Here is a 72,089-nt window from a genome sequence, read left to right as displayed (position 1 = left end):
ACTATGAATGAAGTAACTATATAGAAACATTTCATTGTATGGACTGCTAAGCTAAACCAACATGTATACTTCTAAGGTATCTTGAATTCAAAATTTGAGTCTAAGGCTATGCTGCTTTAGAAAATAAATTCTGCTTTTGTTTACACAGAAGATGAGAACCTGTGTATTCCTTCCAGGATAATGTGCTTTGATGAAATAAGAAACCCTGAAAGGTCTCTGTGAACCCTAAAATTTCTTTGCTGAACAAACAGCAGGAAGCAGTTTGAAGAAAACTATGCACAAGTTCCTAAAATGAATATATATATATATATATATATATATATATATATATATTCATTTAAAAGGATTGGGTATATGTATCAGAGCTCTGGACTGAGCTCTCAAAGTCCAGTTTGTGGGAGTGGGAGAAGTGAGAATATGAGCAAAGAGTTTAAGACCATGATGGGTTTATCCACCGAAAGAGTCTATATGAGCTAATAGGAGCTCATCAACACCAGTCTGACTGGGAAAGACCAAGAATAGGACCAAACTAGTCAATCTGAATGTGGCTGACAATTGCATGGCTGGGGCAGACTGAGGGACCACTGGCAGTGGCACTAGGATTTATCCCTATTGCTTGTAATGACTTTTTTGGAAACCTATTCTGTTGGAGGAGGGGCTGCTTCTTGGTTCCCAGCCACTTAAGCCCAAAGTACTCACACAGAAACTGTATTAAATCACTGCTTGACCCATTAGCTCTAGCTTCTTATTGGCTAACTCTTGCATATTAATTTAACCCATTTCTATTAATCTGTGTATCACCATGAGGCTGTGGCTTACTGGATAAAATTCCTAGAGTCTGTCTCTGGTGGAGGATTCATGGCTTTTCTTTGAATCTCCCCCCTTTTCTCCCAGTATTCAGTCCAGTCCTCCCTGCCTAGCTCAGCTCTGCCCCGCCCTGCTCTGCTATAGGCTCAAAACAGTTCTTCATTCATTAAAAGTAATCACAGTATACAGAAGGAAATCCCACATCACTATTCTCTTTAGATGCATATCTTGCTCAGCCTAGATATAGTAGTGAGGACCTTAGACCTTCCCCAAAGCAATGTGCCTTACTCTCTCTGAGGAATGGATGGAGTGGGAGTGGGAGGATATGTGGAGGGAATGGGAGGAGGAGAGGGAGTGGGAAGTTGGATTGGTATGTATAATGAAAAAAAGGTAGTTTGTTTTCTTTTAAAAAATAATACTTTAAAGAGAAAAAGGGGTTGGATATAAATGTTTAATGGTCATAGTCAATTTCTAAATGAAATAAAGTGAGATATGATATAGAGATGAATACTTGGTATTGGTATGGATCTTAGTCAAAAGATCAATTTTGTTACACATTGTATATGTATTTCTGCTCTTGTTTAAGGTATTGTGTTTTACAAATCATTTAAAAATATAATGTATAATTAAAATTACAGATTAATACATTGCCATTTGTAATAGTCAAAGTTGTAGTCATGTTAGTTAGGTTTTCTAGATATATAGAGATATATTTCAGTTAGATAAACTTTAACACGTCGAAGATCTACAGAATATGGCATCTAAAAGGTTTTAAGAACTTAGATTTTTCTCCACAGTAAGACATGTCTGCTTTTGACAGTACCAACTACCTTGGAGAGGTTGATGAACAATGAAGAAACTCATTATAGAATTTGCCTTCAATGTGACAAGGTTAGCCATTTGTGTAGAAAACTGTCCTTGCCTGGACTGATTAATGGTGTGCTGTATGGGCTGGATTACAGAACCCACAGAGAAATGAGTGATGAACTTGTCTAAAGAAGATGAGACAGTTCTTCGGGGTTCTAGCTTTATAACAGAGTATGCCAGACATTCTGCAGGACACAGAATAAAGTAAGTTTAAAAAAGTGCTAATATAGGCAAAACAGTCTTTCAAATTTCTTGCTTCACATAAAAGTCTGTAGATACTATATGCCTGTAGGCTGAAGATAGTTGCCCCCACATTACAGAAGAACTTTGGATGACTATCCAGGCAGTGAGGTGTCTCTATCCATTCTAGAGTTTTGAAAGTTGCTTACAATGCACTTCATGTTTACTTAGGTAATATTGTATCCTTCTGGGTTCTTTGATGAACTTGAAGGCAGATAGTTAAAGTTACAGATTTCCTTAGTTATAAAACATAAATTAGGTGGAAACAACCTAGATGCTCTTCAATGGAAGAATGGATGAAGAAAGTGTGGAATATATACATATTAGAGTACTACTCAGCGGTAAAAAACAATGACTTCTCGAATTTTGCATGCAAATGGATGGAAATAGAAAACACTATCCTGAGTGAGGTATTCCAGACCCAAAAAGAGGAACATGGGATGTACTCACTCATAATTGGTTTCTAACCATAAATAAAGGACATTGAGCATATAATTTGTGATCCTAGAGAAGCTAAAAAAGAAAGTGAACCCAAAGAAAAACGTATAGTCATTCGCCTGGATAGGGGAAGTAGACAAGATTGCTGGGCAAAAACTGGGAACTTGCGGGTGAGGTGGCATGGGGATAAGGGGAAATGGGGTCAGAAACGTGAGAAGGGAAGGATGGGGGGAGCTTGAGGGAATGGGATGGTTGGGATATAGGAAGGGTGGATACGGGAGCAGCGAAATATATATCCTAATTAAGGGAGCCATCTTAGGGTTGGCAAGAGACTTGACTCTAGAGGGGTTCGCAGGTGTCCAGGGAGATGTCCCCAGCTGGTAACTTGGGCAACTGAGGAGAGGGAACCTGAAATGACCCTATCCTATACTGATGAATATCTTGCATATCACCTTAGAACCTTCATCTGGCGATGGATGGAGATAGAGACAGAGACCCAATTTGGAGCAACGGACTGAGTTCTTAAGGTGCAAATGAGGAGCAGAAGGAGGGAGAACATGAGCAAGGAAGTCGGGACCACGAGGTGTGCACCCACCCACTGTGACAGTGGAACTGATTTATTGGGAGGTCACCAAGGCCAGCTGGACTGGGACTGAATAAGCATGGGTTGAAACTGGACTCTCTGAGCATGGCGGTCAATGAAGGCTGATGAGAAGCCAAGGACAATGGCAATAGGTTTTGATCCTAATACATGAACTGGCTTTGTGGGAGCTTAGTCTGTTTGGATGCTCACCTTCCTGGACCTAGATAGAAGTGGGAGGACCTTAGTCTTCCCGCAGGGCAGGGAATTTGGACAGCTCTTCAGTACCTAGAGGGAGGGGGAATGGAGTGGGGGGAGGAGAAGAGGAGTGGGGATATGGGGAGGGGAGTGGGGGGAGGGGCAATATGTGGGAGGAGGGGGAGGGAAATGGGAAACGGGGAGGACGCAGAAATTTTAATTAAAAAAGAATAAAATAAAATAAAATAAAATAAAACATAAATTAGGTATGAAACCTTCCAGATACAAATAGACTAAATAATGAAACTGTAATTATTGCTTGATACGTGTTTAGTATATTTAAATTTACTCTGTTAAAGTAAAAACCCTCTTTTTATTTAGACAGAAGGGAGATGTGCTGTGAGATATTCTTTTGCATATGTGTTGCTTTTATTGAATAATGAATAAAGCTTTTTTAGTCATGGCTTAGCAAAGTCATGTAGAACAACCAAACAGAGACATATATAGAGAGTGGACAGAGTCAGAGAGATACCATATAGCTTCTGAAGGAGAAGGATCAGGAACCATTCAAATAGGCCACAGCCTCATGGCAATACACAGATGAGTATAAATGGGTTAATTTAAGATATAAGAGCTAGGTAGAAAATGTCTGAGTCATTGGCTGAATAGTGCTGTAATTAATATACTTTCTGTGTGCTTATTTGGGTCTGGGTGGACAGGAAAAGAGAGCACTCTCCTCTTACAATTGGTATCTAATATGAGAAAAGGTTGTTTAAAGAAATTTTAAAAATCATATCTATTTACTCTGTGGGTGTATATGATTTGGCACATTTGAGTCACAGTATATATGGATGTCAGATGATAATTCTGATGAAGTAGTCATGAAATCTGAGCTCAAGTTGTCAGGTTCAGTAGAAAGCATCTTTACTGATGACACATTCTACCATTCTGGTTTCTTCTTTGATAGTGAAGTTCTGTTTAATCTAGTTGCATCAGTTTGGAGGTGTATGTGTGTTGTTCATGTGTGTGTGTTTCTATGTGGGTGTTTGTGTTTATTTAGTTGATATATGGATATCTGGCTCATACCTACAAATACACCCTCTATTTGTTCTCTGTGTACTTTGTCATTTTATCTCTGTTCCCAGATAGCTTAACTTTGCAACCTTTCTGACCTCTTTCACTGACTCCTGTTAGAAGACACACATACTTTTCTCATACTGTGAACAAATCAGTTTTACATTCCACTTAGCCCCTATGAAATTAAGAGTTCGATAGTAAACCTAATCATGTTCTTCAATGCCTTTTTCAAGCCTGTGGTCCAATATTGACCCATAACAATAATGTATTACCAACAAAATACACAAAATCTACTCTTGGTGATCTGGCATGGTTTTGTCTTCAAGTACTTGATAAAACCCTACCTCTAGGACCAGAAGACAAACCATTCAGAAACCTTGCTCATAAAAATGATTCCAGAAGTCGACAAAATTTGTGAGATTTCCTTTTCAGAGCCAAAATCTTGTGATTCAAAGTTGCTTGTATGATACTAGGCCAGGTCAAACAGAACATTCTGCGAAGCAGTCTCTATTTTTGCTCTCCTTCTACACTTCTGATACAGAATCTTGAAAGGGCTCATGAAAGAAAGTATCTGCCATCTATGGATAGTCTTCATATACTCTGCTTGTAGCAAAAATGCCAGAAACACCAGAAGCCTTTTACTCTTACATTCTCATGAGTAGCCTTGGTCAGAGAACCACAAACTAGTGAGCACAGTGGTCACTGCAAGACACCTGTGGACAGGTGTGTGAGCATTTCAGAAGCTGCTTCCTTAAAAGTTCCCAGGAGGCCTGGAGGGATAGCTCAGAGGTTAAACGCACTGCTCTTCCCGAGGTCCTGAGTTCAATTCCCAGCAACCACATGATGGTTCACAACCATCTATAATGAGATCTGGTGCCCTCTACTTGTATACAATACATGAAGGCAGAATACTGTATGCATAACAAATAAATCTTTTTAAAAGTACCTGGGAGGTATGTGGCTGCAACTCCATGTATATGAGTGATCTTCAAACAACTGTATCACTGCAGAGCCCCACCCATCACAGATAACTTCATTGTTACAAGTTTTCTATTAGAACTTTCTGAGACTTAACAAGCTTCATTTCAGGATCGAACGTTCTAATTCAGGGGAAATTAATACATAGGACTTTTGAAAAATGCAATGTGGAGTCCTGCTCTGAATTCACCTCTCATTGACTCTTTGTACTAATTTTACTTTCAGTACATTACTTTTGGACCCAATCTTAATAATTTCTGCCCATATACTGCTTAGGGGTTTGATTTATTTTTAAACATAACTTTAATATTCCTCATAAAGTTATTTATTTGAAGTTACTTTCATATTTATTACTTTATTTCTTTTGAATACTTTAAATTCAGGAACATATATCTATACATTTTTCTGCTAGGGCTGCATTCCTTGAGTAGATTTTTGATAAGTTGTGATATTTTGTAATTTTTTACTGTTGATTTCTATCTATATTCTATTATGATCAGATAGAATATAAGAACATATTTCAATTTTCCTATATCTGGTAAGCGATTTTTTGTGTCTTTAGAGCAAGTTCTACAGACTGTTGAGAGGAATTCTCCTTCTGTAGTATGTGAATGGAGTATTCTGTAGACATCAGTTAGATCCGTTTGATCTATGAGGTTAAATTCAGTGTTTTTCCAAATGACATATCCTGTGGTGAGAGTGGGACATTGATAATACCTTATAACATGATCTTGGGATTAATGTTCTATTACACAGCATATTTTTTTATAGAACTGTATGTATCCACATTTGATGTGTATGTGTTCAAAATCAGCTTCATTTACATGGATTGTTACCCTGGTTAGCAAAAAATAATGTTTTTATCTCTTCTTATTGGCTATGAATCAAAGTCCATTTTGTCAGATATTAGAAGAGTGATGTCTACTTTATTCCTGATTCCCTTTGCTTCATTCCATCCTTTCAACCTAACATAGATTATGGGATGTGTTTCATGTAGACAGAAAAATATGGAAAGATCAATCCTGTTTATAAAAGATACCTGCTGGCTTATGTCTTTTGTTTGGACACTGAGACAACTAATATTCAGTTATTATTGAAAGGCATGTGTTGAGCCCTGTCATGTTCATTTCTTATTGCTTGGTGCTTTATTGGTCCTTGTTTGCATAACAGAGGCCGTAGCATTACATGTTTTTATTTGTTTATAGCTACTTCCAGCTGCCCATCTGTTTCTGCCCACTCTTCTCACTTCTCAACAATTACATATCTCAGGCTGGCCTGCAACTTGCTATGTAGCCCAAATAGCTTAAACAATTTGTCTTCCTTGCCTCTGTCTAACAAGTGGTGAAATTACAGGAGTCTTCCCTTCTCCCCAGTCAGCACATTTACTTTTATTCTGCTTGCTCTTTTTATTTCTTATTCTGGGTATGTAACACAATGGCTTTGCACATGCCGGACAGGGACTCTTTTGCTGAGTTTATACAACTCAGTCCATCTTTTCAGTTTCTAAATTGTCTCTGCAAATGGATTTGTTCAGGTAGGTGATGCCTGTTTATATTTACAGTGCTGGCTGTTGGAATGGGGAAGGTCTAAAATATATTTGCTGATTCATTTGAAAATAGCAGTGATGAAAGAATTGTATAGTTACATAAAGAGCATCTAAGCTTCAACAGAGAAAGGAGTAGAAGCACAGGCAGAGGACAGGGGGTGGGGCAAGGAGGCAGAAGGCAGGGTTGGAGAGAAATGAGGTGGGAGGTATCCTTAGGTAAAGTTCCAACATTTTGTGAATATGCAAGAGAAAATGCATAGATAAAACTTGGAGAACATACCTTGCTTGGCTTTGATTGTAGTTTCTGAGTTTGGGTAGGAACTTTGAAATGTTGTAATGTTGACGGAGGCCATTCAACTTTGATGCTATTTTAATCATTAACAATCTGGTCCATGTTAGAAAAGTTAGTGTTTACTTTTCATGTAATAGTTTCAAACATCAATGTTTCTGTTCCTCACAAGAATAACTTTTCGTGCTTTATGCTGAGTATTTACGCAGTCATCACTAGGTTTTGCTGCTCAGTCATGCTTGGTCCTGCTAGCATTCAATTCTCTGATTTTTACCTTCCCAAATTGAATCCAAAATAAACAAAGAAAAGCTTTGATCTACCTTTTGTACTTAAAATTACTTTTGTAGTTTTTGAAGGGGGACTGGGGCCAGGGAGGGTAAATCACAGATTGGCTTTCTTGAGATACAATATTATATTAAAATAATTAGACAAGTTTGAAAAGTTGCATGTGAATATAGGCCAAAATAGAATTTAAATCAGATTTTCCACACTTTCAATTGCTACTCAGACAGGGAAAATCTGTTCTGTCCAGGGAACAAGAACCCTCTGATAGATAAAGGGGCCTTCAGAAGAAGCACAAAAGAGATGAAATGCCCTTATCATTGATTCATTGAATTGTCCTAAAGATTCCCAAAGATCAGTGCATATTTTTGAACCATTTTCTGTGTGGAAATGTCAATGCATAAAAGTGTCCAAATCTTTATTCTTGGGGAATATTTAGATTATATCATTTGAAAAACTCCTAATTATACTATAAGTTCCATCCCTTCTTGATTGAACCCCTGACTGTGTACTGGTTCTAAGCTAAAAGAATTGTATGCAGTTCACCACAAACCACAAATAACTCTGTTAAATTAATATATAATGAATTCCTTATAGATTCCAAATTTTAGCTTCTTGTCAGATGTTCTGTCTAATTTTATGTCAACTTGACAGAAGTGAGAGTCATCAGGGTGGAGGAAGCCTCATTTTGAAAATGCCTACATGAGATCAGGCTACAGGCAAATCTGATGGTGAGATCCTAGGACACTGGGAGTGGAGCCACCCCTGATTGGGTTTCTGGCCACCCCAAAGCTGGTAGTATAGCTCAGAACACATTGGACAAATAAATTACTTTTAGACTTATACCCAAAATTGTCTGCATAATTAGATACAAATTAAAATGTTAGGTTGTATATAAAAGTAATTCCCATGCATATATTTTCAGGTGTTCTGTATTGTGTGGAGCACTCAGAGAAGGTGGGTCACTCTAGAATGCAATTTAGGCTCTTTAGCAGCAGGGAGGTCCAGCCTGCGATGGAACAAACTTTGAACCACTGTACAAAAGCATATTTATTGATTGTTACACAAAGGTTGCTTTTGGGTATAAGTTACTCATTCCAAAGCCCCATTAATACATTCTAAAGATTTTATGAAAAAAATAATGACACATGTGTGATGTTAGCATCTTCTTTAGTTGTGTGTTCTCTACTTAATTAATTAGTTTGATTAATACATTAGTTAGTTAAAATAATTACTTTGAGACAGAGTCTTTCATTAGACCTGAATATATTTCATCAGTTCAGCTAGGCTGACTGACTTGTCAGTGAGATCTGACTTTACATCAAAACACTGGGGTTCCATATATAAGCTCCATGTTTAAGCCTGGCTTTCATGTGGGTGCTTGGGATCCAAACTTAGCTCTTTATGCTTGTGAGGCAGTTACAATTCAGCTGAGCTATCTTCCCAGCTCCTCTTCCTACTTTTAATCACTTTTTAGTACATAAATAATGAATTTCATTATATATTTACAATTTTCATTATACATTTTCATGTATATCATATTTTATTCCTCTTCTAGCACACCTCTCTCTGTAATGAGAATTAAAATTGTAGTCTCATGCCAGGTGGTAGTGAAGCACACCTTTAATCCCAACACCTGGGAGGAGGAGGTAGGCAGATCTTTGTGAGTTTGAGACCAGCCTGCTCTATAAGAGCTAGTTCCAAGACAGGCTCCAAAATTACAGAGAAACATAGTCTTGGGACAAAAATAAAATAAAAATAAAAATTGTAGTCTCATTTATGCTAGACTACGGTCATACCATTGAGTCCCAAGCTTCTCACTGTTGATTGTCAGAGTTCATGCATGTTAGATTGAATGAGAATGAACCCATAGACTTATACATTTTCATTCCTGGTTCCCAGCTTATGGAAATGTTTGGGAAGGATTAAAAGGTGTGCCTTTGAAAGAGGCATGTCACTAAGGGTGGGCTTTGAAATTTCAAATGTCAACCACTCCCAGTTAACTCTCTCTCAATTGCTTCGTGCTTGTAAATAAGGTTGTGAGTTCTCAACTACTGCTCTAGCGCCATGCCTGCCTGCCAGCTGCCGTGCTCTCTGCCATGATAATCATGGACTCAAACCCTCTAGAATCCTAAGCAACCCCAATACCATCTTCCTTCTATAAGTTCCCGTGTCCTGGTGTATATTCGTAGCAAAAGAAAAGTAACAAATGCGCCAGGCAAGTACTCCACCATTCTGTTATATCACCAACACTTTTAAGGTCTTAATTTGGACATAGGGTCTTGTTAAGTTACTTAGGCAAGGGTACATGCTTAATGTAAGCCTTCCCAGTGCATCCTTAGAATTCTCTTCTTAACAAGACTTCAATTCTCTTTACTGGAGTAAGGGGGGAGGCAGCACCCTTCATGTAATGTTCAGCCAATGCCCGTTGTTGTTGGCAGTAGAGGTATACTCCAGTAGTTGAGTAGGTAAGTCAGGAAAGCACAGTGATTTCAGAAAAGCATCTGTACTTTTCTGACCTTAACAAAGTTCCATAATGGACCTGAATGACACTAGGACCTTGTTTCTGCCTTTCTGCCAAACAGGGTGATCTGGCATTGATCTTGTGTCATTATTCCAACCCAGGATTCACAGTGGGAGCCATTAGGTGCATTTCATGAAGTAACTGTCACAGTCTTCACTTTGGGGAAGGTGTATTGCCTTCATCTACTAAGAAACTTTATCTTAGGCCACACAGTGGATTACAGCTTCATCAGCCTGGGACACAGAGAGACATTATCTAAGACAAACAAAGAGGTCAACCACCAAATGCATTTCAAATGTGATATAGTCAATCAAATATAAATTTAAATCAACTGAATTTTGACATTAATACCCAACTCTTGGAAAACTTCAGTATTCTTGGAACATCAGAGTAATGGAAAATTCTTTTTTTTCTTTTAGTGAGAGAATACATAAGCTCTAAATATATATACAACTTTTTTTTTCAAGGGTAAAACAAAAAACAAAGAACGAAAGAACATCTTGGAAGAAAATTTTGATTCTCAATTAAGACAGGCAAACACTGCCAAAATGTACACCGTATTTCAAGCATAATGTGAACAACCAATGACAGCAAAAACATAACCAGACATGTTGATGTTAGCTGACAAATCCAGCTACTTCATAAGTTGAGGCAAATTGACCACATGTTAAGAGCCAGTCTGGGCTATAAAAGAAGACCTAAAACAAATAGCTGTGTTGGTAGCAAAAAATCTGTAATTCTGACATTTGGGAGGTAGAGGCAGGAGAATCGGGAGTACAGATCCAGGCTGGGCTACATAGTGAGGCTTTTTCTCCCACAACAATATAAAACTAAAATACCAGAAATTATGGATACCCTGGTTGTTGCTAAGTTGGTAGAATTCTGGCTTACAAAGCATACATGAAACCCTGGGTTTAATCCTCAATGCTCCTTAATATGACCATGATGGCTCATGCTTGTATACCCAGCACCTGGGAAATAGATGCAGGGTGATCAAATTTCAGTATAATCCTTGGCTGCTAAGTGAATTTAAGGTCAGGCAGGGCTACATTAGACCTTGCCTCTAAAAGAGGGAAGACATTATGGTGCATATTAGGATTTATCAAGGGTACCCTATTTGTGGAGTCATCTTTAGCTACTGAATCATGATGGTGCTGATGGTTTGGGGTGTTTGATAATTGCAATTTTTTTTTTACTGAAAATACGTATGGAAAGTCATTATAACTGAAAGCGCATTAATTGTGTATTTTAAAATGATTTATGTTCCTGTTCCATTTCAAAAGTCATGGATTTGTAGGCATGTGCCCTCATACCTGCTTTATGCCACACTAATGACCAAGTCCAGAACTTAATAAATTCTGGACAAAAACTACCAACTGAGCTACATCTCCAGCCAATTTTGTCCTATAATGCTTCTGTAATTTGAAAGGTTTCTATAGATGTTGATGTTGTTTACCTGGTTTCTCCCCCTTCTTCCTCTGCAGATGAGTCAACATGACCTTCCAGTTATTTATCATCAATTCTATTGTAGATAGAAATCAAGTTATGACAAAGAGAAGATAAAATCTCATCTGAGGCATACACAACTTTCCATTAGCAATATATATGCACTATACAAGTTTATCCTAGTTTATATTTTCCCAGGTGAGTGATAAATAATAAAGTCTACAAGTAGATGGTTGTGTGAAGAATTGTCAGCAAAATGAAACTTGGGACTTATTGGTATGGGAAGAATATATTTAGTGTGTATGGGTTGTGTGTTTATATGTGTGTATATATATTTGTGTATGTGTGTATGTGTGTGTGTGTTGGAGGAGTAGGATGGAAGGCATCAGTTTGAATGTCATCTCTACAACCACATATTGAAATTTAAATGTCATTATAACATTGTTAAGAAGTGTGGTCTTTCACCTGTGATAAGGTCATAAAGCTTTTTGCCTTTATGTTGGATGGTTGATTGTGAATGTTGCTCAAAACATGTTCTTAAGCATTTGGCCCACAGCTAGTGGTTTTGTTTTGGGAAATTATGAAATCTTTGAGAGGTGAGGACTGTCTGGTTACTTACAATGGACTACAGATTGATCAGCCACAAACTCCCATATCAAGACTTGAGTCCCAACTGAGAGTGATTCCAGACTTTGAGTAATATGGTCATAGTTAGAAACTAATTCCTGCATTTGTTGCTTTTCTTGTCACTGTGGACAAATTCCTACTGCAAAGCAACTTTTCTTAATTTTATGGCAGATTAGGCATGCCACTTGGGGCTTTGATCTAAATATGGGAGCCGGTATTTGTTCTCATTTATGGTAGATGGAAGGAGGAGGAGGAATAGAATACAGAAGAAGAGAGAGAGTCACATGCCATGAATTTGTGACGCCATCAGTTTCTCTCCAACAACCTACTACTTTCTTGCAAGCTTTTCCTCTTAGGCTGTCCTGCCACCTCCCCAAATAGTATCATCAGTTAGCTACAAAGTGTTGACATGTGAACCTGTGATAAATATTTTGCTTTCAAACAATAATACTTTGAGAATGGATAAAAGTCACCATTGTAGGGTGGCCTACATAAGAATGTTCAGTTTCCTTTTTAGCTTTCACCACTAGTTTTAGGAGGTATAGTTGCTGAACCATGTATCACATCGTAGTGCAGCAGCAAAGGACTCATCAGATGCCAGTGCAATGTTTTAGAAATAAGTGCTTCCAGAACCACAAAACCAAAATTCTGTTACAACAGAATACAGACTAAGATAGTCTCAGTGTTTTGCAGCACAGAGTCTACAGGGGTAACAGAGAGTGTGTCAGATAATGATAGGAAGAGAGAGGGTCAGAGAGCTTCTATGTTCTATCTTTTGTCAGTAGGACAAAAGAAATCATTTTTTTATCAGTCACAGTCATCAGAGACTATTTTAATTAGGTTTTCTACTTCAGTGACAAAATACCATGACCAAAAGCAACTTGAAGAGGAAAGAGTTTATTGTGCTTGCATTCCCACTTTACAGTTCATCATCCAGGGAAGTCAGGGTAGGAACCTGAAGGTAGGAGCTGTTGCAGAGGCCATGGAGGGGTGCTGCTTATGGCTTGGTTCCCATTACTTGCTAAGTCTTCCTTTTTATAGAACTCAGGACAACCAGTACAGGAATAGCCCCACCCACAATGAGTTACCCACTTTTCCATCAATGTCTAATTAAGAAAATGCCTTACAGTCAGACCGTATAGAGGCATTTTTATCAATTAAGATCCTCTACTTTCAGATATCTCTAGTTTGTGTGTCAAGTTGACACAGGACTAGCCAGCACAAGGTCCATTCTTGTATTATTGAGTAGACTAAGCAAAACTATCATTAGGTACACTCACCCACAACTGATAAGACAAAAATGTACATTATTGAATCTATTTTAAAAGACAATTACTAGTTTTAAATGTTTTACATAGGAATAGACTATTGTATATTATATACAAATTTTGTATATTGATACAAATTTGAGATTAATTTTGTTAAAACATGTGTCTAAACTATTCAAGGTATTGTACATATACAGCTCATTAACAATGTAATGCAAATTTTTAGTCTTTGAAAGATATTATTACCAACTGTTTAATATAATAAGGAAATGCAGGTTAGTGATTAGTGACCTATTATATTTGAACTTGTAGTTACATTATGTATGTTTTCAAGGTAAAACAATGTTTTATTTTAGATAGACAGGTCATCTTCAAACAATTCAGAGATCTACAGAATATGGAATTTAAGATATTTTAATCAATAGGCTCTTTTTTATGTCAATAAGACATGTATACTTCTGGCAGCACCAGTCTACTTCAGAGAAGGTAATGGGCATGGGAAAAAATCCACTGGGGGGGAAAAACCCTTGCCTTGACTGTTGACAGTATGCTGTCCTAATTTGACAAGCAGGACACAAAAGAAAGCAACTGCCAAGCATTGTCAAGACAAGGAAGGATAGCCCTACAGAATATCCTGTTTCACAGAAAAGTCTATTAGATATGCTAGGCCTGTAAGCTGAAGATAGATAACCCAATGTTGCAGAGGAACTCTGGGTAACTGTCTAGTAAGCCAACTGTTTCTGGTATTTCTCATATTTTTTGGAAGTCGCTTGCCTGCACTTCCTTCTTTCTCAGTTAATATTATTTCCTTCTTATGTCTGTGAGGGGGAGTTGAAGACTAGATAGTTATAGTTATAGCTTTCCTTTTTTACCTGACACAGAAAGCAAGCTATGACAAAAACCAAATTTACGACAGGATTTGGATTCACCAAGATAGATATTGATAGGATAGATATGGAGTATTTTCTCTGAATTTGTCAAATGCAAGTGGACTGGACATTGTTGATGTGTTTATTGTCTGTACATATTGTATAAAGTTATTGTATTTACTGTATGTAGTTTTTCTTATATTAGTACTAGCCTTATTTTTTAGAAAAAGGAAAATGCAATAATATTTCATTTTTACTTTAATAAATAAAACTTGCCTGAAGATCAGAGAGTAAAACAGCCCCACTGGTCAGTCTCACAGACCAGGCAATAGTAACACACACATTTAATCCCAGGAGTCACACTAGTTTGCCATAAAAACTGGATGTTAGTAATGCTTGTCTTTAATCCAAGCCCTAGAAGGGAATATAAGATGGGAGGAGACATCTCTCAAACACAGTCTCATTTCTGAGGATTCCTAGAGGCAGGATTACCATTTCAGACTGAGGTAGAGGTAAGAGCCAGTGGCTGGCTGTTCTGCTTTTCTGGCCTTCAGGCTGAACCCTGAGGTTTTTATTAATCATGCTGCACACAACCATAACCACATCATAACAGATTAACATACTATTCCTGTGGTGTGTATGTGTGTTAGGAAGGGTCATGAGAAAGGGAGGCAAGAAGAAACTAAGATTCATGAGAGACCCTGGAGATAGTTCTCTGCCCTATGAAAGACATCCTAGGACACACAAATGAGAGTTTGTGTTATTTTTCCTTCTGAGTTTGTAGAACCTCAATTAATATTGTGTACTCTAAATCTTTTCATTTCCCTGTAGATTTTGTGGTTATATTCTTTTCTTTTAGAGCTGAACAAGATTTAATTTTAGATACACACTAGGTTTTCATTATCCCTTCACCTGTTGATGAAGTGCTATGTTGGTTCCTTGATTTAGTGAATATAGCAAGTACCTCTACGGTAAGGTATGGAATTCACTGGGTAGATGTCCAGAAGAGAAATAGCTGGTTCATGTGGCAGTATGGGTTTGCAGGGGATTGTTGTTGCTATTTTCTTGTTTGTTTTTAAGGAACCTCAAAAATTATTTCTATCATGAATGCATTTATATATGTAAATAAATGTACACATGTGTGTAGTTTAACATGGAGAAAGGAAATGAAGAAAGTGTAACATTAGGTGGTGAGGAAGGGTATAATGCAGCTATAGGAAATATGAGCCATGAAAGAGGATGCAAAACTAATTGTTTTTCTTGTTTCTTTAGAAAAAAAAGGAAAGGTATCTTAAGAGAAGACCTAAGATGAAGAAGGTGACACCTTCAGTCTTCCTAGAAATCTCACCACTTCACATGGGACGCTTGCTTAGTCAACTAAATTCTCATCATTTTCCCTGTCTAGTTCTTGCCACATAGCCCCAGGCTGTCCCTAAATCCTGATTTAGCTGCTGAGATTACAATCGTGGGTGTCATGCCTGACTCATGCTCTGCTCTTGGAATCTGCATGTAAATAAAACGAACTCAATTTTTAAATGTGAGAGTCCAGACATCCAAGGACGGAGTCAGATCTGTGTGGTGGTATCAACACACATAGAAAGAGAACAATAACCTGCAAATTTATTTGGGGCCAGGATAGAAGTTTTATAGATAATTGACATGAAAAGAACTGGCAACTTTTTAATTAACATTCTTAAGGCAGCATCTCTAATGGTGATTCCTATTCATAGGGTGGGGTTCTAAGTCTCTCTGCATCTTAGACATCACATCGTAAAGTCTGGATAAATCAACATAATCTAATCTTTCATTACTGTTTGTATCTAGAGTAGATAACAACGTGTATTGCATCCTATAAGATTTGGTTTACTTGTTTTATAGTATTTTATTGAATAGTCATGCTTAAATATAATGTGTTTGAATCAAATCCATGCCTCATTCCCTCCTCTCCAATTCCTTTCATATGCCCCTATCACTTTTATCATATCCTCCCAACAGCACATTCTCTCTCTCTCTCTCTCTGTCTCTCTGTCTCTCTGTCTCTCTGTCTCTCTCTCTCCCTGTCTCTGTCTCTCTGTCTCTCTCTCTCTGTCTGTCTCTGTCTCTCTGTCTCTCTCTCTGTCTCTCTCTCTCTCGTGTGTGTGTATGTGTGTGTATGTGTGTGGAGAGACACACACATACACACACACATACACACACACAAACACACACACAATAGTCCTCATTTCTTAAATAAGATGTGATTCATGGGGATGAAAGTCTCAGGGCTTAGTGGAAAAGTTGCAGGGCCTGTATGCATAATTTCCTTAAATATGCTGAACCAGGGAAGTAAACATCTTACCTCTGAGCTTCTTTGGACAGGTGTAAGAAATGCACAAGAAATTGACATTCCAAGGTCAAAAAACAAAAGTCTAAAGGAGAGTTCATGCAAAAGAACAATATAGAGCAGTCTATACTTTATAAAGATTCCCTATAAACTGATTGTTTCTCAGATTCCACAAAGAATATTAAGCTGAGGGACAGTTGGGAAACTCTAAATGGGAAAAAGGGTGATAACCCTTTGTAGAGTTTTCATGGGTAGATTCAATATAACTCTGTTAAGTGAATCACTATTGATAAAAGCCAAGAGACAAATATTGAGGTTCAACCTGAAGGTCAGAAAAGCAAGACAGCCAACCACTAACTCTTACCTCTGCCTTAGTCTGAAATGGTGATCCTGCCTCCAGGGATCCTCAGAAATGAGACTATGTCTGAGAGATATCTCCTCCTATCTTATATTCCTTTATAGGGCTGGGATTAAAGGCATGCACTACTACTGACTGGTTTCTATGGCAAAGTAATGTAACTATTGGGATTAAACATGTGTGTCACCACTGCTTGGTCCATAATACTGACCAGTGGGGCTATTTTACTCTCTGATCTTCATCCAAGCTTTATTTATTAAAATACTAATGAAATATCACTACAGTTCAGATGAGAGATTAAAAATTATGTAACTGTACATCTACCAAAAAAATCTGACTACTGATGGCATAATACAGGGACATTTTGATTCCACAGGGTTCAGATTTTAGTATAAACTGATCTCCTACAAGCTATGTAGGCAGGATCTGGATCCAAGGTCATAACCCTTTGACTTAGCACCATGGTACTGAAATGGGCCTTCAGCATCTTTACGGTACTCTACATGCATTGACTGCTCATCTTGATTGTTTGGAAGAGAGCCAGTAAGGAAGGGAAGCTATTCCATGGCACCACACCAGTACTGTTTTGGGGGAATGTATTACAAGTCTGTGTTGATGCCTTATTTCAATTCTTCCTCAAGGCGAGTGTGTTCATTGCTTCTAAAGCAATGAAGTCAACAAAGAGCATAGATGAGTACACACAAAAATTCACGATTCCTAAACAAATATTCAGAAAGAAACTTTATGAAACTTGGCATTCTAAAATTACAGAATCCTAAAATGAAGAGGAAAAAAATTTAGACCCTGAGCACACTAGAACAAAGCCCCGTCTCCTCAGGACTCTGGATCACATTCTAAGGATTTGGGGAATTTCATTTCTTTAAGCACAACTTTTCTTTTAAAATTGTCCTAGACTTTTAAGATGCTATAAACCTAGCATTTCAAAAAGAGAATATGTAGATCACAGAATCCATCAAGTCAAAGTCCATTGTTTCACAAACAAAACTAAGCAGTACAAAATTAGGGACATGTGCTACCCAAAGTCAAACAATCATTTGGATGCCTTTTCCCCCAATAGCCCTTCTACCTTTCTCTATTCTATGTTTTCATCCTCCTAGAATTTCTACCCTCTACATTCCTTGACTGGGTGTCTCATTATTTTGCAATTTACTCCTTCCTTCAGTATTTTCCTTCATTCTTAGCTCCAGGAAAAATATGGCTCTATGTTCACTGAAAAATTACTGGATTCTTGGACATTCCATTGGTATGTAAACATATTGTTTGGCCAGTATCTTAAGAATATTTCCAGCTAGCGCTTATATTTTAAATTAACCAATCTCCATTAACCTGTGCATCACCATGAGGTCATGACCTACATGCAAAATTTCAGCGGGTTCTGGTGGAGGTATCTGTCTCCTGTGGTGTCTACATGGCTTCTCACTGACTCCACCTACTTTCTCCAAGCATTCAGTTTAGTTTTCCTGTCTAGCTCTATTCTGCCCTATCACAGGTCAAAGCAGCATCTTTATTCATTAACCAATAAAAGCAACACATATACAGAAGGACTTCCCACACAATATCCCCATTTCTGTTCAAATAAAAAGGAAGGTTTCAATTTTAATATAGTAAAATCACATATAACAAATCAAGTATCAATCAAGAGCTACACTTATAATACTTATATCTACTTTATCTTTTATCATAACCAAGGAAAACTATAATTATATCTATTCTTGAACCCCATCAAAGACTTCAGAAGGATATAATATTACCTAAGTTAACAGGAAGTTCACTGGAAGCAACTTCTAAAACTCCTGAGTGAGGTAACCCAGACCCAAAAAGAGGAACATGGGATGTACTCACTCATAATTGGTTGCTAGCCATAAATAAATGACATTGAGCCTATAATTTGTGATCCTACAGAAGCTAAATAAGAAGGTTAACTTAAAGAAAACATATAGTCATCCACCTGGATATGGGGAGTAGACAAGATTGCTGGGAAAAAACTGGGAACTTGGGGGTGGGGTGGGATGGCGGTAAGGGGAAATGCAGAGAGAAAAGTGAGAAGGGGAGGGTGGGAGGAGCTTGGGGGAATGAGATGGTTGGGATAAAGGAAGGGTGGATATGGGAGCACGGAAATATATATTCTAATTAAGGGAGCCATTTTAGGGTTGGCAAGAGACATGACTCTAGAGGGGCTCCCAGGTGTCCAGGGAGATGTCCCCAGCTGGTACCTTGGGCAACTGAGGAAAGGGAACCTGAAATGACCCTATCCTATAGCCATAGTGATGAATATCTTGTATATCACCATAGAACCTTCATCTGGTGATGCATGGAGATAGAGACAGAGATCCACATTGGAGCACTGGACTGAGCTCCCAAGGTCCAAATGAGGAGCAGAAGGAGGGAGAACATGAGCAAGGAAGCCAGGACCGCGAAGGGTGCATCCACCCACTGAGACAGTAGGGCTGAACTATTGGGAGCTCACCAAGGCCAGCTGGACTGGGACGGAAAAAGCATGGGATAAAACCAGACTTTCTGAACATGGCAGACAATGAGGGCTGATGAGAAGCCAAGGACAATGGCACTGGGTTTTGATCCTACTGCATATACTGGCTTTGTGGGAGCCTAGCCTGTTTGGATGCTCACCTTCCTGGACCTGGATGGAAGGGGGAGGACCTTGGACTTCCCACAGGGCAGGGAATCTGGACTGCTCTTCAGACTCGAGAGGGAGGGGGAATGGAGTGGAGGTAGGGGGAGAGGAGAGGGGAAAGGAGAGGAGTGGGGAGAGGGGGAGAGGAGTGGGAGGAGGGGGAGGGAAATGGGAGGCAGGGAGGAGGCAGAAATTTTTTCAATAAAAAAATAAATAAATAATAAAAAACCTTCTAAGTATCTTTCCATAAACCAATAAAATAAAATAAAAGTAAAATAAATAAATGAATAAAACTCTAGAGTAGGCAGAGACATCTCATTGCCTGGACAGTCACCCAAAGTTCTTCTGTATCATTGGAGCACCCATCTTTAGCCTACTGGCCCGTAATATCTGGCATACTTTTTCACAAAGCAGGAAATTTTAAAAACAGTTTCACTTATATTGGCAAATTGTCAGTCACTTCCTTATGTGTCCTGCAGAATGTCTGGAAGACTCTTTCATGAAGCAGGAAACCTGAAGGATCTTTTCACCTTTAGGCAAGTTTAGCAGTCATTTCTCTCTGGCTCTTGCATGTTCAGTTTGTACAGCATGGCATCAAGCAATCCAGGAAAGAGCATTTCTTGCCCAGATAACTAACCAATGTCATAAGTTGCCCATCATCCTCTTGAAGTAGATTGGTGCTGACAGGAGCAGATGAGTCTCATTGTCATGAAAAGTCTAAGTTCCTACTTAAAGTTGACAACCAAGAATAGTCATCATATATTAGCTGCATGTTAGTGGACTTGCATGTGATACTTCCTTAAAAGAATACAGCATGTACTGGTCAAAAAAACACCCTTTTTCTTTGTTAGCATGGCCTACTTTCAATTCAGTGTTTCCTAGCTTCCATTCATGATACAGGAAATGCAGTAACTGCCTCTGTGCCTGACTTATTTCAAGTAAACTAATTCCCGCCTTTCTACCCAATTTGCTGCAAAGGAAAGTTCCCTTGTTCTTCATAACACCATGTATATATAACACATTTTGCTAAAATATACTTCAAATCTACAAAGTTTAGTATAAATAAACTTTAAAATTACAATTTTAAGACTGTCTTTGCAACATATTGGTGAAAGTCAGAATATACCTTCAAAGTCTTAGATTGAGAACTTTGGCAGCTCACTCTCTATATTTCAGTTTAAACTTCAGAAACCAGCGCCTTTGCTTTCGTTGTTTCTTCTGGACTTAATTAATTGTCTTTCCTCCTTTCACAAATGCATCTCCTTAACACAAAGAAAAGGGTAAGATAAAGGCTCAACATGATGCTTTTGTTGATGATCCACTTTGCTTTCAGAATTAAATTTAAAGGAGTTGGTCCTCACTACCCTCAACCACTTCTTTTTTGGCATGGAAACTGAGTTCCACCTTTTGCTATTAATTCTTGCTGCTGCTGAAATATCCCAAGATGAAGGCTAAGTTTCACTCTGAGCAGCTAATCTGGTACCTCCCATACATCCTCAGAAGAACAGAAAATTTGAAATTGCAAAGTCCCACAGCCATAGCCTTTTTACATTGATGATCTCAGAACAGGGTCCTTCACCTCTCTGATTGTCCCTGTATTTGTTCTCTGTGGTTGTTGAGACTTAGTAGCCTGTATTTATCATCTCACCTTCTTGGTCAGGGCTTCTGCCCAGAGTGGCTTCCACTAGACTGACATCAAGGTAGACAGTGACTTTTTTCTGCTCTTTCAGTTCCCAGATGGTCTTCCTTGATTTCCTGGGTCCAAGCTTGTTTCCTGCATCAACAAATCCAAAGCAGAGCACTTTCCCATCTCTTTGCTTCTATTACCTCCTCTCCTAACTCTTACCTGCCTGCTTCTCTAGATTCAGATACACGATTACTCATGGCCAATATGGATAATCTGGCTAATCTATTAATTTATCAGAAACTTAGTGAGACCTGCCAAGTCCCCTCTCACCTTATGTTATCTTTATGTACATAATGTTGAAAACAATGATTTGAAAATATATAGATGTCATTTGTTTATTGATGAGCAGAAATGAAAGTGGTCCAAGGCTATGTTTAAATCTAAGCACAGACAAGCATGTACAGGTACCAAATGCTCATCTATACACACTATGGATCCATGTGCCTGCAAATGTACACATAATGGAGACAAAAATATCCACTTAGTTAGAAACAGTCACCTACTTGAACATACATTCCCACAGGCATAAATATGGAGTTAAGCACCACATTGAACATACACATGGTAGACATGCTACAATGGGAACATCTTAAAACATGCATGTATTAAGATGTTTACCTGCAGAGAATGGTGAATGTGAGACCCTCACCCCTTATTCTCAAAGGGGCGAGAATTTCTTAGCAGAATGTTTTATTTTTTTTCTTTTATTTTTTTCCCATTTCCCTCCCCTCCTCCCAAATATTGCCCCCTCCCCCACTCCCCTCCCCCTATCCCCACTCCTTTTCTCCACCCCCCACACCATTCCCCCTCCCTTTCGATACTGAAGAGCAGTCCAAATTCTCTGCCCTGCGGGAAGACGAAGGTCTTCTATCTATGTCCAGGAAGATGAGCGTCTAAACAGGCTAAGCTCCCACAAAGCCAGTTCATGTATTAGCATCAAAACCTAGTGCCATTGTCCTTGGCTTCTCATCAGCCTTCATTGTCCGCCATGCTCAGAGAGTCCAGTTTCAACCCATGCTTATTCAGTCCCAGACGAGCTGGCCTTGGTGGGCTCCCAATAAATCAGATCCACTGTCACAGTGGGTGGGTGCATCCCTCGTGGTCCTGATTTCCTTGCTCATGTTCTCCCTCCTTCTGCTCCTCATTTGGACCTTAAGAGCTCAGACCATTGCTCCAAATTGAGTCTCTGTCTCTACCTCGATCCATCGCCAGATGAAGGTTCTAAGGTGATATGTAAGACATTCATCAGTATAGGATAGGGTCATTTCAGGTTCCCTCTCCTCAGTTGCTCAAGGTACCAGCTGGGGACATCTCCCTGGACACCTGGGAACCCCTCTAGAGTCAAGTCTCTTGCCAACCCTAAGATGGCTCCCTTAATTAGGATATATACTTCGCTGCTCCCGTATCCACCCTTCCAATATCCTAACCATCCCAATCCCCCGAGCTCCTCCCATCCTCCCCTTCTCATGTTTCTCATCCCATTTCCCCTTTGCCCCATGCCACCTCACCCGCAAGTTACCAGTTTTTGCCCTGCAATCTTGTCTACTTCCCCTCTCCAGGCGGATGACTATACGTTTTTCTTTGGGTTCACTTTCTTATTTAGCTTCTCTAGGATCAAAAATTATATGCTCAATGTCCTTTATTTATCGCTAGAAACCGATTATGAGTGAGTACATCCCATGTTCCTCTTTTTGGGTCTGGGATACCTCACTCAGGATAGTGTTTTCTATTTCCATCCATTTGCACGCAAAATTCGAGAAGTCATTTTTTTTTTACCGCTGAGTAGTACTCTAATATGTATATATTCCACACTTTCTTCATCCATTCCTCCATTGAAGGGCATCTAGGTTGTTTCCAGGTTTTGGCTATTACAAACAATGCTGCTACGAACATAGTTGAACAGATACTTTTGTCATTTGATGGGGCATCTCTTGGGTATATTCCCAATAGTGGTATTACTGGATCTTGGGGTAGGTTGATCCCAAATTTCCTGAGAAATTGCCACACTGATTTCCAAAGTGGTTGCACAAGTTTGCATTCCCACCAGCAATGAATCACTGTGCCCCTTTCTCCACAACCTCTCCAGCAAAGGCTATCATTGGTGTTTTTGATTTTAGCCATTCTGACAGGTGTAAGATGGTATCTCAAAGTTGTTTTAATTTGCATTTCCCTTATCGCTAAGGAGGTTGAGCATGACCTTAAGGGCCTTTGGACATTTGAATTTCTTCTGTTGAGAATTCTCTGTTCAGTTCAGTGCCCCATTTTTTTTATTGGGTTAATTAGCATTTTAAAGTCTAGTTTCTTGAGTTCTTTATATATTTTGGAGATCAGACCTTTGTCTGTTGCAGGGTTGGTGAAGATCTTCTCCCAGTCAGTGGGTTGCCTTTTTGTCTTAGTGACAGTGTCCTTTGCTTTACAGAAGCTACTCAGTTTCAGGAGGTCCTATTTATTCAATGTTGTCGTTAATGTCTGTGCTGCTGGGGATAAACGTAGGAAGTGATCTCCTGTACCCATATGTTGTAGAGTACTTCCCACTTTTTCTTCTATCAGGTTCAGTGTGTTCAGACTAATATTGAGGTCTTTAATCCATTTGGAGTTGAGTTTTGTGCATGGTGATATATATGGATCTATTTTCATTCTTCTACACGTTGACAACCAGTTCTGCCAGCACCATTTGTTGAAGATGCTCTCTTTTTTCCATTGAATACTTTTAGCTCCTTTATCAAAAATTAGGTGTTCATGAAGGCGCAAGTCATAAACAATCCCACACCAGTTTGGAATTGTGATTAATAGGGTGGTATTTATTTAAAGGGGAATAAACTTACAGATCACGGTCCCAGACAACAGCCCTCTGCGCACGCAATTGGGAAGAAGTCTAGTCGCCGGAACCGGAGCAGGAAGTAAAGAGAGAGAGGAGGGAAGTGGCCGCTTTTTTTAAAGGGAAAGATACCACGCCCCAATGGGCTGGTATCTTGGTGGCTATTGGCTGGAGGAGCGGAAGGACCTCCCGCAACACCTCCCCCTTTTATTTAAGTAAGAGAGTTCTAAACCTACTATGAAATTATATACAATAAGTACAAATATCCTATTCTAACTAGCTTAGGTCTTATATAATAAATAGCTTGGCTAAGTCATGAGTCGAAAGTAACTACATTTATATAGTCTTCAACCCCATCGAAGATCTGAGAAGGGAAATAATGTTACCTGAGTAATTAGGAAGTGCAATCAAACAACTTCTAAAACATGCAACAAATCACAGAGACAACTAGCTACCTGGGCAATCACCCAAGGTCACGTTTGCAGCGTTGAAGCAACCAACTTTGGCTAAGGCCTAACATAACTGACACACCATTTTCAAAGGCAAGAAACTTGTCAAAACTATCTTACCCTGTCTTGGCAGGATATGACAGTCCTGTTTTTTCCATTCACAGATACTCTGTATTTCTGTCAGTGGTTGAGGTATGGGCATTTCTTTACCCAAAGGCCAGTTCAGCCAAGAAGAAAGGCTCCGGGTGGAGTGTCTTTGGTGCTCAACATTCTCTCGGGAATAGAGCGGTGTTGCCAGGAGCAATTGTGTCTCACTACCACAAAACTCTGAGTTAGATTAAAGGCCATTTTCTACAGCTCTTTGAAGAGGTTGAAGATTATCTATCTATACTGAGTATAATCTCTATGTATCTAAAGAACCTGATTAGTCTAATTATAAATGACAAACTTAGAATACTATTGATCTATATAATTCTCAATACCTATCTAACTTAAAGACTAAGACAATAAATAACTGTGAAACAAATGAGGACAATGACCTCCAAATATAAGCAATGTACAAATATACATTGCAGTATGGTAAATATATATCAATACACAAGCAATATGTAAATATCTTGATCAGAGGTAGAAATGTACACTGCAATATGGTAAATATATACAATATATATCAATACAATATATGTCAATACATAAAAAATGTTTTTAAACAGAGGTAGAAACATGCATGCATACAATAGTCAATATAATTTCACTTTGTATCAATATATAAGAATCGATACCAATACATTTGTCTCAAAACAATAACTCACGAGTACCAACAAGTACCAATCTATTATCCCTCTTTTTTTCTTTTTTTTTTCAAATGATCCCTGAGCTTATTATAAAATTCCTTCCCCAACCCTCAACCATATACCAATTTATAATCAACCCCTAAATGATGTCCCTAAACCCAAGGGCAAACTTTACTGGGAGAGGGGACGTCGTCCTCTAGAGTTACTTCCAGCTGTCATGGGGGCGACGTTCTTTCTGGGGGATCCTGTGAAAGTAAAATGATGGTTAAATTTCAAGATCGATGTCTTTTAAAATTGCAAATAGTCTCTGAGTATTTTGTGCAGGTCTGGCCAGAATGTTGTAAAGATGTGCACCATTTCAGCTAACCAAGTTGGAACTGTCTTGTGCAGCTGGTATCCAAAACAGGTCTTGTAGTAGCGCTATCAGTATCATGACGTCATATCAACCAGGTGGAGTCGTTGTTATGGGGCCCCATCTTCTTCCTGGAAACTTTAAATGTCACTTCAGGAAAAACTCATTGTTCATTGTGAAAAACTTAAACATTAATCATATAGACATACACACACACACATATATAGATATATTCAATGAAAAGTATGATAGATATGAAGAAAAGCAAAGATGTTTTCTAAACTCATATTTCTTTCTGTCCCCTATCATGGCTCTTGACATGAGACAGAAACTCCAGAAACTCTGGGTTTTTCTCTTACCAACAGGCTTGGAATTGGAGAGGGACTGAGCCAGAGTCCAACTTCAAAACCAGCTCTATAAATTTAGAAATATGGTTTAGTATATTTTACTTACACAACTTATTCAGTTTTCTTAATAGTTCCTATTGGGCAAGTATTTTTCCATCTGTCAGTATCCAAACATCCAGGATCCCTTGAATTTTTCAAAGATGAGTGTTTTCCTGTGGAGATAAGAACAGAACCCTGCCCCCATTCTATATGTTTTTCTTACCACCTGTAGGAATATCATCATTGTGGATGAGTTGTCATTTCTCCTTTCCAAGAGGTTTCTCCTCTTCAAATCGAACCTTTATTAATTTTGATGGTATCCACAATTTTTCTTCTCCTGTGGAAACAAGAGCAAAACCCCTTCCCCAACGTAGCACATCTCCTGGCTTCCATTGAGAGGTCAGCACATCTTTGAAATAAATTGGTTGATTTAGTTCAGCAGACTTTTCCATTATCCAATGTCTTTCTGCTGCTGTCGTTCCTTTCTCGTTAGCGTTAAGAAAATTCAAGGTCAATAAAGCATTATGTAATCTATTTCTGGGGGTATTTTCGGTCCCTTTCTGTTTGTTAAGCATATCCTTTATAGTACGATTTGATCTTTCTATAACTGCCTGACCTGTGGGATTATGTGGTATACCTGTAATGTGTTTTATATTATAATAAGCAAAAAAGCGTTTCATTTTCTTAGATACATATGCTGGACCATTGTCTGTCTTTATTTGTGCAGGTATTCCCATGATGGCCATAACTTCCAATAGATGTGTGATTACTGAATCAGCCTTTTCTGAGCTCAGGGCAGTAGCCCATTGAAAACCTGAATACGTGTCTATGGTGTGGTGTACATATTTTAATTTACCAAATTCCATAAAGTGGAACACATCCATCTGCCAGATTTCATTTCTCTTAGTACCCTTTGGGTTACTCCCTGCAGGCAACGGTGTTTGATTATAGAAGGAACAAGTAGGACATCTCTTTATAATGTCCTTAGCTTGTTGCCATGTAATGGAGAATTCTTTCTTTAGGCCTTTACTATTGACATGATGCTTCTTATGAAATTCTGAGGCCTGTAACACGCTTCCAATCAATAATTGATCAATCTCATCGTTGCCTTGTGCTAGAGGACCAGGCAGACCTGTATGGGACCGGATGTGTGTTATGTACATCGGACAAAGCCTGTTCCTGATTATGTCTTGTACCTGGATAAACAATGAAGTCAACTCTGTGTCATCTGGTATAAATTCAGCAGTTTCAATATGCAAGATAACTCTTTCTGCATATTGTGAATCTGTAACTATATTAAGAGGTTCTTTAAAATCCCTTAGCACCATAAGAATGGCATATAATTCTGCCTTCTGGACAGAATTATAAGGGCTTTGTTCCACCTTACTCAATTCATCTGACTTATAACCTGCTTTCCCTGATTTATTTGCATCAGTATAGAATGTACGGGCTCCAGTTATTGGAGCATCACGTACAATTCTAGGAAGAATCCAAGAAGTTCTCTTTATTAGGTTAAGTCTACCACTTTTGGGATAGTTGCTATTAATTTCTCCCAAAAAATTAGCACAAGCTCTTTGCCATGGTTCATTGTCTTCCCATAACTTTTTTATTTCTTCAGTAGTAAAAGGCACTATAATTTCTGCTGGGTCTATACCTGCTAGTTGACGAAGTCTCAGTTTACCCTTTATAATTAATTCAGAGACTTTTTCCACATAAGTTTTTAATTTTTTACTTGGTTTATTAGGTATAAATATCCACTCTAAAATAATATCTTCCCTCTGCATTAGAATCCCTGTAGGAGAAATTCTGGAAGGCAATATGACTAGGATGCAGCTAAGATTTGGGTTCACCCTATCCACATGTGCCTCCTGTAATTTTTCCTCAATCATTGTCAGTTCCTTTTCTGCTTCAGCTGTCAGTTTTCTTGGACTATTCAAATCTTTATCACCATCTAAGGTTTTGTTTAAATGAACTATTAGATCAGGTGTTATCCCAACAGCTGGTCGTAGACTGGAAATGTCTCCTAACAATCTTTGGAAATCATTAAGAGTCTTTAACCTGTCTCGCCTAATTTGTGCCTTTTGCGTTTTAATTTTCTCTAACCCTATTCTGTAACCTAGGTAATTAATAGAATTTCCTCTTTGAATCTTTTCAGGGGCAATTTGTAATCCCCACCTAGGCAAGACTTTCTTTACTTCTTCAAACATCCTTTCTAAAGTATCTTTATTTGAATCAGATAACAAGATGTCATCCATGTAATGGTAAATTATGGACTTGGGGAATTGTTTACGAATTATTTCCAATGGCTTACTTACAAAATATTGGCACAATGTAGGACTATTGAGCATACCCTGTGGGAGGACAGTCCATTGATATCTCCTATTAGGCTGAGAATTATTATAAGTAGGCACTGTGAAGGCAAATTTTTCTCTATCCTTTTCTTGTAACGGTATGGTGAAAAAACAATCTTTCAAATCAATAACTATAAGAGGCCATCCTTTTGGTAATAGAGAAGGCAAAGGAATTCCAGATTGTAGTGGGCCCATAGGTTGAATTACCTTGTTGACAGCTCTTAAATCTGTCACCATTCTCCATTTACCGGATTTCTTTTTTACAACAAACACAGGAGAATTCCAAGGGCTGGTTGATTCTTCAATATGGTGAGCATCTAGTTGCTCTTGCACCAGCTGTTCCAATGCCTGTAATTTATCTTCAGCTAGAGGCCACTGTTTGATCCATATTGGCTTCTCAGTTAGCCATTTTAAAGGTAGGGCTGTTGGTACCTCTAAAGGTTTGGTATTTGCTGTATGTTCTTGTACAGCCTGAATGGCTGGTGACCTTTTCCCATAATATCTCATCATGTCCTTCCCAGAATTATGAGTTCCTGGAACTACAGGAATGTTAATCTGGGTATTCCATTGCTGTAGCAGGTCGCGGCCCCATAAATTTATTGCGATATTGGCAATATATGGCCTTAGTCTTCCTATTTGCCCTTCAGGCCCTATGCATTCAACCCATCTTGTGCTTTGTTTTACACGAGATAGGGTTCCAATTCCCAGAAACTGAACATCTACCTCTTGAAGAGGCCAATTCGGATGCCAAGATTCTGGAGTAATAATACTTACATCCGCACCTGTGTCCAATAAGCCTTCAATAAAAGTGCCATTTATACAGACTCTTAGCTTTGGTCTTTGATCATTAATAGAAGTCTGCCAAAATATACGTTTACTCTGTCCTACTGGGTTTTTTGACTCATCCTCCATGCGTAATTCATCATTTAGACCAGTAATATTTTTTACAGCAGAAATTGGAGCTTTTAATTTTCTTGGTGAGGCACGTTCTCTACTGTGACTGGGAATGACTGGGCCACTGTTGGCTTGGGGGCCTGCGAGAGGCCCCTCAAGGAGTTTCCCGACTGTATCGGGTTGCCTTGTCTGTCTGTTGTTGACCTGCATTCGTTGGACCAGTGTCGGCCTTTACCACATCTCCTACATATACCTGAAGGCCGAGGTCTCCTATTTTTGTCATTCCCAGAAGGGATATTATTCCTAGAAATCCTTTGCCTGCAATCCCTTTTCAGATGTCCTAATTTACCACAATTAAAACACCTGGCAGTTTGATGTCTCCTCATTGCTTTGGAAATCGCTTCTCCTACCCAAGATTCATCATTATAGCTAAACGTCTCGACATTCATTGTATGCTGAATCCATTCATCCATAGGTGCTGATCTAAACTTTAAAGGCCCAATTATCTTTTTGCATTCTATGTTTGCATTCTCAAAAGCTAGAGATTCAAGAAGTAGTCGTCTAGCTTCTGGGTCTGTTACCCCTATGTCCAGAGCCTTAATTAATCTTTGCAAAAAGTCAATAAAGGGTTCTCTCTGTCCCTGCCTAATTCTGGTATATGATTCAACCCTTTTTGCTGGATCTTGTAGCCTATTCCAAGCATTTAAAGCTGCTTGGTGACATAAACACAGTACTTCATCATCATAAAGAGCTTGGACCTGTGGGTCAGCATATTCTCCTACACCAAGAATTTGATCTTGGGAAACCTCCACACCTTTTGCTCTTCCTTGCTGTTCCATATGTTTGGATTCTTCTCTGAAATAGATTCCAAACATCAAGGAAGGTCCATTATCTAAGACTGCAGACACTAACTGATGGAAATCGTGGGGGGTAGCTCTAGCATTAGAAGCCCAAGTCCTTATCATTTCCTTAACATATGCAGAGTGCAAGCCAAAGGTAACAATTGCCTGCTTAATTTCTTTTAGATCATTCATTGCTATTGGCATCCATCTAGCTTCTCTGACTCCCTTTGAGCCTTTAGAAGTTGACGCTTTGTCAGAATGAATTACAGGGTATGTCGCTAAAACCCTGGGTAAGCCAGATCTAATAGCTGGTGGTGGCATTGTATCCTGTCCTTGTGCCTTCTTACTCTGTTCACCAGCTCCAATAATTTCTTCAATCATTTCAAGTCTTTTTATCATTGTCTCTCTTAAATCCTGAATCTCCTGAGCTACATGTGTTTCTAGTGATTTCACTGAGGTATCAATTTTTTGGTCCCCATTCTGCACCTGTGATTTCAAAGCTTTTGAATCCTGAATCTCCTGACCTGTATTAGTTTCTGGTAAAGATTGTATGGTTCTTAGGACCATATTTTTCCTAAATAATAGAATATTCAAAAGAATACTGAAACCTAGTAACCAGTAAATTAAGTTATCTCCATAGTCGTATAAACCTTGCATGAAAAAACCCATTGTTTTGGTAGTCAAAATAGTAAAATTCATGTTGGAAACGAAAACTGCCATATTACCTATTATCCAGCAGGTGGCGCTGTTCCCAAGTCGCGACGAAAACGGGGTCCTGTTTCAGTGTCCGCCTAGTATTTGTTAAAAACTGGGAAATGCAAGTTGCTCAACAAAGTAAATGTAATTAAATCAATTCCGTACACGGAACCATAAACCCAGAATCCAGGGGTAGAGAAGAGTAACCCGGAAGCCGTGTATGCCTCCACGTGACAGTGTCGTCCCAAGGGGTTGCAGCTTTCCGCAACCGGTAACCGCGTGCTCTGGTTCGCTCCGCTTAAGAGCTGCGCTTGCAAGGGAGATTTGAAAACGATTCAGAAAAGAGCAAACCACGTGGGCAGAGACTACGCGGGCCTGTGGAATTTAAATCCACGTAGCGAGGCAAACGATAGGCTGCGTGGGGACTTGAAGTCAATCTGAGGTGTCTAAAGGGAAAATATAAAGAACTGCAGCAAGAAAAGCCACTGCGTGATGATTTATGTTAAACTGCTGGCTCCACGCACAAGGCACAGGCCGCAAGGCACAGGCCGCGGCCGGCCGAACTGGCGGCCGGCAGCCGAGCGGGGGAAGGAGGGGTTCTAAAACCAAACGTTGGGCGCCAGATGAAGGCGCAAGTCATAAACAATCCCACACCAGTTTGGAATTGTGATTAATAGGGTGGTATTTATTTAAAGGGGAATAAACTTACAGATCACGGTCCCAGACAACAGCCCTCTGCGCACGCAATTGGGAAGAAGTCTAGTCGCCGGAACCGGAGCAGGAAGTAAAGAGAGAGAGGAGGGAAGTGGCCGCTTTTTTTAAAGGGAAAGATACCACGCCCCAATGGGCTGGTATCTTGGTGGCTATTGGCTGGAGGAGCGGAAGGACCTCCCGCAACATGTTCATATGTTTGTGGGTTAAAATCAGGGTCTTCTACTCAGTTCCATTGATCGACTTCTCTGTTTTTATGCCAATACCAAGCTGTTTTCAATACTGAGGCTTTGTAATAGAGTTTGAGGTCAGGGATGGTAATGCCTCCAGACAATCCTTTATTAAATAAGAATGTTTTGGCTATCCTGGGTTTTTTGTTTCTCCATATAAAGTTGATTATTGTCCTTTCAAGATCTGTGAAGAATTTTGATGGGATTTTAATGGGGATTGCATTGAATCTATAAATTGCTATTGGTAGAATTGCCATTTTTACTATGTTGATCCTCCCAATCCAAGAGCAAGGGAGATCCTTCCATTTTCTGGTATCCTCCTCAATTTCTTTCTTCATAGACTTAAAGTTCTTGTCAAATAGATCCTTCACTTCCTTGGTTAGAGTTACCCCAAGATATTTTATGCTATTTGTGGCTATCGTGAAGGGTGATGCTTCTCTGATTTCCATCTCTGCTTCCTTATCCTTTGTGTATAGGAGGGCAACTGATTTTTTGGAATTGATCTTGTATCCTGCAAAGCTACTAAAGGTGTTTATCAGCTGAAGGAGTTCTTTGCTGGAGTTTTTGGGGTCGCTTATGTACACTATCATATCATCTGCAAATAATGAAAGTTTAACTTCTTCCTTTCCAATTTGATTTCTTTGATCCTTTTATGTTGTCTTATTGCTATTGCTAGAATTTCAAGCACTATATTAAAGAGGTATGGAGAGAGTGGACAACCTTGTCGTGTTCCTGATTTTAGTGGAATAGCTTTGAGTTTCTCTCCATTTAATTTGATGTTAGCTGACGGCTTGCTATAAATAGCTTTTATTATACTTAGGTACGACCCTTGTATTCCTAATCTCTCTAAGACCTTTATCATAAAGGGATGTTGAATTTTGTCAAGTGCTTTTTCAGCATCTAATGAAATGATCATATGGTTTTTTTCTTTCAGATTATTTATATGATGGATTACATTGATAGATTTTCATATGTTGAACCAGCCCTGCATCTCTGGGATGAAGCCTACTTGATCATAATGGATAATTTTTCTAATGTGTTTTTGGATACGGTTTGCCAGTATTTTATTGAGTATTTTTGCGTCGATGTTCATGAGTGAGATTGGCCTGTAGTACTCTTTCTTGGTTGTGTCTTTGTGTGGTTTTGGTATCAGAGTAACTGCAGCTTCATAGAAGGAATTTGGCAATGACTTCTCTGTTTCTATATTGAGAAACACATTAAGGAGTATAGGTATTAGGTCTTCTTGGAAGTTCTGGTAGAATTCTGCATTGAAGCCGTCTGGACCTGGGCTTTTTTTGGTGGGGAGGCTTTTTATAACAACTTCTAATTCTTCGCAACTAACAGGTCTATTTAGATTGTTCACCTGGTCCTGGTTTAACTTTGGTATATGGTACTTATCTAAAAAAGTGTCCATTTCTTTTACATTTTCCAATTTTGTGGCATACAGGTTTTTGTAGTAAGAGCTAATGATTCTCTGAATTTCCTCTGAGTCTGTGGTTTTGTCTCCCTTTCCTTTTCTGATTTTGTTAATTTGCGTATTCTCTCTCCGCTGTTTGATTAGTTTGGATAGGGGTTTATCAATCTTATTGATTTTCACCAAGAACCAGCTTTTTGTTTCATTGATTCTTTGGATTGTTTTCTGTGTTTCTATTTTGTTGATTTCAGCCCTCAATTTGATTATTTCCAGTCTTCTACTTCTCCTAGGTGAGTCTGCTTCTTTTTTTTCTAAAGCTTTCAGGTGGGCTATTAAGTCTCCAATGTGTGATTTCTCCGTTTTCTTTAAGTGGTCACTTAATGCTATGAACTTTCCTCTTAGCACTGCTTTCATAGTGTCCCATAGGTTTGAGTATGTTGAGTCTTCGTTTTCATTGAATTCAAGAAAGACTTTAATTTCTTTCTTTATTTCTTCCTTGATTCAGGTGTGGTTCAGTAGTTGACTGTCCAGTTTCCATGAGTTCATAGGCTTTCTGGGGATAGCATTGTTGTTGAATTCTAACTTTAATCCATGGTGATCTGATAAGACACAGGTGGTTACCGATATCTTTTTGTAGCTTTGTAAGTTTGCTTTGTTACCGAGTATGTGGTCTATTTTCGAGAAGGTTCCATGAGCTGCAGAGAAGAAGGTATATTCTTTCTTATTTGAGTGGAATGTTCTATAGATGTCTGTTAAGTCCATTTGATTCATTACCTCCCTTAATCCTCTTATTTCTCTGTTAGGTTTCTGTCTGATTGACCTGTCCATTGGTGAGAGAGGAGTGTTGAAGTCTCCTACTATTAGTGTGTGTGGTTTGATGACTGCCTTGAGTTCTAGTAACGTTTCTTTTACATAAGTGGGTGCTTTTATATTAGGGGCATATATATTCAGGATTGAGACTTCATCCTGGTGAATTGTTCCTGTTATGAGTAAAAAATGTCCCTCTCCATCTCTTTTGATTGATTTTAGTTTGAAGTCAACTTTCTTAGAAATTAGTATGGCCACACCTGCTTGTTTCTTAGGTCCGTTTGCTTGATAAACTTTTTCCCAGCCCTTTACTCTGAGTAGATGTCTGTCTTTGTGGTTGAGGTGTGTTTCTTGTAAGCAGCAGAATGTTGGATCCTGTTTTTGTATCCAATCTCTTAGCCTGTGCCTCTTTATAGGTGAGTTGAGTTCATTGATATTAAGTGATATTAATGACCAGTGGTGTTAACTCCGGTCATTTTTCCTTTCTTTCTTTCTTTCTTTCTTTCTTTCTTTCTTTCTTTCTTTCTTTCTTTCTTTCTTTCTTTCTTTTTGTAGTAGAGTTTGTGTGTTTCCCTTCTTCAAGTTGTGCTGGTGAAGGGTCATTAGATGTCTGAGTTATTGTGGGCATTGTTGGACTCCTTGGTTTGTGATTTTCCTTCTATTACTTTCTGTAAGGCTGGATTTGTGGCTACATATTGTTTAAATTTGTTTTTATCCTGGAAAATTTTGTTTTCTCCATTTATAGTGAACGAAAGCTTGGCTGGGTATAGTAGTCTGGGCTTGCATCCATGGTCTCGTATTTTCTGCAGTACATCTATCCAGGACCTTCTGGCTTTCATGGTTTCCATAGAGAAATCAGGTGTAAGTCTGATAGGTTTACCTTTATAGGTAACTTGATCTTTTTCCTTTGCAGCTCTTAATATTCTTTCTTTATTCTGTATGTTTGTGTTTTGATTATTATATGACGAGGAGATGGTTTTTTTTTTTTTTGATCCAGTCAATTCGGTGTTCTGTATGCTTCTTGGACCTTCAAAGGAATATCTTTCTTAAGGTTGGGAAAGTTTTCTTCTATAATTTTATTAAATATATTTTCTGGACCATTGAGCTGTACTTCTTATCCTTCTTCTATCCCTATTATTCTTAGGTTTGATCTTTTTATTGTGTCCCAGATTTCCTGAATGTTTTGTGTTGAGAATTTGTTGGTTATGCTGTTTTCTTTGATCAGAATGTTTATTTTCTCTATGGTATCTTCAGTGTCTGAGATTCTTTCTTCTATCTCTTGTAATCTGTTGGTGGTACTTGTCTCTGTAGTTCCTGTTCGTTTATCCAAATTTTCCATCTCCATCCTTCCCTCGGTTTGTGTTTTCTTTATTACTTCCACTTCATTCTTCAAGTCTTGAACCGTTTCCCTTACCTGTTTGATTACTTTTTCTTGTTTCTCTTGGTTTTCTTGGGTATCTTTGAGAGATTTATTCATTTCCTCTATCTTTTTGTTTGTAATCTCTAATTGATTATGGTAGTTTTTCACCTCCTGTTTAAGGTCCTCTATTATTTTCATATAATTCACTTTTGAGTTGAATTCTTCTAATTCTTCCTGATTAGGGTGTACACTTCTTATTTCGGGATTCCTGGATTCTGGTGATGTCACGTTGCCTTTCAAGTTGTTGGGGGAATTCTTGCATTGGTGCCTGCCCATCTCTTCCTTCAAATGGAGCCAGGAGAGGCCTGGTGTCTTGGACCAGTCTTTGCTGTGACTAACTCTCTGGGTGTATCTCCTCAGTGTAGGGGCAGCAACTGTTCCCTACCAGATAAACTCCTCAACACCAAAACAGGGATGCCTGGTATTCCAATGACCCGTGGAAAGAAGTGCAAATGCAAGGGGTAGGGCGGGGTCGAGTAGAACACAGGCGACACTGCAGTACAAGCTAGAGGTGCCTGCGCTCCCTTTCGGGGGTTGCTGAGGTCTGCCCGCTAGGCAGGCACTCACTGCTCTGGTTGGGTAGCCTTAGTGTAGGGGGGTTTGTGTTCTCTACCGGGACAGTCCGCCCCAGGATAGCACACACTCACCCGTTTAGATGGAACTTCTCAGCACCTACACAGGGACTCCTGGTAGCCCCAATGAGCCAGGGACCAAGGGAAGTAGGGCGCAGGCAGAGCTGCAGCAGGAGCTGGGGGAGGGGCGTTTGTGCTCTCTACCGGGACAGTCCGCCCCAGGATAGCACACACTCACCCGTCCAGATGGAACTTCTCAGCACCTACACAGGGACTCCTGGTAGCCCCAATGAGACAGGGACCAAGGGCTAGCAGAATGTTTTAAAATTAGAAGCACAGACTAGCTTCACTTTCCCCCTCCCACCTGAGAAATTCCAAAGTACAAGGACACTCAGTCAACTACCTGGTGATAAAGGAAAACAAAGAACAAACTAACATAGCAGGATGGCGAAAAGCAAAATCCCTTGCACCCATACCAAAGCAGCTCTGAAAGGCCTTCTTGTAGTATCACCTTTTAAAAACTAACCCCCCAAAGGAAAATTTTAACTTCTCTCTCTACCTTGCTGTTTTGGGGTATTGGAGGAGAAGTTCCTGGCTGTAGAAGGAGCTTCAGGGACTAGCTTAGCCCCGGAAATAACAACACACAAATTGTATTCATTTAAACACTGTCTGGTCCATTATATCTAGCTTCTTCTTGGCTAACTCTCACATCTTAATTAACCGATTTTTATAAATGTGTGTAGTACCATGAGGTGTTGGCTTACTGGGAAAGATTCAGCATGTCTGACCTGGCAGCTGGCTCCATGGCATCTGCCCACTTCCCTTCTTCCCAGCATTCTGTTCTGTCTACTCCACTCACCTAATTTTCTGCCCTATCAAAAGGCCAAGGAAGTCTCTTTATTAACCAATGAAAGTAACACATAGACAGAAGGCCCACCTACATCATTTCCCTTTTTTCTGTTTAAACAAAAAAGAAAGGCTTTCACTTAATATAGTAAAATTACATATAACAAAACAGTTTTCAAGCAAGAATTACAGTTACAATATTTATATCTAGTTTATCTTTTATAATAACTAAGGAAAACTATAACTATCTATTCATTCATCAACTCCATCAGAGACTCCAGAAGGATATAATATTACTTAAATAAACAAGAAGTAAGCATCTTCCAAAACTCTAGAAATGACAGAGACATCTCGCTGCCTGTACAGTCAACGAAAGTTCTTTTGTACTGTGGGGCATCCATCTTCAGCCTACAGGCCCATAGTATCCAGCAGACATTTACATGAAGCAGGAAAATTTCAAAGACAGTTCAGTCACTATCTGCTGTGTCCTGAAGAATGTCTCGCAGACTCTTTCATGAGTCACAAACGCCAAAAGATCATCTCACCTTTAGACAAGTTCAGCAGTCCTCTCTATGCGGGTTCTTTGTGTCCAGTTTATGCAACAGTCCAGGCAAGAGCAGTTTTTTGCGCAAATGGTTATCAAACTCCATAAGGAGCTTCTTCGATGCCCATCTTCCTCTTGGAGTAGCTTGGTGCTGCCAGAAGCAGACATGTCTCATTGTCATGAAAATCCCTAAGTTATTAAAACATTTAAAATGCCATATTCTGTAGTCTTTGAAAGATATGAAGAATGCCTATCGAACTGAAATGTATATCTATATATCTAGAAAATCTAACTAACATGACTACAAGCTTGATTATTATTGATGCTTATCCATTAACAACCTATATTTCCTAATTAATTATACATTACATTTTTAATTGAACTACACAATCACAATACCTTAATCAATATGAGAAATACATATACATATAACAAAATTAACCTTTATACCAATAAAGCAAAATTTATACCAATGTAAATTATTCTTGTCTATATCATATCCCCCTTTAAATGTAAAAGAACATTTATAAACAATATTTGGGAATATGGGCACAGTTATTTCTCTCCAAACTGGTTCATGCTGAATGGGGGAGCTGTTATTCAGGTCTTTAATGGTATAACCTGTGTGCTAGATTCATCTCAGTCAGCAGTTGACTAAAGTAATTTTTTGAAGGTGTTCACAACAACCTTTCAGGAGGGCGTGGTCTATCATACCATATTGGGATAGAAGCAATCCACAGGGCCTCATCCTCTATGAAAACAAAAGAAGAACTTTTCCAAAGCATCATAACCTTAGATCCAAATATTGAAGTCAAGGTATTTTCAAAATATCTATCTTGGATTAGTCTCTACTTGCAATGAAGGAGTTAACCCTGCATTTTCCAGTCCGGTCTGCTCTGGGTTCTGGTGGTCTCCCTCGGGGGTTCCTGATCTAGGCACAACAGTGAGCATGTATATATACAGACACCCTCAGGTACAGAGATGTGAAGATGTTGATATGAAGTGTATGTCCACTGATTATATTCCCAGAAGAATCCAACTAAGACTGGTACAGATACAAATTAATCAGTCTGCATGGGCATTGTAGTGCTTTGAATGAGACTTGTCTTCCAACCTTGGTAGCTCTGTTGGAGGAGGATTGGGTAGTATAGCCTCCCTGGGGGAAGTATGTCACAAGACCTTGGATTTGCAATTAAAAGACCACATACCAATTTCATTTGCTCTTAGCTTTGTGTTTGGGGTTCAAGAGGTAAGCTCTCAGTCTCCTGCTACTGCCACAGTCCCCGCCACTACCTATGATGTTCTCCACCACAACGGACTATTATCCATCTGGAATGGTAAGACCAAATAAACTTCAGTATTTTGTCTTGGTCATGGTGTCTTATCACAGTAACAGAACAGTAACTAATACACAGATGTTGTAACATGCATTTCAACAGAGATCCCAAACATACTCAAAATGATACACAGGAAAGAATGTGTAAACAAAGCTAAGCCAAGAAAAGGCACCTGTTGTAACTTACTAGTCAAAATGATAATAACATGAAGATACCCATGAACACAGAGAACTCTTGGGGACCACAGTGACTTATAGGAAGGAGAAAGAAAACAAGTGGATAGTTTAAGGGAAGGAAAGGGAAGATAGACAGCAAGGCAATGTCCTGTGCAGGTTTCAGCTCTATCAGAACAGTCTAAACATCTAAAATTAATCTATGCTTGCTCTGAAGTTGCCCAATAGAGCACCAGTCTTCCAGAACAAATTTCCTAATCATAGCTACAGAGGTAGAAGGGTAGTAATGTTTGACTTCAGCAAATAAGTATTGGGGAGGGAGGTTTCTCAAATACTCTCTTCTGGTCCTGGAAGCACTCTAAACAAGACAGGCTATTTCTATAATTTTTGTTTTCCATGCATAACTAGATGTTAGGAGCCTGTTGCTGAAGACACCACCAGCTTTGGATGCAGGACATAGAGAGATCAATCTTGACGAGGAAATTGTCTCCTTGCTGGCTAACTTTCAGAGTGCTAGAAGGTGTGAGGCAGAGAATCCAGGGGGAGAATACCTGACAATGGTCTTACACTACTGGACCCTCTATGCTACAATGAAAACCAGAGATTACAAAAGGCAGATTGAGGTTTAGAGTAACATCAGTCCATCTCCTTTTTCTTATAGATTAATAAGCTGCAAAAACTCTTGGATAAAATAGCTAATATTTGTTGGTTTTATGTGTTAACTCATACATTACTACCAAGAGATACATAAACTCAGTCTTTGAAGCCCTAAAATTCAGTTTGTCAATGAAGTCAGCTCTTCAAGGACACTCACAACAACAGAGAGAAGTTTAGGGAGACTGACTGGATTGCAAGGTTGTGAAGGGTGGTATCTGCCCAGATCAGGGTTCCATTGTGTGCCTTACCTTGCTCTTAATGACTCAATGAGAAAGGGAAACTGAGGTCCATCAAAGGGGTTTTCTGTGTCACCACTAACTCATTCTGGAAGCCTGTCTTCAGGTACTACCACTTGCACATGTCTCTCCCAGGTGACTGCAGGCACCCATCTCTAGTTTGTGTGCCCCTATCTCTCCCATGTGACTTCAGTTTCTTCTCTAACATTCATGGGCCCACAAAAACCATTAAGAGCGATCTCTTGTGCCCATATGTTGTAGGGTACTTCCCACTTTCTCTTCTATCAGGTTCAGTGTTTTCAGGTTGATATTGAGGTCTTTGATCCATTTGGACTTGAGTTTTGTGCATGGTGATAGATATGGGTCTATTTTCATTCTTCTACAGGTTGACATCCAGTTGTGCCAGCACCATTTGTTGAAGATGCTTTATTTCTTGCATTGTATATTTTTAGCTCCTTTATGGAAAATGAGGCGTTCATTGGTTTGTGGGTTAAAATCCGGGTCTTCTATACGATTCCATTGGTCGACTTCTCTGTTTTTATGCCAGTACCACGCTGTTTTCATTACTATAGCTCTGTAATAGAGTTTGAAGTCAGGGATGGTAACACCTCCAGAAGTTCCATTATTGTATAAGATTGTTTTGGCTATCCTGGGTTTTTTGTTTTCCCATATAAAGTTGATTATTGTCCTCTCAAGATCTGTGAAGAATTTTGATGGGACCTTGATGGGGATTGCATTGAATCTATAAATTGCCTTTGGTAGAATTGCCATTTTTACTATGTTGATCCTCCCAATCCAAGAGCAAGGGAGATCCTTCTATTTTCTGGTATCCTCTTCAATTTCTTTCTTCAAAGTCTTAAAGTTCTTGTCAAATAGATCCTTCACTTCCTTGGTTAGAGTTACCCCAAGATATTTTATGCCTTTCATTTCTCCCCAACATGTCTCTGAGTTCAACAGCCTAAAATGAAATGAGCAATATACCAGTCATGGGAGTTCCAGCCTCACCCACCTTCATCTGTCAAATGCAAGGGTACCACCAGGAAAGGTCGATCCATCAAAGCCTGCCAGTGTCCACCAGAGGATCCTCCCAGGGTCTTGCTGAGGTTAGTCACAAAAAGTACCTTTTGTTTATGTCAGAATCTGCTAGAACCAAATCCAGAGACTGTATGATGGCACACGTATGCCTTCAATTCAGGCAATTCTGGTGACAGCTTACCTCCACTCTCAAGGTCTTGTCTAGACTAAGAGATGATTCTACTAAAATTCCCTTGGTGTCAAGTTTAGTGCTAACTTATTTCTGCCCTTACTGCTTCCTGGGGACAATCTCAATGCCAACCCCATCCTCCTCCCTCCTGGTTCTGCTTGATACTGGCATAGCAACTGTTGGTGTCTTTTCTTTTGTCCACTGCAGATCTCAATCTCAGCACCCACCTTGTCCCTGACTGACTCTCAGAATGATGTGGACCAGGTAATGAGGAGAAAAACAAGTCAAATTACAAATCCTTTATGATCTTGGCAATCTCAGTGAGGTTGAGGATGTGACAATTCCATAATTATTAACATTCCACAGATGGGATTCACATATCTTACTGGGGTACAGGTTTATCAAATGGTAACTACTCTAATTATTATAAAAAATTTCAATGTTGAAGAACAGTGGACTATTCCCTTCTCTGTGGCCACCTTTAGCATCCCAGAGTCCTCTTTTGTTTCCCATGCTGTATGATTACCTAAGCCCCTCCCCCGATCCTGCTTTCTGCTGTTAACATACCTAGGCAATGCAGGCATCAGTCCACTTACCACACACCCCAGTTATTACCCTTTTCATGTTCTCTTTTCACTGGCTGGGAAAAGAAATCTAGAAAGAGAAAACTAAAAATGTAGGTTAAGGAAGATGTTGATGGCTTTGACTTGCAGGCTTTCACATATGTGGCCCCCATGCCACCGTCTGTGTCCTATTCTCAGTGCATCCATATATAAAATACGGAACTTTTGTAAATTACAACAGCCATGAGCCTGTGGGCCTTTCCTAAGGATCTGGATAGGAATGGGGGTGCTTTTAAAAATTAGAACATCTCTATTGTTTTGGTGGTTGTTATAATCATTCCTCAAGACCTAGACAGACCGCCTGATGACCATGATCCTTAGATATTGTCTCTAGTACTGTGCAAAGTTCTTTTGAAATAGGACTCTGGTCTTCCCCACCTTTTCCAGATGCTACATTCCAATCCTAGCCTTAGGAACGTCCCTAATGGTTCTGGGTATCAAAGATAGTCTAGGGCCAAAACCAAAGTATATCGGACCTGGGTACAGGTGTTGACTCCAAGATTTCTTGGGATTTCCATATGTTACTCCCAGGTACTCCTCATCCACAGTCTTGTCTCAAGATCCACAACCCATAGCCCTGAAGTCTCCCCTTCCTTAAATCGTGGACTCTCTTCATTGAAAGGCTCCCAGAGTTGGGCCTATAATCCCAGCACTCAGGAGGCAGAGGCAGGTATATTTCTGTGATCTACACATTGAGCTTCAGGCCAGTCAGGACTACAAAGTTAGAACTTGTCTCAAACAAGGAAGAAAATAAACTTCCAGATTCACAGCCATTCATCCTGTTTCAAGCCAATAAGACCCTAATATCACATCATTTTGGTACCTTCCAAGGAGAACCCACACGCAGAGCTCAGAAGGGTCTCCAATACAAATGTCATGAAGGATTCAGTTATGGCTTCTGTTTACTGTCCCTTTCCTCTGTAACACAGAGCCCTGGAGTACTACCTCCTCAGATGTCACAAGTTGAGTCCACTCCCTGTTAATCCCTCATGGGGACTCCTCCTCCTTGATTGTTGGCTGTGTCTCAAACTAGCTGCATGATAGGGGGTGGTAGTCTGAGGTGAAATAAAACAGTTGCGAAATCAAGGCCAAAGGCCACCTTTCACCACAGGATGTATAAAAGCTATCTACTGCAGCCATCACCATCTGTCTGTCACCCTCATTGCCACCATGCTGACCTCGGGACTGCTCCTGGTGACTGTGCTGGCCTTCCTCATCGTCCTGGTCTTCATGTCTGTCTGGAAGCAGAGGAAATTTTCAGGGAAGCTGCCTCCAGGACCCACCCCACTGCCCTTCATCGGGAACTACTTTCAGCTGAACACAGAGCAGATGTACAACTCCCTCATGAAGGTGCCACTGCGCAGGGCAAAGGGTAGAATGGGGGCACGGAGGATGCCCAGTTTTTATAGAGGCTTTGTAGTAGGGTATTGACTGTTCCCCAAAAGCGAGTTAGAGAACAGAAGAAAGAAGGAGACAGAGGAGGACAGATGCCAAAGGCACAGAGACAGAGGAACAGGGCACAGGCGAGAGAAGGGAAATTGGAGAGATATGGGGGTGGATACAGAAGAAAGAAGGAGACAGAGGAGGACAGATGCCAGAGGCACAGAGACAGAGGAACAGGGCACAGGTGAGAGAAGGGAAATTGGAGAGATATGGGGGTGGATACAGTTGTGAAAGAGTTATAATTGAGCTAGGGGAGAGAGGGACATTGTAATTTTAGTCTGGACCCACCCCACTGCCCTTCATCGGGAACTACTTTCAGCTGAACACAGAGCAGATGTACAATTTTAGTCTGGGGGAATTGTGAAGAGCCAGCAACCAACTCCCAGGCATGTGAGACCACATCTTGGGGCAACCCGTCTGATAGCCGTTAGAACTCCAGAGAAATGAATCCCAGACCTGTTGTCAAGGTGTGACCTCTTTCCTCTAACTTTGCTCATACTTCTCCATCAGATCAGTGAACGCTACGGTCCCGTATTCACCATCCACCTGGGGCCTCGTCGAATTGTGGTACTATGTGGACAGGAAGCAGTCAAGGAGGCTCTGGTGGACCAAGCTGAGGAATTCAGTGGGCGTGGTGAGCAGGCCACCTTTGACTGGCTCTTCAAAGGCTATGGTAAGGGGGACAATATGCAGGGGAATGTGGCAGGGAACAATTGGAAGGCATCAGTTTTCCCAGGTTTCTCCCTGACTCTTCCATCCACATCCCTGCCTCCTGCTCTGTCGGGTACTGGACCCATTGCTTCCTAATCTTCCTGTCTTTCTCTGCCTCTGTCTCCTGAGCCCCCTGCCTCACTACACACACTAGCCATGCCTTGTCTTGCATCTTGGAATTTTCTATCTGGATCCTGTGCTTCTAACACGCTCCAGGGATTTTCCCCACCCTATCCCATTATTAATAGTTTCTGTGATTGCCCAGGATGCTGTCTCTCTTTTTGATTCTGATTTCTTCCTCCACTGTCAGGGCATTACAGAAATCTGTTTCCAAGCCCAATATCATGGCAGAAATCTCGTTTCTTCCCAGACTCTCTTTGTCCCTCTCTCCCCTAGCTCAATTATAACTCTTTCACAACTGTATCCACACCCAGATCTCTCCAATCTCCCTTCTCTCGCCTGTGCCCTGTTCCTCTGTCTCTGTGCCTCTGGCATCTGTCCTCCTCTGTCTCCTTCTTTCTTCTGTTCTCTAACTTGCTTTTGGGGAACAGACCAAGGGTGGTCAGTAGTCAGCCACATCCCTCTTCTCTGACCTCTTCCTGCCCCTCACTCTCCTTCTCAGGCGTGGTTCTCAGCAACGGGGAGCGTGCCAAGCAGCTAAGGCGCTTCTCTATTGTCACGCTGAGGGACTTCGGTGTGGGCAAGCGTGGCATAGAAGAGCGCATCCAAGAGGAGGCAGACTTTCTCCTGGAGGCATTCCGGAAGACAAATGGTAAGCAAAGTTCCGCAAGTTCTCAGGACCAACCAAGGGGAAGACACCCTAGATAAAACAGCACCAACATCCAGAATGGGAACTAGGCTAGGGAAGAAAGCCCTGATCCTGCTGTGGGACCTGGTGTCTGGGCTTTGGTGGAGTTGGAGGACTCCACGCTGCAGCTAGTGCTCATTTTGAATTCTCTAATACAAAGTATCTGATGGTATCCATCATGGAAACCTTTTTCAAGCTCCAATGTCTCACTCTTCATCTTCCTCCTTACCTACAGGTGCTCTCATTGACCCTACATTCTACCTGAGCAGAACAGTGTCCAATGTTATTAGCTCCATCGTTTTCGGGGACCGCTTTGATTATGAGGACAAAGAGTTCCTGTCACTGCTGAGGATGATGCTGGGAAGCTTCCAGTTCACAGCTACCTCCACTGGGCAGGTAACCTGTTTCACCTTGTCTTACTAGCCGAAGACCACAGTTGCCAGCTTACTCCAAAACTGCCAACCTCCTTCCAATAGGTACCTTCAAAGTAGCCTGGCAATTGTGCCTGAACCTATGTCAATACACAGCCTCTACAGCTGCACCTGAAATCAGAACCAGCAGTACAAGCAGACATGTCCACACAGAATTGTTGTAGAAGCTGCGGGCCTCTTCCCACAGCCCAGTTCCCAGCCACCTGGCTAGCTTATGCCCAGAAATAACAACACACAAATTGTATTCATTTAAATACTGCCTGGCCCATTAGCTCTAGCTTCTTAATGGCTAATTCTTACATCTTGATTACCCATTTCTATTAATGTGTGTAGCACCCCAAGGTGTGCTTACCGGGAAGATTCTAGCCTACATCCATCCTGGGTCGGAGCTTCGTTGCATCTGCCCTGGAGAGGAGCAGACATGCCTTCTGTCTGAGGCATCTTACCTCACTTCCTCCTCCTCCCAGCATTCTGTTCTGTTTACTCCACCCACTATGTTCTAACCTATCAGGGCCAAGCAGTTTCTTTATTAATTAACCAATGACCTTCCTCCATCACAGAATGAAAAACAAGAAGGGGGGGGGAAGAGAGGGAGGGAAAAAGAGAGGGAGTAAGGCAGAGAGAGAGAAAGATAGAGGGGGAGGGCAGGAGGAAGAGAGAGGGGAAGGAGGGAGAGAGAGAGGCGCGCACGTGGTGCAAGCAGTGGGGGGGGGGCACATTACCATGACAATTTATTTTATTCTCTAGCCAAGGTTGCTACAGGAAGGCCTTCTGAATACACTAGCTTTCTTCAGTTTCCAAGTGCCTGGTGCTGTAAAATTCAGGTCACTCAAATCACGTGCCATCTGCAAAACATATGGAGCAAGTCCACTGAACTATGTAGATGAGCTCTTTACTCAGCCATGGAAATACCTAAACCCCTGCATCTCTGAGCAAAATTTCTTCAGACTGTCCCTCAAACACCCCAGTTAAGGGTCCTCCAGCACAGCTCACTCACACATCTAAGTGGGTTCCTCCATGCAGCTGTTTGAATAGCAATGCAGGTGAACATGTGATTATCAGAATACCTATTTTTTATATATTTTTTTGGACAAGCATATATTGTGTATTGAGCCTATTCATCCCCATATCCTCTACCTTCCTTTTTCTCATACCTCATTCTCCTTTACTCCTCTTTGTTACCTCAGACAGGTTTTTTTTTTACTTCCAAGTGATACACATGTACACATATATGCATAGATATGTGCACACATGATTTAATATATGTCTACCACAAATGAAAAGAAAATTCATGAGTTATTTCTCTAAAACTGGTTAAATTTGCTTAATACAGTTATCTTGAGGTGGACCCACTTTGATGAAAATACCATAACTTTGTTTTTAATGGCTGAAAAATAATTCAGTCGTATATATGGATCACATTTTCCTTCTCCATTACACTGCTTTTGGAAACTTAGGTTGATTGAGTAATTTATCTATTGTGACTATCCAGCACTCATTGAATGTTGGAAAGTCTGTTAGAACTCAACAATCCAAACCTCATTAGTATATGAACAGCTGTCCCTAGCTGAAGTCACCAACCACCTAAACATCTACATAGGTAACCCCTACCCAACAACTGGATACTTCCCACCCCAGTCTCATCTGAACACCCCAAACCTGCATGTGTTTCCAAATCCATCTCACTTAAAACCTTGAACAACAGCCCTCACACTTAAACTATAAGAATTCTGTTGCCACACAACCCCACCTGAATGTCTACACTTCTGGACAGGTGATGTGTACACCCCACATCCTAAGACAGATGCCATATCTGTTGGGTTTTGTTTAGTGACAGCTTCTTTGGTTTCTCATCCCTTTCCTACCATCAGCTCTATGAGATGTTCTCTTCAGTGATGAAGCACCTGCCAGGGCCACAGCAACAGGCCTTTAAGGAACTGAAGGGGCTGGAGGACTTCATAGCCAAGAAAGTGGAACAGAACCAGAGTACCCTGGATCCCAATTCCCCAAGGGACTTCATTGACTCCTTCCTCATCCGTATGCAGCAGGTAAACCCAGAAGCCAGGGAGCATGATGGGAGGAACAAAGCCAAGTAGGGTGAAATCAGGGACAGGGACAAGGGAGTTGAGGACCACTCATGGGTCCCCTTGCTATAATCCTCATTCAACATCACTGTTCTATCCACAACTCCTTGTTCTCAGGAGGGCATACAGGCTGAGAGATCAGCCAGTGTACAAGGCTGCCCTGTTCCAGGCACTGTTTTAAAGGCTTAGTTTTATTCACATATTTAGTACCCACAACTCTTGAAAAAGGTTGAGTTTCGACTCCCATTCTGCAAATGAGAAGGCTGCAGCCCTGTGAAAATAGGTGACCTCCTGATGTCACAGCAAGAAGGCCATGCATTCTACCTCACTGACTCGGGCTGGTACTTTCAGATGACACGCCATTTGTTTCTGCCTGTGCTCATAGCCATTTACAACTGTGTGACCTGAGCTTTACTGTGACCCCCTACCTGTTTGTAACATATATGGAGATTTTGTCACTGTTGGTTTTGAGACAGAATCTTGCTAATGTAGACCTGACTGACCTGAAACTTGCTATGGAGGCCAGGATAGCCTCAAACCTGTGGCAGTTTTTCTAGGTATGCTTTCTGCAGGCTGGGATTACCAGTGTGTGGTGCCTGGCCAAGATGAAATTTCATGTACTCTAAAGTGCAAAGGGCCAAGGTACCAGTGTATGGTGCCTGGCCAAGATGAAATTTCTTGTACTCTAAAGTGCAAAGGGCCAAGGGGTGGATTTTTTTTTTCAGAGAATATTAAAGACTATAATTAAGAAATAGGATCCCAAGCCGGGCGGTGGTGGCACACGCCTTTAATCCCAGCACTTGGGAGGCAGAGGCAGGCGGATCTCTGTGAGTTCGAGACCAGCCTGGTCTACAAGAGCTAGTTCCAGGATAGGCTCCAAAACCACAGAGAAACCCTGTCTCAAAAAACCAAAAAAAAAAAAAAAAAAAAGAAAAGAAAGAAAAAAGAAAAAAAGAAATAGGATCCCATTGCTAAAACTCATTGTCTGAGGGCTGGAGAGGTGGGTCAGTGTTGTGAGCACTGGCTGCTCTTCCATAGGACCTGGGTTCAATTCCCAGCACCTACATGGCAGTTCACAGCTATCTGTAACTACAGTTTCAGGGAACACAACACCCTTGGAAAACACCAATGCACATTAAATAAAAACTGACAATTAAATTAGACATTAAAGATCAGATAATCAAATAAGTCATGAATTAGAGAAGAGCACTGGATTAGGGCACTGGATCATTTCCAAAGCTCTAGAATGTGAAGAGAAGCTGTCATCATCATAATCCCTCCTCTCACCTTAGGTCTGGGTCAAACAGAAGTGACTTAGAACAGGAAAAGAGGGTAAAACAGAAGGGCACAAAGAGCATAAGGAGTGGGTTGGACTTGAATTCTTCCCTCCCTGCAGGAGAAGAAGAACCCCAATACAGAGTTCTATATGAAGAACTTAGTGCTAACTACACTGAACCTCTTCTTTGCTGGTACAGAGACTGTCAGCACCACCCTTCGCTATGGCTTTCTGTTGCTCATGAAGCACCCAGATGTACAGGGTAAGGCTGCAAGGGGAGTGATATAGATTCTAAACATGCTTCTCTGATCAGCCCCAACATCTCTCAAGAAACTGGACTCTTCGATTGCTACTCCCTTCTCTGCAGAGACAGACAGAGAACTGGTGGGCACTAGCCTCTAGTTGTTGAATCAACTGATGTGTTGATCAACTGAATCTCAAAGGACTCACTTCTCTGTCCCCAAAACCCTGCCTAAATCTCATTTCTCACAATTCACGGGTTCTGATATGATCCAGTTAATATGAACCTCCTCCAACAATGCCTATGACTTGCATGTACTGAAAATGATTGATGATGTCATACACTCCTTAATAGCCTCCATCCATTTCTACACTTTTGTATTATCATTCTTAGGGTAAGGTTCTTGGATCCTAAACATATGCCTCTTCTTCTCAGCCAAAGTCCAAGAGGAGATTGACAGGGTGATTGGCAAGAACCGGCAGCCCAAATATGAGGACCACTTGAAGATGCCCTACACAGAGGCTGTCATCCATGAGATCCAGAGATTTGGAGACATGATCCCTATGGGGCTTGCTCGCAGGGTCACCAAGGACACCAAGTTCCGGGACTTCCTCATCCCCAAGGTGCTGACTTACCTACCCTATTGTAATCTCCAGCCTTCTTCATGGCCCTGCAGGCCCTCTTCCTCGTTAGAAACCACCTAACCCTCTCTAACTCTATCAGTTACAGGTTTTCTTTCTTTGCTACCACATCCCTCCAGCCTTTATGTAGAATCTCCTATATCTTGGGTCTCCCCCGAGAATTTCTGAACCAGAAGTTTCAACTCCATGCCTCTCAATCATCAAATCTCAAGACATAAACTCAAATTTACCTAGATCTATTAGAGACAGGAGATACATGTGTGCCATGTATCCTGTTTAGGAATACATAAATCTAATACCTTTCAGTTGTTGACTTGAGAGACATGAAGCACATATCCTTCAACCTCCCACCACAGACCACAGACCCCATGTCAGCCATTCATCCTGTGTCCTATAACATGAGACCCACATCTCCTGTCTCAAGGATAATGACCTCACATTCCTCATAGCCCCTTCCTCAAAGCCCCCTCATTTCCCATATATTATATTTATGTCACCCCTATGGGCCAACAGGACACTCATCCAAATCTATCTTATCAAACAAACCTTCCTCTTCAACAGGGCACTGAAGTGTTTCCAATGCTGGGCTCTGTGCTGAAGGACCCCAAGTTCTTCTCCAACCCCAAAGACTTCAACCCAAATCACTTCCTGGATGACAAGGGGCAATTTAAGAAGAGTGATGCATTTGTACCCTTTTCCATAGGTAAGAGATCACTGTCTAGTGCCAGGCCACTGCTCACACCAACAGAGATACCTCATCTCTATAGCTCCATCTTGGAAGATTCTGTTGGATCAAACCCTCAGCCAGCCAGTGAAACTACCATACTTCCCAAGCCTTATGTACCTGAACCCTGGAGAAGTGATGGTCAAACTGTAGAGATAGATTAGGGGAAATGAAGTCTCAAACTAAATCAGAGGTCTCTCTCAGGTCACACAACCAGTTCTTAGAGAGATGTGGCAGCTGCCTGTGGTGGCAGTCATCTTTAATCCCAGCACTCTGGAGGCAGAGACTGGAGGAACTTAGTGAGCTCAAGGGTTGCCTGGTCTACAGAGGGAGTTGTAGGACAACCAGGGCAGTTACACAGAGAAACCTGTTTCAAAAAATCAATAAACAGGAAGAAAAAAAGAGAGAAAGAAAGAAATAAAGGGAGGAAAGAAGGAAAGGAGGATGGAGGAAGGAAGGACAGGTGTTGCTACATGGCATCCATACTGGAAAGCGCCTCTGTAGAGAAGGAAATTCACATTTCTCATTGTCACAGCCTGGTGAGGATCAACTCACCACAAGTACAAAGGAAACTGAGGCTCAGAGATTAGAGCCTCCTTTCAAAGTCTCAGCCCTTCCTCATATGGAGAATACAGAATAGGGATTTGCTATAAGGATGACATTAAGAACTGGCTTCACAGCCGGGCAGTGGTGGCACAGGCCTTTAATCCCAGCACTTGGGAGGCAGAGGCAGGTGGATCTCTGTAAGTTCGAGGCCAGACTGGTCTACAAGATCTAGTTCCAGGACAGGAAACAAAAGCTACGGAGAAACCCTGTCTAGAAAAAAAAAAAAAAAAAAAAAAAAAAAAAAGCTTTACCCTTCCTGTTTTTTCTGTTTAGGAAAACGGTACTGCTTCGGAGAAGGACTGGCTAGAATGGAGCTTTTTCTTTTCCTCACAAGCATCCTGCAGAATTTCTCCTTCAGATCCCCACAGGCACCCCAGGATATCGATGTGTCCCCTAGGCTCGTGGGCTTTGCCACTATCCCACCAAACTACACCATGAGTTTCTTGTCCCGTTGAGCCAGCGCTGTATAGGGGTAAAGGGAAAGATGGAGACCAGGCTAGTAGGGGGTTGGGATTTAGAATGAATCAGAGGGACATGATAGAGAGAGGATATGACAAACTTGCTGAAGATAGACTGTCATTTCAAAGATAGGGCTGGAGAAAGGGGAAATTTATACTATGTTGCAAGCAATAATAATAATAATGATAATAATAATTAACATTACATACTTAAGTATTCTTTGTCAAGTTTATGCTAAAGAGTATTGTGATCTCAACACTCACAAAAGCATGGGAAGGGAAGAGAATTCATGTCTGTTTTACTATTGAGGCACATTCTTGACCTTATAATGTTTGCTTAGTCTAAGTTTACTGAAGTCTCAACAATTCTAAGAGCTCAGTACTACTTGAATGAAGGCCAGTGTGCATTGGCCTTGGGAAGATTTTCAAATACCACCACATGTCAGATAAAACAACAAGAGCTCAGTATATTACCACATCATACTGCCCATAGGTATTTCAGAGCTTGGGGTGGGCTGCCAACCTGGTTTCACCATCAACTCATCCACACTTTAATCTACTTTTGTAGAACTGATTACCAGGGCATCATCACTCAAGGCTTGTTGGTTAAACTCATTCTGTTTGATTAAGAATCCATCAGGAGAACTGGAATTGGGCCTATTAATGAGGTCCTTGGTGGAGAAAGACATTTTCAGAGATAGTCAGGAAAACTTAGGGTCAACACACTGACATGAATGTGTGCTGATTCATGAATGTGTGTAAGTGCACATGGCAGGGATGCACACGACCACATCTTCTGCCACGAGTTAGTTTCCAAAGGCCGAATGTTTGCTTACCAACCTGGGATCAGAGCCAGTAAAGAGTTTTAGAAGCATGTGCTCCAGTGGCACTAGTATAATTCTGATGAGTGGACAGCTGAGCAATGCACAGTCTCGATGTCGGTGGATACATCAGCTGCACCTCCTTTCTTATTCTTAGGATGTCAGCATCAGGCAGACCCATGAGAAAATGGGGGAATCAGGGCATTGAGATGGTGTCTATGGGAACTGCATTGCAAGCCCTCCCTGGTGCAAATTCCAATCGTACATGCTGCAGATGGTTCCTGGGGGACTGATAGAGAGAGTAAGAGAGTGGGAAAAGATGGTTCAGTTGGAAAAGTGTTTGCCAAGCAATCACGAGGACCTGAGTTTGGATCCTCAGCACCCATCAAAAGTCAGGCCTGGTGACACATGCTTGTCACCCTAATGCTGGGAGGGGGGTGAAGGCAGTCCAGTCCAATCAGATCATGAATTCTTAGTTAAATTAGAGGTCCTGTCTCAAAAAGCAAATAGAGAGAGACTGAAGAAGACATACAGTGCTGTCTTTTGGGTTCTACACTTGTGCACACACACACACCTACATGTACATAGAAAAATGTACACACACACACACAGAGAAGAGAGGGGTTAGTTCAGTTTTAGCAATGAGACACACCTTCAGTGGAAGAGACAGTGTATAGCAAGCCTTTGTCTGAAAGGGAGGGAGGAAATAAACTAATAAACTCTGTAATGTTGGAAAAAAACATTAGAACTCATGAAGTCATGGCACAGTTTACAGAGACAAGGTGCACTGTGTCCTACTTGTTCTGCTCAGTAGCAGAGAGTACACGTCCTGCTGAAGCATGCCTTGAACATCCTTTGTGATAAGACTTTTGTTAGGGTATAGAATCTTCAACCAGTTTGTAAATATTAGGTTAACCAGAGTAGCTCTGATGAACAAGGTGAAATGTAGCCAGAAATCAACAGCAATGTTAAACCACAAAAGCCACAAGAATAGAGAAATTAAGGATTAGGCTTGTCAATTTTTTTCTTTCACAGAAAATTAGAAATTACCCATATTAGGGGCTGGAGACAGTTTAGTGGCTATAAAAGAGAATGCTCTTGCAGTGGACTTGAATTGGGCTTTCAGTACTCATGTTCAGTAGCTCAAAGCCACCTGCATCTATAGCTCTGGGGGATCCAACATCCTGTACTAGATAACATAGGCACTAGAGGTTTAAACACATTCACACAGAGAGACATACACAAATACACATGATTTAAAAATAAGACTTTAAAAAATATGCATTAATGGAGTACAATTGATATTTTGATACATGTATCAATTACGCAATAGTTAAGTCATACCAACAAAAACAATACAAACTTACATACCAGTGGTTCAAAGAAATATCATATGGAAAATCCTAAAACACTTAAATAACGAAACAAAAATAAGTATGGACAATCTTACAAAATGAGCCATAGCAGAAAGCATAGGTAAATTCATGGAATGGCTTTTAAAGAAAGCTCAGATTCATAAATGCTCTTTTTAAACTTTCCCATGGTCAGAAAGATTCATCACAACAATTTTTTTATTTTAATTTTGGAAATCATTTCCTTTATTTTTGAGATTATAATATTCTAACATCATTTCCACCTTCCCTTTCCTCCCTCCAAACCCTCACAGCCACAAAACCAAAGAAGCCATAGTCCAAAATTATAAAGAGGAGATGAAACACTTAACAAGGTAGGGGAATGGAATAACAAGGAAGTGACTCAGGAAACAAAAAGAAATCTCCCCTCCAACCTTGGTACCCAGCAGGGGGTGACAGGAACTAGAGACTGAAGGCACCCAGCTGAGTACAGACTGATGGTCATAACTTCAGGAGGGAACCATAGTGAAGATGTAATAGAGCAACCACCACAGTATGGGCGAATGAGCAAGAAGAAATCCTCCATGTGTAAGGCTGTTTTTCTAGGTTCTTCATCCTTTTATTCAGTGACCTTTAGCTGTTGATATATCTAAACAGGTCCGTGGCTTATCACATCAGTAGTTACAGAGTAAATGCTGAAGGAGGGAGGTCCTGGTTTCATTATACCACAGTAACTGTTTTGGGTACTCAGCTAGGTGTGTTGTCTTGCTGCCTTCCTTGTGATCCTGAGTTACATCTGCATTCAGATAAAAGTCCTACTGAAACATTGCTCTAGTCTCCCACCCATCCCGGGGCTCCACGTGAGCTGTAGAGGTTCTCTGTTCCCTAGTGCCCATCCTGGACTCTCTTCCAGGCTCTTAGGAGGAAAGAGACAAAGTGGGCAAAAGCCAATCAGGTCAACAACTAGACCCTAGGATCAGTTTCAGGATCCATTCTAGAGTCTTGGAATTCAGCAGTTGAGAAATTGTGACTTCTCTGGAAGAGACTAGCTTTTTCATATTTACTGTGTGTCTGTGTTGCAATCCACTCATTTACTAATTTATATCTGTCTTCTGGTTTCATTTGGGGATATTCTTACAGAACAACTACTCTAAAATCTCGGTTTTCGGAAGAGGCATAACAGTAGCAACATCAAGAGTCATGCAAGAGCTGGGCAGTGGTGGTGCATGCCTTTAATTCTCATACTTGGAGGTAGAGGCAGACAGATCTCTGTATGTTTGAGAGCATCCTGGTCTACAGAGTGAGTCCCAAGACATCCAAGGCTACACAGAGGAACCCAATTTTGAAAAATAAACAAACAAACAAACAAATAAAAAAGAGCCATGCAAGATTCATTACAGTTATGAACAAACAAATTATCAATGAGCACAAGCCTGAAAATGGAAAAACTATCATAGAATGTGCTGTGCCATTACAAATTATTCAGGGTAAGCCGATGAATTGTAACTCACTGAAATGAAGGAAGCAGGGACAATAAAAGCATAGCAAGCAATGTTAAATGAATAAAAGCAAAGAGTTTGGGGAGAACATTATGAAGAGGAAGACAATAGATCAAAAAATTAGAAATCAGTAAAAAAGGAAACAAAAGAAAAAAACAGATTTCCCAATAATTAAAAAATCAAAGACAAAACTAGATAAAAAAAAAACTTTAAAGGGAATAAAAAAGAAAAAGTAACATATGAGTATTTCTTTGGTCTGGAGAGACATCTCAGTGGTTAAGAGCACTTGCTGCTTTTGTACAGGACCTATGTTTGACTCCCAACATCCACATGATGGAACTCCAATTCTACAGGATATAGCAACTTCTAACCTTTGTATGCACCAGGTACATATGTTGTGGGCAGTCATACATGCAGGCAAAACACCCATACACATGAAAAATAAGATACTTTTTAAAAGCCTAATTTTTAACCTAAGATAAAGTCCAGATTCTAATTAGTAATAAATAAGCATATTTCTAAGAGTAATTTTAAAAAATGACAATCTTAGGGTCAAAAGAAAATAAATTGAGATGTTTGAGCAACTCAATTCTGGGTCTTCGAAAATCTGATTCTACCAGTTATGCACATGGTGGGGGATGAACAGCCAATCTTGGAAAGCAATCCCAGCTTTGAGATTGGTCACGGTGGAGGACTTGCCGCTCTGCTTTCAAGGCCTCCTAAGTATCATTCATGCTGCTGGAGGGATGCTACTTAGTGGGTATAAAGCACACTCCTGGAACTCCAGGCTCTATAGCATTCTCAAATGACATGTACATAGCTCCAGAGGTCAGTCCATAATCTGGCCTCAGGCTCTCAAACTCAGTGATTTTTTTAATTTGATGAAATGTTTTTCTAGCTACAGAGGGCTGGAAGCACCATTCCCCATGTACTTCCCAGCCTGAGCTGGGCCTCCTGCTAACTGCACCCTTCAACTTGTTGGTCTCTGGCCCTACTGCCTTCCACAGCTACCTTCTTTGGTCTCCTTTCACTAGATGCTATGGAAGGTAAACTAAGGCTCCATGATTGTGGCTATTCCCTATTCCTTTATCTCAAGTCCTCAAGATAGGTCAATTTCTCTCTCTCTCTCTCTCTCTCTCTCTCTCTCTCTCTCTCTCTCTCTCTCTCTCTCTGTGTGTGTGTGTGTGTGTGGCTTTGTCCTCTTTTAAACATTGTAAACACCTCCATAGAAAAATGACAAGGAAGAAAGGAAGGAAGGAAGGAAGGAAGGAAGGAAGGAAAGAAGGAAGGAAGGAAGGAAGGAAGGAAGGAAGGAAGGAAGGAAGGAAGGAAGGAAGGAAGGAAGGAAGGAAGGAACCCAACCATTAAACTAACTTCAGATGCTAAATCCCAAGACAGAAATAAAAACATGAAAACACAAGCCCTCAAAACAGTGTTTCATTTTCTCTAAATATTATCAATCCTGTCAAAATGACCTCCAATGATATTGACTTAGAAGACTTTCCAAAGAATTCAAAAATATAATTATAAGTACGTTTGATGAAGACATAAATGTTCTCCAAGAGAAAAACAAGAAGCTGACTAAAAGAAGTCAGTGCAAGTTAGGGAAACAGAACTCAGTCCAAGTCACTGAAGAAGGAAACTGACACAATGCTTGAAATGAAAACTCAGTTGGTTCAGTGGAAAGCCTCAACAACAGAGCAGATAGAGTGAAGAGCTAGATGTCAAAGCTTAAAGAAAATGTGCAGAAACTGAATCATTCTATCGAGGTCAGTGAAACTAAAGAGAAGATGGGAATGAAACCTGGGAAGGGTTTGGTACATCAGTGAAAGACTAAATCTACAAATAGTTGGCATGCAAGAAGAGTTTCATGTTACAGGCATAGGAAGTACGACTAACAAAATCATAGAAGAAAATCTTCACATCTGTAGGCAGTCATGACCATTCAGCAACAAAATCATAGAAGAAAATCTTCATATATGGAGATGGTCATGCCCATTGAGCTACAAGAGGCAGACAGAACACCAAATAGACAGGGCCTGCATATCATATACTCAAAAACACAGACACCTACAATAGAAAACATATATGCTGTGGGAGAGAAGAGCCACATCTTACATGGAAGCAGGCCAATCAGGATAACATTATTCAATAGAAAACTGTAAGTCCAAAAGACCTGGGAAAGATTTATCACAAGTTCTGAAAGGTTACATCTGCCACCCACTATGACACTCAATAAACAATCTATCATATTGAGGAACAATAAAAACAAACTAAAAGATTTATGGCCACTAAGCTAACTCTACAGAAGATAATAGAAGAAACACTTTGAACTGAAGAGAAGATGAAATACACCCAAGAGGCCACAGGAGGGAAAGTAAAATCTATCATGATTGTTAATTTAAAAAGTTCCATGAAAATTACCTGGACTAGCAAGTCCCTCTTTGATGACAGGATTCTAAGAGGAAGGGTCAGGAGATGAGAAGATAAAGAAAATAAATTAAAAAAAAAAAAAACCAGTCAGGAGATCTTGCTTAAACTATGTCTTATGCCAGAGAAGCTTTGTAAAAAGTACAGAATCTTATATACAGTCTTTCCTGACAGGAAAAATAAGATGGAGCCAACAAAAAAGTGTTACACAATGAGACAGAGTCACTGGGAAGCTAATCAAGCAGTGTTACACAGGGAACACAGATGACCTCAAGGACATCAGAGACCTTGGGACTCTGACAACCATAGCCCACGTGTTTTCTGAAGTTGACAGTACCAACCATTAACTTACATATGTTTATAATTTCAATGTCTGTTTTCTTGGTTCCTGTGGAGTGGCTCTGATTAGGTCAGATTTGATGTCTTGTTGTCAGCTGTTAGAATAGCCTCACCTGCTTACTTCCTAGTTCCAGTCGTACGTTTGGCGTACATTTCTTCCAGCCTGTCTGTCTAAAGTGCCCTTTGTTTTTGATAGTGTTGTGTTTCTTATAGAAAGCACAATTATAGGCCCCTTGTCATTATTCATTCTTCTTGTCTGTTACTTTGGATTGTGGAATCGAGACCATTACATTGAGAGTTGTTATTGAAATTTGTATATTAATTCTTGTCATTTTGCTGCTTTTGTATTGTCCTCTGTTGAGGGCTAGGTCAACCAAATGTTTTCCCTTGATGTATGGAAAATAAACACAATTTCTTCTCTAAACCAGGAACACACTTAGCAAAGCCAGTGTTGGCCCTAAGCATAGGTTCTCACACAGACATATAGTGGCCACATTATTCTAACAGACAGACAAATAAAACACTTTTAGGAACCTGTGTCAGCTGACCACCTTAAAAATCCTGGCATAGGTAGGTGGCAGAAGCCAAGAAGCACAGAGGTGGTCCCATTATAGAACATATTAGCAGATACTGTAAGAGGGAACAGAAACGTAAGGATGGAAGAACTATATGGTTTTTGAGTGGAAGGAGATGGGGGCCAAAAGCAGAAGAAATTCTTGTTTTTTTTTTTGTTTTGTTTTGTTTTTTGTTTTTTGTTTTGGTGTTTTGAGACAGGGTTTCTCTTTAGCTTTGGAGCCTGTCCTGGAACTAGCTCTTTGTAGACCAGGCTGGCCTTGAACTCACAGAGATCCGCCTGCCTCTGTCTCCTGAATGCTGGGATTAAAGGCGTGCACAACCACCGCTTGGCTGAAATTCTTGTTTTTTAACAGAATATCTTCATGTTCCCGAAACTTGCTACATTTCTTGCATTTAGTCAGTCGTCTAGGTAAATAATGAATGTGCTACTCAGTTTAGTCTATCCGATTTGAGTAACTAGGAAGAGTATTTGAATGATATTTTTTTAACTCTTAACTTTTAAAAGGACAAAGAAAATATGATATAGGTAAAATAAAATCTCTCTCTAATTCGCTAGCATTAAATTAGCTATGTAGTTTTGTACTGAATAAGTTATATAGAAATTGTTAAATGGGGGCTGGAGAGATGGCTCAGTGGTTAAGAGCACCGGCTGTTCTTCCAGAGGTCCTGAGTTCAATTCCCAGCAACCATATGGTGGCTCACAACCATCTGTAATGAGATCTGGCGCCCTCTTCGGGCATGTGCGCATACATGCAGGCAAAATAATGTATACATAATGAATGAATAAATAAATAAATCTTAAAAAAAAAAAGAAATTGTTAAATGAATGTTTTTAGAATGTAGCTCCCTAATTGTCCGGAAATGGATGCCAGTGGGTAACTGATATTCTCCTCTGTGTCACCCACTCTCTCACTGGTCAGCTCACAAAGGGTTGGGGCAGTAGGGCAAACTTCCTCATGGAGTGCTGTCACCTGGGCTTTCCATAGTCAGTTCTAAATTCTCAGACTTGTTCATTTGGAGAGCTACCCAAGCTCTCTTGCCAAACGGCTCTTTCCCTTGGTAGTTCTTATGGTTGGCTCTAACATCCCCATTCTTTGGCTTCCCATGGCAAGTCTGTGCAGGTAGGATCTTGAAGCCTTATGAAAACTCCTACTACATACTTACAGTGGAATTTTTAAGTTTGTCAGCTTTCCCAGATGCTATGTTACGCCAATAGTTCCTCAGTGACTGGTTGGACTTCTGTGCCTCTGTGTTTGTTTGTGTAGCTTAAGCTTGGTCAGGTCTTATGTGTGCTGTCACAACCATGGTGAGTTCATAAGTGTAACTGCCTTGTTGAGTGTGGCCAAAACAGCTTCCTCGTGCTACCAACCACCTCTCTATGTACCATCTTTCTGTCCCCTCTTCTGTGGCGACCCCTGAGTCCTTTGGTGAGAGAAGTGATATGTACATCCCATTTAGGGCAGATCCCTGAGCACAGATAATAGATATTTTTATCCCCACAGAAAACAGAGAAGTATAGGAAATATTGAAAACTCAATGGGACTCAACAGAGAATCCTGGCTAAGAAAACAGCTGAGGATTTGAGAAGGCCAGCGTCAGTAAAGAGAGGTGTCCAGACTTGGATGGTCAGATTGTTTCAGAAGGCTAGCCTCATGCCCAGACTGCTCAGCACATGCGAATCAGAAATTCCAGAGTCTGGGGAGAGTCCTGCAGTCCTGTCAGGGTCCTCAAACTGAGAGGGTCTTTCCCACACATGATCAAGGTGCCATGGGATGCTGGTAAAATTATATCTAAGTGACAAGATGTGATGGTAAGTTTTAAATGTCTCCTTGGCAAAACCTGAGCTGTTGAGATTACTGACTGGGCCAATAAGTTGGCTCAGCTGGTAAGGGCACTTGACACCAAGCCTGACGACCTGAGTTCCAATCCTGGGACCTGAATGGTAGAAAAAGAGACATAGCCCCAATAGGTTGCCCTCTGACTACCACATGTGTTACGTAACACGTAACATATGTGCCCACACACATACACACACACATGCACACATACACATGCACAAATATATAAATCAATGTAATAGACAGTTTAGATAAATGTAGTGGATTTTGTCTAAATATAATTTTTTTAAAATCATGAAATTTGCAGAAAATGAGTATAACTGAAAATTATCACATAAAGCAAAAACATTCCAGACCCTCAAAGACAAATACTAGCTCGTATCCTAGACTTTAATTTTCATTTATCTGTTGGACTGTTATAGGCCATGAACCTAGAAAATAAACAATGAAAAGTATAAGAGATCTTAAGGAATAGTTAGAGAGGAAAAAGGAAAAAAAATGAAAAAGAAGGCACTGAGGAGTAATGGGGGCAAAAAGGGAGCCAGTAGGAGGGGATAAGGGGATTAGGGAAGAGGATCAACAAAAACAAAAACAGGCTGGGGAGATAGCTCATTGGTTAAAGAGCACTGGCTGCTCTTTTAGATGACCCAGGTTCGGTTCTCAGCACCAACTATCTGTAACTCTAGTACTATGGGATCCAATACCCTCTTCTGGTCTCTATGGACACTTACATACATTGAAGACAAAACACATATATGCATAAAATATACATTAATTATCTCTGAACTGCGGGTGGTGATGCACATCTCTAATACCAGCACTCTGGAGGCAAGGGCAGGAGGATCCCCATGAGTTTAAGGCCAACCTTCTCTACATAGTAAGTTCCAGAGTAGACAGAGTTACATAGAGAGACCCTGTCTCAATAAATAAATAAATAAATCTTTAAAATAAAGTAAATGGAGGAACATAATAAATAGATGGAATTTTAAAAGTAAAAAGAATAATGAAATGTAACCTTATCTTCCACTGTAATTCTTCAACTCACTCAATTAAGCTCTGTGTCTAGTTTTCATTCCGCAATGACAACATAAGTGTTTCTTGCATTGTTATACTTTCAAGACAGAATTTGCCTTTTTCCCCCTTTCTTTCAGTACATCAAGAGCAACTGTCACAACCTGTGTCTATTATTACTGGGAGTCTTCTGTTGTTTGGTTTGGTTTTGTGAGACCAGGTCTTGCTACATAGCTCAGATTTCCTGCAAACTCATAATCCTCTTATCTTAGCATCCAGAGTCCTGAGACTGCTGTGCTCAGTATCAGCAATTCCTGTTATCACCATTGTATAGGTAAGAAAACTAAGTTTCAGGGCTGGAGAGATGGCTCAGCAATTAAGAGCATATACTGATCTTCCAAAGGTCCAAATTCGGTTTCCAGCACCTAGATGGATAGCTTTCCATAAGTAACTCCAGCTTCAGGGGGGATCCAATGCTTTTGGCACCTGTAGACACCCACACTCAGATAAACATAATCAAAAATAAGATAAATATGCAAGAAGAAGAGGAAGAAGGAAGAAAAGAAAGAGTAATAGAGACAGAGGGGGAGGGAAGAAGGGAAAGAGGGAAGGAAGGAGGGAGGGAGGGAGAGAGGAAGGAAGGAAGGAAGGAAGGAAGGAAGGAAGGAAGGAAGGAAGGAAGGAAGGAAGGAAGGAAGGGAAGAAGGGAGTGTGGGGAGAGAGGAAAGAAGAAAGGGAGGAAGTCTCAGAGGTAAGGAGAGTAAAACAGTACCCAGAGTAGTGTCACCTAAGCCTGACTTTTCCTTGCAATCCCCAATTCTACAAGCAGCAAAGTCCTTGACTTCCCGGCGGGGGGCTGTGTCTTATAAAAACTCTGTAAACATGATTTGCTTTCAGATCTGTGCTAGTGGCTTTTGTTTTGGACCAGCCCATTTTTCACTGCCTTAGCAGAGGAATGAAAGGCTGGCAGAGCCTCTGGGTCACTTAAGTTTCTTAACAGACATAGGGATACTAAGTGCTCCACCTTTTTCCAACTGTGCTCCAAGAACCAGAGCTTTCCTCAATTTGTTGTTGTTGTTAACATTTTACTTATTCTTTGACAATTTAATACATTTGTGTGATGTACATTATTAAATAAATTTCTTCTTTAGTATCCTCTCTTAATGCTCTCCCACTCCTGTTCTTCCCAATAAACTCCCCTGCCCTCCTCCTGATTGCTTTCTTCCTCTTCTTCCTCTTCATCCTTTTCCTCTTCCTTCCTTCCTTCCTTCCTTCCTTCCTTCCTTCCTTCCTTCCTTCCTTCCTTCCTTCCTTCCTTCATTTAGTTTTTCATTTAGGAGAAAGGGTTTCTTGTGTAGCCCTGGCTGTCCTGGAACTAGTTCTGTAGAACAGGCTGGCCTAAAACTCACAGATCCACTTGCTTCTGCCTCTTGAGTGCTGAGATTAAAGACATGCTACCACTGTCCAGCTTCTTCTTTTAATTTTGATATTCTTTTATTTTTGATCTTGTTTTAAAAGAAGCTATCATTGTATAGCCCTGGATGGCCTGGAACTTATTGAGTAGATCAGTCTGGCCTTAAGTTCACAGAGATCTGACTGCCTCTGCCTCCTAAATGCTGGCATCAAATGCCAGTCATGGCTACACAGTGAGAACCTTGTTCCCCGAAAAAATGTTTCTAGTTGCTTGTGAATGTGTGTGTTTGTATGTGTGTTTGTATGTTCATGCCACCACCATGCCACAAGGATTAGGAATTTGAGGCCAGTCTCTATTATACAGAAATCTGATCTCTCTCTCTCTCTCTCTCTCTCTCTCTCTCTCTCTCTCTCTCTCTCTCACACACACACACACACACACACACACACACACAGTAACAATAAGGAAAGCAAGCCTGAATCTAGCATGTCCACTCTGGCCTGCCCTACATGACTCCTGATCACACTCACTGGAGTTCTGTTTCTGCTATTGAGCTGACAAAAGTGCTAATTCCAGAAATCTGGGGAGAAAGTCTTTGTCAAACTCTATCACACCCTCCTGTCAGATTCCAGGGCCTCCTCAGCTTGTGTTAGATAAATCACAGTGACATCTCCTTAAAGAGTCAGCTATCTCCTTAAGGGTCATACAGGCATCTTCTCTTCCCAATAGCGTATTATGACACTGTAAGGAAATGAAGAACTGCTGGAGGAACTCTATAGTAAATCATCATCTAGATTTGACCACAATCGACCTAAATGGTAGCACAATCACTGTGTGCTGCATAACGACATTTCATTGATGAAACACTGTCTCATGGTACTTTTGGGGAGAGATGTAAAAATTGACATATTCCCTCAACCTGGAAGAGCATGAGATAAATTGTTTTTTAGCGATTACTCATGGAGCCCTGGATGACCAAGACACCTGCAATTTCTCCATCCCCTCTCCAATTCCCTGCTTAACAAGACCTCATTTTATAGAGGCTTTAGAATTTATGCAAACCTGGGTTCAGAGCACTACCTAGTGTTAAAGCAGCAGAATTGACTTTGGCCTCAGACTACACAAAACACACCCCCAAAATAGAAAGAGTTGCTTGCTTTGCTGCAGTCTAGGTACTAGAATAGCTAAGTGGTGGTTTGCTCTGAAATGGAATTAATTGGCAAGGATTTGGAAGACCTGTGTGCTAGTTCTGCTTATGTTGCTATGATCAAATACCCTGGCAAAAATCAACTAGGGAAAGAAAGGGTTTTTTTTTTTTTTTTCAGTTTACAGTTCCAAATTGCAGTCCATTATTGCACAGAAGTTAATGAGGCAGAAACTTAACACAGCTGGTCACATCACAATCACAGTCAAGAGCAGAGAGAAATGCATGCACCCATGTCCACTTGCTTGCCTGTGCTCAGCTTGATTTTTTCACTCTTATACAGTTCAGGACCACTTGCCTAGGTTGTGGTGCTGCCCATAGTGAATTGGGCTTCCTACATCCATTAGCTTAATTAAGACAATCCCCACAGATGTAACCCACAGGTCAACTCAAACACAGACAACACTTCTTGAGACTCTCTTGCCAGTTGTTTGTAGATTATCAAGTTGGCAATTAAAGCTAGTCATCACATCTAGTCTCACTGTAACCATATACACAGTGGTAGTATAATACGGTTGTAATGGAGTCCCTACTTCTCTGCTTAACATTGTAGAACATGTTACTCTTGTGATTGGTGATATTGATATAAATAAACTAAGTGATCTGTCAGTCACAAGAAGACATCCCAGGAGCTAGAGACACGGTTCATTGGTAAAGGGCACTCATTCATTCCTCTTGCAGAGGTCCCAGATTTGGTTCCAGCACCCACTTTGTGGCTCACAATTGCTTGCAACTCCATTTCTAGGAGCTCCAACTTGAGGACCTGAGTTAGGATTGCAGCACCTACACAGAACACCAAATGTGACCTCACATGTTCCTGAAACTCAGTGCTGTGTGGGAGGCAGAGACAGGAGGATTGCCAGGGATGCCCAGTTGCCATCTTAGTTTTAGATTCAATAAGTAATGTAGTTTTAAAGAATAATCAAGAGTATCAGAGAAATATACCTGATGTCCTTTTGGCCATGTGTTCACACACAGGCATTCAATAGTCCCTAAAACAAATAAATAAAAGAAAATTAAAATGTAACTATGATAATCAGCATCATTCACTTTCATTTTTCTTTAAACATTTGTAGTAACCTTTGTCTTTTATATAAAATTTTAGTCAATTACTTTGTAATTATAATTATTTGTATTTTGTGTTTGTTTCTACTACTCTATATTTTCTTAACCATCCTAAGCATGTCATTTTTACTCCTTTCTGTCTTTTACTTATAGAGACTTTCAAATTTCCACATTTTTTATTCAAAAAATTGTTATTTATGCATTTACCTTTGTATATTTTGATTAGCCAACTTGAAACTAGGCTTTCATCCCCACACCCAAAGCCCCAGAGGTCACTTCCATAAACCTTCTCTGGCCTGATGGCTGCATCTTGGATCTCTGAACATATTATTCTGCCAAAAGGGCCTGTGTAATTCCATGTCCTGTCATTTACCATGTGGTAAAGACAGCTTTCCCAGAGTATAATTCCCCAGGCAGAAGACAGCATTATGTTATTGAAACATTTTAAATGTCATATTCTTTAGGAACTTTGAAGTATTTGAAGATCACCTATTTATCCAAAATATATCTCTGTGTGTTCTTGAAAGCATACCTAACAGGACTATAAGTTTGATAGTTATAGATTATTCTTAACCTGTATTTATTATCCTAAATAACTTATAAGGACTAAAACTTTAAAAACAATTTTTAACAGGCTGTGTAGGTACAATACCTTAAACAAGAATAGAAACATATATACAGTCTAATCAAAATAGTCTTAAATTTGTATCAATATGCAAAAGTCTGTATAAATGTAAAATTTTGAGACTAGTGATTATTTAAAGTAGACTCAGAGATCTACCCTTTATCTCATCATTTTATACTATATCTCCCTTTTTTTCCTTGACAAAGAAATCCTTGAATCTAATTCCTTTGTTTAGCATTATTTCCTGACCATGACCAAAAACTACTTGTAGCCAACTCCTCTAAATGATGACAAACATCTATAATTTTTCAAATGACCAAAAGCCATACACCCTGCATCTTAGGAATGTGGTCATCATGTTCTCTAGACTGTTTTCTGTTGTCTGGGGGCACTGGAGTCTCTAGGGGACCCTGGGAAAATTAGGACAATGGTCAATTCCTGGGAGAGTTAGCTATATTATTTGTTGTCTAGTCTCTCTGCAATGGAAAAATGTAAGGTTTACCTGAAGTTCTGACTGGAGTATTCTGTGAGACTGGATCATCTCAGCCAGCAGTCTTGAAGTTGTCTGGATACAGATCTCTGATGAAATTATGATAGAGGCACTCTGAGATGCTGGATCAAATGGGTCCCTTGTTTTCATTGGCATCTCATCCTGTTGCTCTAAGAACACATAAACTTTCAAAGGTAGCATACATATCTGGGTTAACAGAAGTATGGAATGTGTGGTGTGTACAAGTCAGTTAGAGAAAAATTTTTGCCTTATATTTGAGCAGGTAAAATCATCTGTCAACTTTATAAGTCTGCTTGGACCGTATAATCAAACTGTAATATATATCTTTATTCATGCCATGTGAAGGGTTGACATGTAATAGTAAGTCACGAGAACTCCATATACAATAAGATTTATCATGTTTCATTTCATCTCAGATATGTTCCCGTTTCAAGTATCAGTTTACATGTCACCCGTTCTTTAGTATTTTTTGGCTTGCTCCCCCATGTCTATAGCCAAAATACTCTTGCAGTCATATCTGATCTCTATTAATCTGGAAGCATCCACAGTCTTTTATATCCCATGGAAACAAAGCATAACCTCTCCCCCAATACAACACCTTATCCTACTTTCATTTTGAAGTTAAGACATTTTTTAAAATATATAGGCTGGCTTAATTTAGTGGTATCCATAACCCAATGTCTCTCAGCATCTATTATTTTTTGTACTCTAGCAGTAAATACTTCAAAGTTGACAAGACTTCATATAGGATCCAAACTCCCTGTGTATTTTCTATCCTTACAGAACTTACTTTTATTACCTTACTCTTTCTTTAAAGACTTTACTATTTTTAAAGTATTTATTTTTATATGACTGTCTATCCCCATTTTTTCTTAAACCTATGCACATTGTTAACATGTTTAGATTTTTCCATCTGAACATGTTTTACTGCATATCTGTAGCCTTTTATGAACAAAACTTTAAACCTGTCATTTGTCTTAGCACATGGCACCCTGATGGCTCAAGCATGCAGGCAGCTGCTTGGAGATGTGTCTCTATACTGCAACTGGTATGGGAGACATGAGAATAGAAAGATACATTTGGCTCTGTTTTGTGTATTTAGAATCTTTATTTAAGCTTTCTTGGGTCTTATGTAGATATACATAAGATCAGATGTTGGACACCATTTGTAATTGGATTTTTCTGTCCAGGCAGCTTGCTCCAAAATGAACAACATAAACACTTATTATTGATTAAGAAAGCTCAGCTGATAGATTTGTTTCTAACTATCTCTTATATTACCAATTTTTATTATTTACTTTTTGCCTTGTGACTTTATTACTTTTACTCTATACTGCCCGTACTGTTTTCCTGTTTCCTCTGCCTCTGACTGTAGACTGTCTTTACCTCTGCCCTTCTTTCCAGCATCTTCTCTACTCTGAAAATCCTGCCTAGTCATTGGACATTTGGGCTTTTTATTAAACCAATCTGAGTGACAAATCTTCACAGTGTGTAAAAAAGATTATTATACAACAGTAGTCAGAGAACTGCAAACAAAGAGGGGACAGAGAAAAGAAAAAGGGAAAGAAAGTGAGTGCACAGAACCTCTAGATAAGTAGTTGAGGAGTGACATTACCTCAGCCAATACACTCTAATATGAGCAGGAGACTGAAGTGAGTCCTTCAGATACCTTAGGGGAGAATTCCATATGGGCAAAGCAATAGATTCAGGGTCACTGAGGGAGTAGAGATCATGTTATTCACCTCCTCCAAGTATGGTGATCCCACTTTCACACACCTAGCTAGGCTCACTGATAAGCATGTGTGCTCAGGACACAGGCTCCATCTTTTCAGCAAATGCAGAGGCCCCAATGTTCATTGATTTCTCTCTTTTCTACTAGCCTCCCTCTTAACCTACCGGCTGCCTTCTACTGTTGCCCAGCTCACCATTGAATCAGGACCACCCATTTCTGCTGAAGGAGATAATGTTCTTTTGTTTATGCATAATATGCCTGAAAATGTTCAAGTCTTTTCCGGTTCACAGGAGTGATGGTACTCAAGAGCCATGAAATTTCAAGATATGTGGTAGCTACCAGCTCATGTATGTTGGGGCCTGCACACAGTGGTAGAGAGACAGCATTCAATAATGGATCTCTCCTGATCAAGATGTCACCAGGAATGACTCATGGTTCTACATCCTATGAACCACACATTTCATATCTTAAATAACATGTGTGGAGTTTTTTGTACATTTTAAGTCATTCTTTTTAACCTCTGGAGATGGATGGGTTCATTTCATTGTACATACACAGGACTGTCAAGGCTGAATAAATCTACCTCCCATCTACATTCTTTTCTCATGTTGTGACTTTAGGATTGAGCTCCACATATGCATTGTGGAGACAAACTCCCATAGATCAGAATCGCTCACCTGACTCCAGAGAGAATTTGTACTAGGTAACTCAATCAAGAATGTCAGCCTCAGCACAGACTCTCACCACAATCATAGACCTAGGTTTGGGGAAAGATGAGGAAACAATGGGACCTTCAGTGACCCTGGCACCAGAACTCTATCCTAGACTCAAATCAGAGGGAGGAAGGACAGCAGATCTGACACCAGAACAGCAAGGTTTGGGGGAAGTGCTGGAGCTAATTCTTCAGGGAGGAAGAACATAGCAGACAGCAAAGGCCATGGAGCCACCCTTCACATCTCTATTCAAATGACTCACAAATTGGCAGGAACTTTTGTTACACATACCTAGGCCACCCCTATCCTGTGATGGAGGGGTTCTCTCAGAAATGACTTAGAGTCTCCTGAAGAGGATAAGGGCCTGAAAGGAGAGTTGGGGCTTCTCTTTTTGCTGGAGAGAAGAAGATACAACAAGGGAGACAGAGGCTTACCGGCAGGAAGCTCTTTATGGGCAGGAAATATTAAGGGGGAAGGAGAAATATTAGATTCTTCTTTAACCAAGTTAATCACCTTGTCAACTATATTCATAAGACTAATGTTTCCATATATGACAAGATGACTGTTCAAATGAAAATCAAATTTGTTATGGGACAATGGTCTTTTATCCTTTCACTTACATTATTTTTAATAAAACGCTGATTGACCAGTACCCAAGCAAAAAGTGAAGGTGGGGCAATGAGAATTCTTGGAAGAGGTAAGTTTTAGTCTACAGTTGTGACCCAGACACAGAAGAAGCAAAATGTGACCATCTCGCTGAATAAGGTACAGAGCCATGGCTAACATAGACAAGAATAATGGGCTAATATAAGTTATTTGAGTTAATAAGAAGCTTGAGCTAATGGGCCAATCAGTTTTATAATTAATGTTGACCTCTGTGTGTTTCTTTGGGACAGAATGACTTCAGGACCCGGTGGGACAGAAACCTCAGTCAACAAATGGTGCCCAATGTGGGGCAACTACATCCACAGAAAGCCTAAGAAAGCTTGGAAAGTAATTCTAGACAAAAAAAAATAGCATTAACCACAGCTTATTGATAGCAGCATTTTCTTAGTAGGGCTCTGTTTGCTAGAGGCAAATACATTTCATTTTAGAGAGGCTTCCTTTCTCAGCTTTAGCTGCAAAACTTTGCAGCAGTTTTAAGAGGGTCTGACACAAAACACTTAAATTGTGTTTATAAATAACCTACAGCATACTTTTTGGAAGCTAAACAAAGGATATTAGATTCACAGTTCTTGGTTTTTAAAAAAGGGGAAAGAAGTACTGTGGGACAATGGTCTTTTATCTTGTCACTTGTATTATTTTTAATAAAACACTGATTTGGCTAGTAGCCAGGCAAAAAGTAGAGGCAGGGCAATGAGAATTCTGGGAAGAGGGAAGTTTCAGTCTACAGTTGTGACCCAGACACAGAGGAAGCAAGATGTGACTGCCTCTCTGAATAAGGTACTGAGCCATGTGGCTAACACAGAGAAGAATAATGGGCTAATATAAGTTATAAGAGTTAATAAGATGCCTGAGCTAATGGGCCAATCAGTTTTATAATTGATGTAGACTTTTGTGTGTTTCTTTGGTACTGAATGATTGTAGGACCAGGTGAGACAAAAACCTCAGTCAACACAAACTGCATTGGGCCAGTGAGATAACTTAAATGATATGGGTACTTGATGTCAGTCCTAATGACCTAAATTCAACCCCCATATCCCACAAACTAGGAGAAGAGAACTAAATAACAAAAGTTGACCTGTGACTTACACATGGATACTGTGGCATGTCCCCACTCCCTCCCTCCCTCTCTCTCTCTCTCTCTCTCTCTCTCTCTCTCTCTCACACACACACACACACACACACACACACACTCACACTCATATATCATTAGTATGCACATGTGATCTCCCGGAAGAAGTAAATAAACATAAAAATCAAATTGGGGTATAAAAACTATAATTTGTTTGGAATCTGAGAATTTGGCAAACTAATTCATGGAGATACAGTGACCTGAAGTGTGCCTTCATTTGTTCATTTATTCATTTATCCACTGAGTTTTTTATAGGCACTGGACTTTCCAAAAATATTAAACTGGGCCCTGGCAACAAATTCCTAGTAGTAGATTGAAAGACACATGAACAAGGGCATCAAGAAGGTACTACAAAGGTACTAATGAAAAATAAGTCAGAATGTGAAGACCCAGGTTCTGCCAAGAAGAGACCATCAGAGGCACATTCCTTGATGTACACTGGTTGTGAACAGGGATCTGAGGGTGGTGAAAGGTGAGTCATGTAGACAGATGAGGAGAAAGTTTTATATAGAGGAAATCATGAGTTCAATGGCACCGAGTACATGGAGGTTATGTTTCTGGGTTTGAACAAGTAGGATAGGCATACTGTCTCACACACACCAAGGATGAGTGATGGACATACCTGTTTAAGACTGAGAGACCCATTTTTCCACCAAATACAAGGATTCATTATTGATATGTTTGTTTCTATTTCCTTCTAGCCCCAATTTTAGGCTTCAAGAACCCTTCCCAACCCACAATTGAGTTGGTGCTACCCATGGTTACTGAGAGAAAAAAAAAACAATGTTCTTTTACTGGACCATAATCTGCCAGAGAAGCTTCTAAGCTTTGCTTGGCCCAAAGGTGTACTTCCACTTAGCCACTTAAAGATAGCAAACCATGCAATTCTCATTAATTCAAGTATGCTGGTACATGTATATTTTGGCAAATCAACAATATATACCAATAGATCTCTTCTATTCCAGGATGTCACTCAGAAAGACACAGGAATTTGTACCCTACAAACCATAACTGCATATTTGAGATCAGAATGGGCCATTATGCACCCCCAAGTAAACAGTAAGTGATGCTTTGTGACCCCTTGTCAAAATGGAATTTGTTCTACTCTATAGACAGAAGGCGGTAAGGTCTAGCCTGTGCCTATTTCTTCTCTGCACTGTGTCTTCTTATTTGTATTTGGGTACTTAGTGAAAGACACACAAATTGTACTACATCAGAAGCCTTTGTCACCCTCAGTTCAGACTCTCTGGGCTCTTGCCATGTACATAACCCTGAGAAAGATGTCATGGGACTTGAGCAGGAAGAAAATGAGAAGAGCGTGAAATCCTGGTAGAGTGGTGAGCACCATGGTACCATGGCTCCAGAGTGGATTCCAGGTAACGCCAGGGAGTTTTGTGATATTACTTGAATTTGACTACCTATAATAGCTAACTGGAAGCAATGCTTTATTATGTCTCCAACTCCTATAGCATTTGCAACTAGCCAGTAGCTGTCATGAAAACCATGATTAGGCAAAGTAACATGAAACCTGCGTGTCTCTTTTTCCTGAGACTCAGAATGAACAGCATAGCTGGACAGGTGCCTAGGCCACCAGTTATAAGTCCTTTTGGGCTTATGACTTCAGAGAAAGATCAGGGTTCCCAATAGGACGAATAGAGATCATCTTGGCAACTGGTTGCCTGGGTCTAGCCCAGGGAACTTTATTCTGTAGGCAAATAGTAGCAGGCAACACTGATTATTAACAGATCCTCAGGCCTAAATGAAGTCATTGCTAATATTTGTTTCACTTATAGTCATGGCAAGGATAACTTACCTTGTGTCCTATTGTAGAGAAAGCAAGAAATAGCAAAGACAGTGGTTGAATGAAGGTTAAACAGCCTGTGGGTGTCAGATCAGAAGCACAATATGTCTGTGTATAGCCACAGCCCCAACTTCTCCAATTCATGAGGACTCACAGGTGTCTGTTGGGGCACAGCATATCTGTGGGTAAAGACAATTTCATCTTAGGAATCAGAAGCTCACAGGGACAGTCTAGTGCAGGTATCAAAAGCAAATGAGCAATAAGTTTTTACTATGTAAGGAAGCCTCAACTGAATTCTGGACTTCCCCCATCCACTTCTACTACCCACAGGCTCTGAACTTCAGATCATAGGTTTCTTGGAATGTTGGGTTCGCAATTCCTGGAGGGTAAAGAGAAGACTTTGCTATGTTCCTCCATGAAGATCCTGAAAGCCATAAGGTTTATTGTATAGCTTACTCTTAATACTTTTATAATGAAGGAAGAAAGGAATAAGTAACAAATGAATGGGAGGGTTTACGAATGAATGG

At 40.2% G+C, this 72,089-nt stretch overlaps 1 protein-coding gene and 1 pseudogene across 3 annotated transcripts; both read left to right on the top strand.

Annotated features, from left to right (window-relative positions):
• The first annotated feature begins 42,583 nt into the window (after positions 1-42,583).
• LOC130869369 (cytochrome P450 2A3-like) lies at positions 42,584-50,855 on the top strand. Of its 3 annotated transcripts, none has more exons than XM_057761394.1 (9): positions 42,584-42,763; positions 43,367-43,529; positions 44,190-44,339; positions 44,611-44,771; positions 46,678-46,854; positions 48,290-48,428; positions 48,843-49,030; positions 49,610-49,751; positions 50,652-50,855. In XM_057761394.1, exons 1-9 carry the CDS (start codon positions 42,584-42,586, stop codon positions 50,831-50,833), a joined length of 1,482 nt encoding a protein of 493 aa, XP_057617377.1. In that variant the 3' UTR covers positions 50,834-50,855. The 3 variants fall into 3 exon arrangements, with proteins under 3 accessions (XP_057617377.1, XP_057617376.1, XP_057617378.1); XM_057761393.1 differs by having other exon boundaries at positions 48,287-48,428; XM_057761395.1 differs by lacking the exon at positions 43,367-43,529 and having other exon boundaries at positions 42,584-42,785; positions 48,287-48,428.
• Positions 50,856-54,411: 3,556 nt separating this feature from the next.
• LOC130868682 (carcinoembryonic antigen-related cell adhesion molecule 3-like) lies at positions 54,412-70,828 on the top strand (annotated as a pseudogene).
• Positions 70,829-72,089: the final 1,261 nt, after the last annotated feature.

Source organism: Chionomys nivalis, chromosome 2, assembly GCF_950005125.1.
Source record: "Chionomys nivalis chromosome 2, mChiNiv1.1, whole genome shotgun sequence".
In the NCBI taxonomy this organism is placed as follows: domain Eukaryota; kingdom Metazoa; phylum Chordata; class Mammalia; order Rodentia; family Cricetidae; genus Chionomys; species Chionomys nivalis.
This window is presented reverse-complemented; position numbering and strand designations above follow the sequence as displayed.

Excerpts from the sequence above, each read along its gene's own strand:
- LOC130869369 (XM_057761393.1), top strand. The coding sequence starts at position 42,584 with ATGCTGACCTCGGGACTGCTCCTGGTGACTGTGCTGGCCTTCCTCATC. Across the intron at positions 48,429-48,842 it reads GAAGCACCCAGATGTACAGG|CCAAAGTCCAAGAGGAGATT; the intron begins GTAAGGCTGCAA and ends TCTTCTTCTCAG. Across the intron at positions 49,031-49,609 it reads GGGACTTCCTCATCCCCAAG|GGCACTGAAGTGTTTCCAAT; the intron begins GTGCTGACTTAC and ends CCTCTTCAACAG.